The sequence below is a fragment of the Amphibalanus amphitrite genome, unplaced genomic scaffold, assembly GCF_019059575.1.
Source record: "Amphibalanus amphitrite isolate SeventyFive unplaced genomic scaffold, NRLGWU_Aamphi_draft 000409F_arrow, whole genome shotgun sequence".
Taxonomy (NCBI): domain Eukaryota; kingdom Metazoa; phylum Arthropoda; class Thecostraca; order Balanomorpha; family Balanidae; genus Amphibalanus; species Amphibalanus amphitrite.
This window is the reverse complement of record NW_024881903.1, coordinates 108690-180472: the sequence shown is the minus strand read 5'-3', so window position 1 is coordinate 180472 and position 71783 is coordinate 108690. Positions and strand designations below refer to the sequence as shown.

Here is a 71783-nt window from a genome sequence, read left to right as displayed (position 1 = left end):
AATCGCCATCACTCACCTTGAAGAAGTCATGGACTGGTTGACGAAGTACATCTGCGCGGCTTCCCCAAAACCCTGACATTGCTGTCCTTCCTCCTCTCCTCCTTCTGTCGGTGTGAGCACACACTCACTCCCCTCAGCCGGCCGAAAACTCCATGTGAGTTGTGTTAGCGACCCCAGCCGTGTCGGCAGGCGGCACTGAACGGTAACGGCAGCCTCTTCTGCTACTAGTAGACGTGGTGGGTCAACAAGAAGGCGGAGTTCAGAGAGGAGGCTTCGGCATCTCCAGAGGCAACTGAAGGGGGAATGACGGGATAAGGCTGCGGAGGTTACGGGTCTGGTGAGGTTCAACGAGGTATCAGACTCGGTGAGATTAGATGTTGCGTCTTCTTGGTCTGGGAGGGTGGATTGAAGGTCGTTAGAGCTTATCAACTCAGAATCCTCGGAGGTAATGAGGAGGGATGGCGATTCGTCATGTCTGGTGGTGAGATTGGAAGAGATGTTGTCAACTTCCGTGAGAGTGGAGACTGCGTTATCGGCGTTTTTGGTGTTGGAAGGCTCATCTCGTCCCTTGACATCGGGTGGCGTGGGGTTGACATTGCTGTCACCAAGAGACTCATCATTGTCTGTCGGAGTAGCCGGAGAGTCGCCAAGGTCTACAGCTGGCACATTGGAACTTGAAGATGCCCTCTGGAAAGGTTCCTTTCGCGATATATCGACAGGAGAGGCAGTCTTGTTGTTGGAACTTTGAGACGTAGGAGGTGCAGCAAGTGGCATAACCGTGGCGTCGTCGTGGTTGCTTTCGCCTTGAGCTTGATCCCCTGTTGATGCTTGCAATTCGACAGACGTGGAAGAGGGATCTTTGTCTGTATCCTCTGGCTTGCCAGTAGCGACATATTGGTTTGTGTCCTCTGCTTTGCCTTGAGCACTGTTGTCAGGAGCTGCGGTTCTGCAAGCATCGCTGTTTTGATAATCCTCTGTACCGGCCTTGTCTCCAGTATTGTCAGCTCTTTCTTGGTCAGACTTCTCCTTGCTCATCTCCGCAGATTCCCCATTTGATCTTCCATATTTCGTTCCATATTGAGATGGATCACCGTTCGCATTAGCATTTGCCTCGGTGACTACCTGGGCAGTTTGTGAGGGAATTGGTTGCTGATCACTCTCAGCATTTTGCGCGTTGTTCTCTAATTTGCGGTTTGAAGTTGCGCCTTTACAGGCATCACTGTGTTGATATGTTTCATCACTAGCTGCCTGAGTGGTTTTGCCAGATGAACTCGTTCTCTCAGGGTCTCTGTTCTTTGTTCCATTCACCTGACTAGCAGCTAGGCGGCAGGCATCACTGCTCATATACTCTGCGGGCAGGACATCTTCCTGGCTTTCACCACTGGAGCCATTACTTAAACCTTTATCAGCGTGAGGTGAGATTGAATTGGCGGAGTGTGCTTCCGCTTGACCCAGAGATTCCGTGGATTCTTGTTCTAGTCCTCCAGCTTCTTTCACGGTGGATGTGTTGCCTGGATCATCGGCATTGCCATGCGCTTGCGTCTCGTTTGGTGCTGAACCGGACACCACAGCGTCTCTCTGCTTGGCTTTAATGGAAGTCAGATCTTGTTGCTTTAATTCATTGATTGGATCTGCTATACGCTCATGATGACTTACACTAGTTGACTTTGCCTTCTCTACCACAATGCCGTCTCCGCCGCTGTGTGAAGACTCGTTCTCTGTTAGGGCCTTATCGTCTTTTCTGGATGCTTTCACAGCATTTTCAGCGTCTAATATCCCGATGCCGTTGGTCTCGATAACTTGAACATTCTTTTTCGTCTCCGGAGTCGACTTTTGGTCGCTACTCATCTCATGACGTATTTCCTTGCCTTCAGGCTTATCTTGTGCTGCTTTAGCTTCAATTTGTGCTTCGCTGTCATCAGTCTTATCCACTGACCCACCGCTTTTCTCTTCTGCATTATTCTTCTCCACATTTAAGCTTTCATCGCTCGGCATATGCTTCACGTTTTTCGTCGGGGGCTCTGGGTAGCTAACAACTGGAATCGAGTGTCTTGGTGTAACAGGAATACCCTGCACAAGAACAACACTAGAATTTTCACCTTCGTTCCGCTTCTTCTTGTCGATTTGCCTTGCTGGTGGAATATTTGTTTCCGGCTCCTCATCGCTTAGATTCTGCACCGTCGAAGTGTTGTTGGTAGAGTTCTGTTCGGTTCTCGAACCACCATGTTTAGTTGGCTGTCCAGAGTCATTTCCTTTCTCCGGGGAGTCAGAAATGGAACTCGGTGCGGACTCTTGAAGATGAGTGTTATCTTGGAAGTACAAATCATCCCTTTCGGTGTGGGGATGTTCATCGGATATGATATTTGACGCCTTCAAGACTTCCTTCAGCACATCAGACTTTGCCATGGACACGGTGGCAGACTTGGAGTCTGAGGTGACCGTCTCAGAGTCGCCCTTTGGCGTAGAGTCAACCACCGAACTCGAGTCTTCGCCTTGCGGCTGCAGAGGCGGCGTAGGAACCAGTCTAGTCCTCTCCAACTCCCGTTCCTCATCCCAGAGTAACTCATCTCTAAATCTAGCCGCGTCACGGAGTCGCTGATCCTCCGAGAGAGGAACGGCGTCCTCATCGTCCTCCCAGTGTCCTCCGCTGCCTTCGGAGGGGTCCTCAGAGGACGGAGAGGAGTCGCTGAGATAGGGTGCAGGACGGGATGAGGTGATGAGGAGGGAAAGGAGGAGGAAGAGGAGGGATGTCTTCATGGTGGGAGGTTAGAAATGATGTAATTGGTGAACCATGAAGAGTGGTTCTTTGAATGTGGTTTCTTCAGTCTTTGAATTTACATGTACTTCTCTCCTTGCTAGTCCTGATTGCTGTTGTTTGTCAGCTTCCAGGTTATTCATGGTACGCCATTTTCGCTGGAACTCGATGAACGATCTACTTGCTTTTCGTCGGTACCGAGCGCTGTTCGCTGCTTGTTGTGCTGAATACGTCACTGATTTGCGGGGAAACTCGGCTCTCCGTCTTCCCCTAATACCCGCGTGACGGTTTTATGTGAATGACACCACTCTCACTCAGTCTGCTCCACTGAATTAGAGTTTAACACTGGGCACGACGCCTCTCTTGGTCGTATTAATCTTCGAGATGTTCTGGACTTTCCAACTTCACCACAAGGTCCATCCAACTCAACCTGTGGCCACACCCAGTTGGCACCTAAACAGACCAAGTCGTTCCGTCGAAGTCGACGCGTCCGTCGACGTCAACGTATCGCTGACGACGGCCGACTGAAGCGACGCCCGACTGGGGACCGTCCCAGTTCCAGAATCGATGAACGAACCGCCGCCGACGCCGCCGCCGACGAACCGTCCAACGTCGCCGTCGACGCCCGACGCGGCCGCCTGAGGACTGCACGACTCCACCCGACCGCAGGGTTGTGGAGTCGGAGTTAGTTTTTGGAGGGCGGGGTTGGAGTCGAAGTCACCGAAAATTCAGACTCCGCAGACCTGCCAGGGCTCCGGAGTCGGATTCGGGGTCGATCGGTGTCGATAGTTCTGGCCGGGATTGGAGTCGGAGTTGGTCTTGGAAGCAGGAGTTGGAGTCAGAGCCACCGAAAATAAAGCCACTACGCACTGCAGCCTTGCTGCCGCCTAACCTGACTGTTCTCCACTGGACGTCTGCCGCCGGTCCCAAACTGTCGCTGAAAGAACCGTCCATAGGGGTTCGGCGTGCCTGAGAGCTCATTTGCTCATGAGATGTACGGGGACCCGCAGTTGCTTCTGTACGTACACGAACCCCAACTCTAGCCGTCTGTCCTGTCCAGTAACAACCGATAACATTGATATCGACTGCCGGTCCCTGTACAACAGCAGCTGAGGTTTTCTGTGAGTACCCTCTGACAGCTTATCGTTGTTCCCTGTGAGGGTGCTGGGACAATTTACTCAGGGTCGTTGTACAGTAGCAACTGCGGGTCCCCGTACCGTTTCCTTCCTTTAGTTTTGTTTGTGTTTATGCTTGGATGTTTATTGATGTTTAAATCTGTGTGTGTTTATACCTTTTGTGTTTCTTTTGGATGTTTTGTATGCTATGCATCCTTTGAAGGTTTAGTATAAAAGATGAAAATACCTATATCCCAACTGAGTTTGGACACTGGTCGCTAACCGACAAACGAATGCCACCGCCCAACGACCGACCACCCCGCCGCGCGGTCCGCGCTGGGCCGGCTGGGTCGATTGCCCGCCGGCGGTGGCCTGACCTCTGACCTTTGGGCAGCGCTGTCTCGTGACCTTGGCTAGACAGCTGTTGGTGGTGAACGCGCGAGTGGGCGCGGTCGTCAAAATGGGCTTGACGACCCCGCCCTCTTGAGGGGCTCGTCAAGTCTAAGCCTAGATATGCTGGAGTCGGGGGGGGGGGGGTTGTGGTAGGTTTGATATCCTGGGGAAAAAGTTAACTTTCGGGTTTGGAGATAACTAGAGTGGGGAATTCGTTGTGATGGTGATGATCATCGGTATAAAATGTGAAAATGAAATAAAAAAGTGAAGGTAAGGCTAAAAAGTTTAAGATGAAAGATGAAATGAAAGGTGAAGGGTATCAGCGTGAAAGGTGTTCCGGGTTTGAAAACTGCAGATGCTGCGTTGGAAAGGTGGTAACAGGACGCATTATCGTACGTCGAAAGGGGACAGTCAACGCAGTAACTCTTCCCCTGAGAAAAGGACTTGAAGGACAATTTTTATTTTATAGGACAGGCAATACTGACCGAACAGGACATTTCTTTTTAAATCCTCTCTCATCCTAACTTGTCTCACGTTAACCCTAGACATTAGACCGCCCCCAACCCCTCCCCCCGTGGCATTGATTGGCCTTTAGCATGACCTTGACCTTTCCATCTAAAGGCCCTAATCTTCTCCAGAGCTTGTTTGTTACGTTGTTTATCGAATTTGTGACGTCACTCATCGAGTTTTCTCGTGTCCAATTTGGGATTATTGGGCGATGTTGCTCGCTTTATCGAGCGTTGGCAGCGCTATAGTTTGAGGGCCGCTGATTATGAGGTGGGATGATTTGAGAGACCCTGTTTTTTATAATTAGGAGAGGTAGAAAATTGAGTCTGAAGTGACATAAAATTCCGAGTAAATCGAGTTGAGCTTATTGTTGAATGTTGGGAATTGTCAGGGACTACGGGATGGGATGCGTTGGATTTTGGCATGCATTTACACATATTAGAGGATTTGCCAGAACTGCCTTTGATGGCTGGCAATCATGTTTCCTTGACCATTCACTCCACACTGAGGGACCTCCATTCAACCGTACCAGATTCTGCCATGGCACCGATTGTCTTCCCTTTGTCTTCTGTTCTTTTGTTCGTTGAGGTGCATGCCACACAAAAGAATGTCGAAGTGGGTGCCTTTTGTAGTGAATGGTGATTGTCGAAAGGGGCTTTGGATGAGGTCTATGTTGGTTTGGGCGTGAGACTTCCTGAATTCAGTGAATAGACATCAGACCTGTTGTTAGCATTGCATTGATAGACATTGGTGAAAGGTGGTAGGTTTTCCATGATTGCGATTGATGAGATCGAAGAGTCGTGACTTTGTTGGACTTAAGACGAGAATGAACCTGATGGCACAAATTTGTATTTATTATTTAGTAACATTTTTAACGTTTGAAAATGTTACTAAATGATCAATACAACATTGTGCCTTTTAATCAGGTTCATTCTCATCTTAAGTCCAACAAGGTGGTAGGTTTTCGTTGGATCTGCTGGGAAGATTTCGTGTTCACGTGGTAGGACACTATAAAACTTCAAAGGATCTTGATCGCGTGTTTGGATTCGACACCGGTTGCTTTTTACTCTGTTTATTTTGTTTATTTTTTATATGACGTTGCCGGCATGAAACATTATCGTTGATATGTTCATGGTAAAACCGAGAAGATGAAACTGATTTAAGAGATGACATTCAACTTATCCACATGTTTTTTTTTCAATCACTACTCGCACTTTTTGTTTTATTTAATCACCCGTAAGAAATTAGGGGTTGGGAAAGAACATTTTGTTATCACATTTTTTGGAATACCTACTGAGGGTATTGAAGTACGCCGTTTTGGTAAATAGCTTTGATCTGTCTTACCATTCCAAAACTATTCAATTAGACACACTGAGTCATGGAGTACCTACTATGAATTATGAGCCCCCTATGACTCGCCTTCCACAACCGCCATGACTCACCCCGTTTCCCTATGTCTGGAAATGATAGTCGATGAGTCATTTGACAGCTGAAGGGGTGGCGGCATTTTACGATTGAAAGGGAAGGGTGGCTCTGGATGATTGTTCTGCGTCATATGCTGCCAATCGCACCAGGAAAACTATGGTAGGAGTCTATTGACGTCATCTGTGCCCATATTGATGAACATGTTACTTGAATATGGGTTGCATCATAATAAGTGCAAAATACTATTTGTCATGCATAGCGCCATCCCTAAGAGCGTGACAATTTTGAGAGTGACTGCTTCATAAAATGTTGAGTCAAAAAGTGGCTGTAGTCACTTAAAGTAAAGTTAAGTGACTGTACTGTATAAAAACGCAATACGATTTTTGGTGTACATTCCGTAATGATAGAACGCTTGCGTCTGAACTTTATCCAATATTAAGGTCAAATGGGAATCCAGGTGAGTTTACTGAACGTTTTAGGTGGAGAGAGCCTTTCCCGTTATACGCTGCAGGGGAGATATTGGACAGAGTTTGAGTGTCAGCGGGAGGGGAGTGGTTCGGGTGAACGGTCTCTCTCTCTCTCTCTCTCTCTCTCTCTCTCTCTCTCTCTCTCTCTCTCTCTCTCTGTCTCTCTGTCTCTTTCTTCTTCTCTTTCTCTCTCTCTCTCTCATTCTCTCTCTCTCTCTCTCTCTCTCTCTCTCTCTCTCTCTCTCTCTCTCTCTCTCTCTCTCTCCCTCACTCACTCACTCACTCACTCACTCACTCACTCACTGTCTTCCTGTCTCCTTCTATCCCTCTTGCTACCACCATGTGCCAGACTATGTTATCGTCATGATATTACCGGCAGAGTCACACGTACGACTCGCGCGAGCGTGCTTCAGGTCCCGCGCGTACATACAGAAAAAGCGCGAGGTTTCTTTGATTTCCGCGCTGTGTCTCACTGGAACAGGGCTCCAGCGCAGGTCAGGGGTGCTAGGACCTCAGCTGGATGCCGGAAACGGGCGCGGTTGTGGCTCAGTGACTCTGAAAAGTTAAAAACTATTCACTAGTACTGTCAGCAGTTGCTGGGAACTAAAGTGGTTTAGGATTATTGTGTTTATTGTGTTTGCCATGAACTTTGCCATAAAGATGCGATGTTCTGTCATAGAACAGAATACACAGCAGGTACATAGAACTTCTGTGTACCTGCTACTTCAGTACTTTGTGACATCATGACTGTGTGACCGGAGGAGGCATTGTATGGTGTTCAGAATGCAAGAATGAGTGTAACGTTTTGAGCTAGCTACGCGACTCTTCCCCTTCTCTCAGTCCCTCCCCAGGCTAACCGTTCTCCTGTGTCTTTCCCTTTATTTACAGAGGGGCGCCGTGATGCCCTGCGCCGCAGTCTGGAGCTGGATTATCGGCGGAGGATGAAGAATATCCTGCAGGACGCGGTGATGCTGGGAGAACACGCCGAGAAAAAAGGTAGGGAGCTGGAGTTAGCTGGAGTTAGCTGGAGACTGGAGTAGGGTGTATAGAATATAGACGTAGGTAAAACCGTACTCGACTTATTCTATTCATATCCAGGGCTGCCGAGGCGATGGATTTTCGGTGACTCCGACTCTGACTCGGACTTTCGACTCTGACTCCGTCAGCCCTGTTGACTCCGACTCTGCAGCTGTGGTACATACAACATCCACGAACGTCGTAGCTTCTCAGTTGTGAATACTTGGTTATTGAACATCATCTATTATAAACAGTTGCGCTAGCTATTAAGATAGCATTAGGTGTTGTCAGGAAAATTATAAGAAAAAGGAGCCTTTTCCTTGACCTTATCTTTGCAATGTTTAGAAGAAACTAATGCCATCAATGTATTTGTGATTTATCGAGTACTTGTTTGCTCAGATGTCTTGGGTCCCTCATCCCCATTCCTTGACTCCAGTGTTGAGTTGATTGTTGAGACTTTTACTAGAAGGCTGGTTCTTTGGTGATAATTTTTGTCTACAAACGCCTCTATAGCATTATCCTAAAACTCCTATTTAGTAAGCAGACATGTGCATGGATCCAGGTGATGGATCTATGATCTCAGTGGATCTCGAAGCAAAGTTCAGGTTGGGATCTATGATCCCACCGGATCCGGCGTGAAAAATACATCTTGACTTGGATCTATAATCTGAGTGGATCCCACCATGCACCACATTTGAATCCATGCTTTAAAGGGTTTCTATGCCAATAAGTGACACAAAACTATGGATTATGACGTGCGATCACATAAAATCACTAAAACAGAACGTTTGTGAGTTGAAACAAGTGCTTTTTTGGGATATATGTGTTGACAAAAAAAGTGAGGATCTATGATCTCACTGGATGTCGAGCAAAAAATGAGACTCGGATCTGTGATCCCTACGGATCTCTCGATAAATTACAGAGCTGGATCTATGATCCCGTCAGATCCGAGATCAGGATCCGTGGGATCAGATCCCAGATCCATTTCCTCGGATCCATGCACATGTCTGTTAGGAAGCCTTGCCGGAATCCTCTGTCCCCATTCTCTGTCCCCAATATGCCGTGTTGACATCGTTACTGCTATAGACCGAGTACTGGCTACTTACTGCCGGTGACGTGGGGTCGGTATAAGTGCAGTCAGTTGTGAGCCGTAATGCAGTTATAGTTGGTGATGTGCTGAGTGCTACTGGGAAAGAAGGGGGGGGGGCTGAAGGGGGAGGGGGAGGGTGGAGGGAGGGGGTATTGAGGTCACTGGTCTGTTGAGGAAGGGGTGGCATTCATATGTTCCAAGTTCATATTTGCCACACATATGTCAAAGTAGATTCTGTAGGTTGTAGTCTATGGGTTGTAGGCTCTAGGTTGGTAGGTTTTGGATTTTAGGTAAGGATAGGTCAGGTTAGATTATATTTTGTTTTATATTTTACTGTGAAAAGACAATTGTGACGATCGTTAGACGTGGACTTTGTGGTATATATGATATACACCTTGAGGAAGTAGGATGGGGAGGAGTTGAGGGCGTCGAAGCGAAGATGGTATTTAGGTAGGTGCTTTGTGTGGCGGACACTGTGAATAATCCAGGGCTGCGGAGTCGGAGTCGGAGTCGGAGTCTGAGTCGGTCGGAGTCGACAGTTGTGACCGGAGTCGGAGTCGGAGTCGGAGTCGATATTGGAAACCTCAGCCGGAGTCGGGGTCGGAGTCACCGAAAATTTGTCGACTTCGCAGCCCTGCCAGGTGTGCGGAGTCGGAGTCGGGAGTTGGAGTCGATCGGAGTCGACATTTCTGCCCGGAGTCGGAGTCGGAGTCGGAGTTGGTTTTTGAAAGCCGGAGTCGGAGTCGGAGTCGCCGTAAATCCATCGACTCCGCAGCCCTGGTTAGACATGCTGGTGCTCAAGGGAGAAAGATCGCTTATTTGAGAAAGGGAGTGGTAAGATTAATTTGAATCATGTCGACAGTGTTTTTGTGTGTTTTTGCTGCTTGGTTTGATTGAAAACTTAAAATTTAATCTGAATTCTCTGTTATGTAACAAGCTATTCTTGTCTGCCGGATGTGCTCCCAATTTCCTTGTTTTCGTGTCACTGCATCAAAATAGACCAGTCTTTTATGGTACATTCACATTATAATTTAAGAACAGCGATCCCGCATTCCACATAGGTAGAACGTACGATCCGTGTCATTGCGTGGGAACACGGCTACTTAATTATTAATTCAACCGGAAACACGTACCTATGTCAGACATATGATCGATTGATTGGGTTTCATGTTTTTTTTTGTCATAATACTTTTTCATCGTTCGTTGATGGCTTGGCTAATGGAAGTTAGTTCGGTATAAGTGATTCATTGAAATGAATAGGCTCATGTTCCCCATCGCCCACCTCCACCACCTCATCTCTATCCTCAGCATGGCAACTAGCGATGTCAATTACAGAAAATCGGAATACCGATACGAAACCAAATACCAACCAGTCCAAAACCGTGAGGAAATACCGAAACCGAACCAGCCTAGAAACATTAGGCAAATACCAAATTTATACCAATTTATCAGCCTCTTATATATTAGTGAGGGTTTATAATACCAACGATATACCAAATATAGGAGAATTGGAATACCAAATACCAAGCTGGTATCGGTTTGGTATCGGTATACCAAAATGTTGGTATCCGATTGACATCTCTAATCGCAACCGTCATAACCAAATCCAAAGTCGCCTCTGCCGCCGCCAGGTATCGCCGCAACCAAAGCCAAAGCTGCCTCAATTCCCGTCACGGACAGTTCAACCTGGGTGTTGCCTGAGGGGGCTTGTGTTTGACAAGGTCGTCCTGGCGCCGTGTGTGTGTGGGGGGGGGGGACGGGGAGGGTAGGAGAGAGTGGTCAAGTTAAGAGGTGTGGCAGGTATGATATGAAGGGTGTTGGTTCGGGAAGGCGAAACGAATGGGAGCGGGGTTGGCTGTTTAATTAAAGGATGTGGTAGACATGAGATTTGGTTAGGACAGGGAGATTGAGGTAAGACGGGCTTATGGGAGGGCCTAAATGTGTGACAGATATTCCGGGGTAGGGCAATTTAAGGTTCGCATAGCGATAGGGGGGGGGGGGTCGAGTGCCCCAAGGGTATGGTAATTATGTGCCCAGTGTGGGAGATTGTGTAAACGAGGGGTGAGGAAATAAGGTGTTTATTTCACAGGCGTGATACAAATGCACTGATGGAAGTGTCACGAATGAAATGTTTAATGAGTATGGAGGTAGAGAGGGAGGGAAGAGGGCGATTATAGTGAGAAGAGAGCTCCCTCAGCTGCCCCAAGGGTGCGGTAGATATATGGTGAGGACGGGGTAGGAGCGGGAGTACGAAATGGAAGAGTTCTGCGTGTGAGTGGGATGTGCTTGAGATGTCGCGAGATTCATCTGTAGATTTGCCTACCTGAACCATGCGCCTTACCCTCGGCTATGTAGCTAATTTGAACGATAGAAATTATGCGGCGTTAGTTCTCAACATAGACATGATCTGATGGAATCAGACTAAAATGTATGAGTTCTGTTTTATCATTTTGTTATTGTCCTCGCCAGCAACTTTCTGGACGGCATTACGTCACAAAGTGTCGCGCGACCAATCTACGTCTGTTTGCTGAGTAAATTGGCGGCGAAATTGAATGACATTTCTGTGCAATGCCTCTCTATGGCCAATCGCGATTGTTTGGCCCGATTGGACTGCTGGGGTGCCCGTGATTGTTCTGTGTTGACGTGTTCAAACCAATCCGATCTTTTCTTGTTTGCCCTCACTTCGAATGATATTAGAGAAAAGATAACCAATAACGTCCTGATAAGCAATATCTGATGTATAATTTTTTTTTACTTAACCTGAAACAGAGTTTTGGCAGTTAACGATATGTTGCCCTGACTACTTCAAAGTTAAAAAAGTTAAAAAGCCTTGAATAGTGTATCAACTGTCAAATACAGCCGTTGATAATGTGCTGAACAAACACAAACACTCTGACTCTCTTTCTCAGACTCTTCTCTGACTCTGACTCTTTCCCTCTCTGTGCCAGGTCTACTGAGCGTTGACGAGCGTGATGCCAATGCTGCCCCCTCTCTCCCTGTTTCATATTAGCAAACCATGATGAGCGTAACTTTGACCGTCTCCCCCCCCCCCCCCCCTGCATGAAACCCAGTGACCAATGAAGAGCATAACTCTAACGCTGTTTGTTCTCTTTGTTTCAGGTTCACTGACCGGTGAGGAGCGTTCTGCATATAGGCGCTCCAAGCGAAGACTTCGCATCCTCGAAAGCAAACTTACCAAGGGTGGCAAAGGGGACGCGAAGTCTGGCGGTCAGGAGCCCCTCAGCCCGGTCTCAGAGCCATCCAGCCCTCTTCGCGAACCTGCCAGCCCTGCAGGGGAGCCGGATCCTGTAAGCGATTCTGACTCGGACGATTCTGTCGCATCGGAGCAGGAATCGCGTGGTGAGGACCCAACGCAGCCTGTGAAGGCTTCGCAGACCACGTCAGAACATGAAGATCCAAAGCAGTCTGGATCTTCTCCACTGAGGTCACAGTCGCCGTTAGCGTTCACCTGTCCGTCACCTGCAGAACCTCCTCATGATGAAGACTCATCGGCAACATCAACGAAAGCGTCAGGTACTCGGCTCGGCGAAGCTCTGCCAGCGGGAGCCTTGGCTGCTACTGCGTCAGGGGTGAAAGCCACATTGGCCACCTCGTTACATCCAGAGAATGACGAGAAACAAGAGAAACAACCTATGGCTCAAAGCATCCCACGATCTTCTAGTCCTCTGCTTCTGGATTTCGATACAGAGCTTCTGCCGGTGGATGCGCCTCAGACTGGTCGGGGTCTCGCGGATATTCTAGATGCATCGCGCCGGGTGTCGGCGCTCTCTCAACCGGTGAAGCGTACTATTGCAGAGGTGACTGCTGTTGCACTGCCAGGAGCGAAAACATCCGGTTCGATAGCGACTGAAGGCGATGGTGGTAACAGTGCCAAGAGGCAAGAGACGGAAAATGATCAGTTAGGATCCGATAAAGATCGGGGAAGATCGGGTAGTGACCAAGGAGGATCCGGTCGGACGAGTGAGTGTGGGGGTGATGAGCCTCTGAGTGGTGGAGCGGATGGCGAGGAAGCCACACATCATGCAGAAGAAGCACCGAATGTCGAACTGGAAGCTCTAGAAGGTATGCCGGTTTTGGTCACAGTCGACCCAGAGGGAGGAGGTCTGCTCGACGTCAGCCTTCTAACATCCAGCAGCACCTCAGGCACTTCGAGTGCAACCAAGGAGAACGCTGTTGATGGTGAGGAAACTAATATGGGCGCACCTGTCGTCGATACGGATGATGCCACAAATACCGATGTGGATGTTGAAACGGTCGATGACATCGATGGGCCAAACCTGCCGATGCCGTTGTTGACAGCGGAAGGAGAGGGCGATGGCGATCCTGGTGACGACAACGACGAACCCGGTGACGTTGCTGGCCTTACTAGTGGCTCAGCAGAGCACGCACCATCCTCTTATGAACCGACCGGTGTTTCTGCAACTCTCTGTGCTGATCTGTCTATTTCTGACGATGACACTGTTGATGATCCGGATGAGACCCTACCGCCGGCTCTTGAAGATGCTGATGCTCGTGAAGATATGTCGCAACGTGGCAGTCGTATTGCTCACAAACCCACCGTAAGAATACGAACAGAAAGAACAGATGACTCGCCTGAGAAAGCAACCTCTGACACTTCGCCGCAAAAGTCACAGACCACGTCTCGGCCGGCCAGTAGTATATCCGCTGCATCAAAGAAAACATCCGAGGATTCCTCCGACAGCTCTTCTGAAGAGTCTGACGAAAGCGACGATGAAGATTTTGACTCAGTTCCATCACCGAAAGCAAATGAAAACACAAAGAACCCGGCGGAAGATTCAGCGAAGCGCTCGTCTTATTCGGATGCTGATGATAGCGTTACGGTAGCTCCAGCAGGTTGGAGCGCGGCTGACTCTCAACTGATTGATGACAACGATTGTGGAGGTCCCGGAGTCTCAATGCCGCTCTTCGGTTCTTCCGAAGAATCACGGGAGTTCACCAGAAGCTCCCCTCAGCGATTGGATCCAGAAGAGGGAGATGGAGAAGGCAAGAGACGTGAGAAAACTGAAAAGACATCGTTTGTCATCCCGAAAACGAGCAAGGATGGCAAGCAAACGAAGGGAATGTCCTCGTCGTCTCACAGCCAGGTGAAAGGCAACTTTAGTGGATCAGGCGGAACGACGGATGTGTCGGAGCGTCTGGAAGCGGCGACTGATTCCGCGGCACCTCGACGAAACCCCTGCGTAGCGGCGTCTACATCTGACAAAACAACAGCTGGTAGAACACTGATCAGCCCTTCAGAGTCCAGCCCAGAGAGGGCTGACGACAAAGGCTCTAACTGTGACACCTCAGGAAAGCTCGACATGCCCGTGATGCCCAGTTTGACTCCCACTCCACAGAAATGCGACATGCCATCGATACTCAACCCAGCCCCAACACTCGTAAAGGAAAGGAACGAAGGTGATCACTCTGCTACGGCAGGATCCCAGGTACCTTCAAAGACGCCTCGAGCTCAGAACGATGTGTCTCCTGAGACCACCCAAGCTCTTGGTGAAAGTCGTGTGCAGTCAGTCGCCGATTCAGATCCCGCCTTTTCAGTGCCTCAGCCTGTGTCGGGTAAAAGTCCACCCAGTCGCCACGATGGTCACAAACGTCGGAAGAAGGAACGAAAAAAGCGTCAAGCGCCGGAGTGGGAGCGACGGCTGTCAATGCCAGCTGGAGAGTTGAACGTGCTTGACATGCTGAGAAACATGACGCAGCTGAAGGATGACCTGGAACCCTTAACTGTAGGGGATGAGCGAGATATAGCGATGAAGCCGCTAAGTCCTCTGCACCGACTGGATGAAGATGTGATGGAAGACGACGATCGGAACACGGATGAAGTATCGACAAAGAAGAGAAAAGAATCGCCTGAAAGGGTCCAAAAAGCGAAGAAGACGGCTTCGCCGAACATCGAACACGCCAAGTCTGCGAGGAGGGCCTTAGAAATTGGCGGCTTGAAAGAAAGTACACCGATCGAAGGGGCCGATACTCAGCCTGTGCCAGACGATATCGCGGAACTGGTCAAAGCTCCTAACCGTGCAGACGCCGCTGAAGAGGATCCCAATATCCTACCACACGTATCTCGTCGACCGCTCCTTCACTTAGACTCGGCTGGTTTCGAGGTGTCCGAGAATCCCGCAGCTGGAGACCGGCCGCCTCCTGTGGCTGTTTTGAGTCCCCTTGCCACTACAGCACCTTCGACAGCCACCCTCTCTGTGGAGGAGCACAGTTCGGGACGGAGGACGGTGGACATCCAGGAAAGAGCTGGAGTTGAAGCGGAGACAGTCGCTGATGGAGGGGAGAGCTCGTTGGAGGAGCGAAGGTCAGCAGGAGCTTTGGTGGATGCAGAACCTGTCACAGAAAGCGGGAAGTCAACGGGTGAGGATGATGAACAATCTCGTGTTGGGGATGAGGTAGAGGCTAAAGATGCTGATGTGATGGATGAACATGAACCCACAGAGCAGGCGGAACCATCCATGAGGCCCGATGAACTATCGAAAGAACTTCGCGAAGCGCCTTCTGCTAAAGAAGACGGTCTTGACGTGGGAAGCATTCCAGGGGAAAGTCTGAATTCTAACATACCCACCTCGAGATCTGAAACATCTGTAGCGGCCACAAAACCTGTAAACAACGATATGGTCGATAAAGAAAATAACGAAGCAAACATGACCAAAGCGACTGAAACGCAACCCCAGGGCGTGCGTTCTGAGGTGCCAACTTCAAGCGTGGCCGCAGAGACGGTGCCAGATCTTTCCACTGGACTGCCGTCTGCCGTCTCGGATGGTGCGACGAAAGAAACAGCTACTGTTGGCATTTTTAAGACAGAGACAGAAGAAGAAAGTCAAACTTTTGGCTCTGGAAATGCTTCTTCGCCGCTGGTAGCTGAACAGATCGTGGAGGAGTATCGGAGAAAACCACCGGCTGACAAACCAGGTAACAAAGAGCTTCCAGTGTGCCCTGAAAAGACTGACAGGCCTATCAAAAAGAAACCAAAGCAAGCTACTGAGCCTGCCACATCCAAAGCAGCTCCTGTTACCGCCTGTGGTGTCAGGAAAAAGACCAAACCTCGCATGCGTGCGGGTCGCCGACAATCGAAAGACCCACGTCCAGAATCACCAACTCTTCCTGATGAAATCGTGCTCGATGTTGAGCTGACGTTCACTTCGGCATCCTCATCATCACCAGCTTCTGCAGGCTCAACATCGGCAGCAAGTGCGCGGGCAGCTGTCGCTTCGGCGGCTGCGAATTTGGGATCGTTGGTCTCCGCCGTTCGTGCGTCTCATCGTGTTGAAAATGGACCTTCCGCAGTGGTGACCTCTGTCGCAGACGTGGTGCTCAGTACGTCTACGCCGCCCACGGATGTAGCTACTGCAAATGTCTCCAGTTACACGACGACACCATGCGACTTGTCGGCGGTTTCGAACGCCACTGCGTCCAGCTTGTGCGGAGTTCAGGCGCCGCTGATCATACCACCTTCCTCAGGGTCTCCTATGATGATCATCGCAAATTCTCCCGTGTCGCTTGTGGCTGTGTCAAGACAGGCGACTGTCTCTACTTCCTCGGGCTCTTCCGTAGCTGCAGCTCAGGATGATGGCGTGAGTGCGGCGAAGGAGGAGAACAAGACGTCAGGAGTGACAACTGTTGTGACGAAGTCGACTGAGACGACGACGACACCTGCGGAAGCTGCGACAGAAGATCCGGCGAAGGAAGGCCCAGTGGTTTGGCAAGAGGAGGAAGTGCGTGAAGAACGACAAGGTGTTGCCGAAGAGGTTATGGACCAGTCTCAAGCGATTGTTGAGGTGGAAGAACAGGTAGCAGAACCAATATCAACCTCGTCGCAGATGGACACTACATCACCTTCAATCTTGACATGTTCTTCGGCACCCTCTACTTGCTCAGCAATGACTGCTACTACCGCAGTCAGCACTGTTGCCACCACGGCTAGCATTCCGTCGAGCGACATCGTAGCGTCTGCTGGCAAGGCGACCACTGCCAAAAGTGACCCGATACTGCCGAGAATGGCAGGGAAGATGTCGAGGTCGGCTTCAAGTGGTATGAAGTCTCCGGTCTCTTCTGTTTCCACCACACCGTGTCTTCATGCATCTGAAGATGACGCTACCTCTGCCAGCTCCGCTGTTGGCAACGTTGGGAATGTCTCTGTCTCAAGCCCTGCTGCCGCTGCAGGAACCATGAATGCCTCTACCTCTGCGGTCACTGCCCCTACCTCAGGCCCTTGTGTGCGTCCCTCAGAATCTGCGGTGTCGGTTTGCCCTGTCGTCACATCCGTACCCGTCTCCAAGAGCGTCCCAGCTCCTGCCTCCACAACAGCATCAACCTCAACATGTCCCACCAGAGCTTCTGCTGTCCTCTCCAACATCACCTCTTCCTCTGCGTCAGCTTCTTCGGTGTCATCAGGCCGACGCATGCCCTTCTCAGCCTCAGGCTGCCGCTTTGATTGGTCACGTCGTCTTCGTCGGCTTCAAGGTCCATCGGAGACACCGAACCGTCGTCGACTGGTCCGTCTCACGCGTAGAGGCTCGCTAAGACGTGCAGCGAAGCTTCCTGGGTGTCTACCTCTGTTAGCTGGGATATCGGCGGTCAACTTCGCAGATCGAGAGCCTCGAGATCGCTTACTGCCGAGAAGCTGGTGGCGGAGGCATCTCATGGCTGCGGAGGGAAACTGGAGGGCGTCTGGGCAAGGCGTCGGACGTGTGTTTCCCAAAAAGGAACAACAAGAGATGCCTGAAGTTTGTTTGGGGATGATGCAGGATGGTCGAGGGGAAAGTGTGGGTTCATCCGGACGAAGCTCGTTGGACGAAGTAACAAATGGTGCGCGAGAAGCAGCGTCGTCTGTGTCGTCGGTGGGACTAGAGGAAGCACCTAGAGCGTGTTTCGAGAAAGGAGTGGCCGAGAAAGATCCACGAGCCGTTGTTGGTCGCACGGTGGTCGGACTTCCGAGACAAAATCGCTTGGCGGTGCAAGATGACGAACATCGAACAATCGAAGCAGGTGTGACCTCGGTTCCAACAGAAGAGCTTGATAAGTCTCAAGGTGATGCTGGTCTCCTGACAGCGCGCCTTACGGCTCAAGAGACCAGCACGATTCAAAAAGACTCGGCTCCCTGTAGCTCGAACAAAGAGGATGGCACAAAGAGGATGACTAACCAGACATTACCAGGATCAAGAGAGCAGAGTCTACATCCGGTGCCGGGAGCTGACGCCCTCCCACCACCCATCCTGGTTCCCTGTAGTGCCGGAGACTTGAACGAAGAACAGACCGCGGACACCACCAATACGGGGCCACCAGATCTTCCTTTGGTGGAGAGTGCTGATGACGCGACTTTGGCATCACTTATTGAAGATCAGACTGAAACCATCAGTCGCAATGTGACCGATCTTGACAGTGAGGCTCGCACGACCAGTCAGACCACTGAAAACGAAACGCCAAGTACACAGACGATGCAGCCGGAGAACGCAGACGTTGATGACTCAGACTCCACCGTGGTTAGAGATACGGGCTATCAAGAAGTCGCCGCAGAGTCTCACAAGTCAGACGCAGAGTCAGAGTCAGACTATGCGCCCGGCCGGCGACGAGTCAAGCGTCGGAGAATCATTCGCCCACTGAGCAGTGACTCGTCCGAGGAAGAAGAGGAAGCAGCTTCGGAAAGAAACACCAGAAAGAGTCGAAGAAGTCCTGATGAGTCGGCGAAACCTCGACCGCCTGCCCGGCGAAGCTCCCGCAGGAAAACACGGTCAAGCCTGGTACAAAAGGTGGTAGAACCTGACGATACAGATGACAGTTCTGTCCTTCCAGCAAGATCGTTGAGGAAGAGGCGGAAGGACTCTTCCAGGAGCTTGCTCAGGCAGTCCGAAGATGTGGACATACGTGCTTCTCCGCGGCTGGCTGGCATAGCGCTTGTGAATGTGGATGACTCCAGAGGTACCCGTCAATCTGGCTCCGTCGCTGATTGGGTGGATGACGCTCCTTTCGATGGTTTTCATCGATCATCAGTGGACAATCATCTCGTTTCGGCGAAACTGAGGCGTTGGGCGCAGAGTCATGAGCTGAAACTTGCTCGAATGGTAGCACAAAGTAGGACGCTTGCTCGGGATAGCAGGAGCCGGTTGGCGGCGGCGGATACGCAGTGCGAGGGTAGAGTGAATGATGCTTCAGTGACTGAATCTTCCGCTGGGTGCGGATCTTCACGTAATCGCGCTGACCAGAGCTCAGAATTTTCGATACTTTCTGAGAAGACAGCGTCTCAGATGCGCTCCGGTACTTCGGGGAATGTGAAAGACCGGGCCGGCGGGAGAGCGACGACGGTGGAAGGAATCGAGATTGGTTCAACAGAGGACGACACAGCTTCATCGTCACCAACACCGACAAGAAGTCTTCGACGACAGAGAAACGGCACATCACCTTCACCATCACCAAGACAGCTGCGACACAACCTCAGAAGCGCCAGTGTTGGTAAAACTGCAGGTGGTGACCACGAATCTGAACGGAAGCACTCTCTGACGGCCGAGCGTCGAAGAACGAAGGCCACAGAGACCGCAGAGCAGCCAGCTCCAGGAAACGTCCCCGCAACAAGGCGTCATGGAACACCACTCATCGAAACCCCAGACAAGGCAGAGACCGAGTCTTCCACGACGGAACTCCGACGAACGAGAACAAGTAGGTCAGTGGATGAGGCAGAACCGGCTCTAGAAATGCGTCGACACAAAACTAGAGTCATCGAGTCCGCAAGCGAATCGGAGGTCTCCCCTACGAGCCGACACCGCAGATCCAGAACAAGTGAGACCTCATCAGAGACGGCAGTAGAACCGAGTGTCACGGAAGTAGTCCGACGCCGGATGCCTACTCGTCAGGACGGTATAGAGGACGGCTCAACCGGGCTTCGATCTCCCCGAGCGGGAAGGCCTGGTCTCCGACGTCATAGAAGGGCAGTCGAAACCGATTCCGGAGATGAGAATGCCAAGGAAGTGGGAACGAAGGTATCACCGCTGCAGCCACAGTCGCCACGAGGACGGAAGACCTCGGAGCGTTCGAACTTGGTGGAAACGGCGTCGCCCATGAGACAGTTGAGGAGCAGGAAGTGTAGTGATGCTGTGGAGGCGGCGTCTAGTCTTGGTGAAAATCTGCAGGCTTCTTCTCATGAAATGTCACCTGCTGGTAAGGCCGTTAACGAAGAGCAACCGAAAACGTCTGCGTCCTCAGAGAAGTTGGAATTGGCATCAAGTAATCGACCCTCTCTCAGAAACCCTTCTAAAGAGTCGATCGAAGCTTCTCATCTGCAAGTTCCGGACAGAAACCTCGCAGTTAGACCATCTGCTCTGAGTGAAGAGCCTCGTGCTGACACATCTACCCCTATCACATCATCTGCCCTTTCATCTGTTACCACCGCTCCGACCCGACTGGCCATACACCCTGTGGAGGCTCTGCTGAGACCATCCAGAGTTCTCCGAGTGAGACCTACAGCTAGGCAGGTGTCAATGCCCGGTAGCCGACTCAGCTTGGAGCCTAGCAAAGCAGCTTCATTTGCCGGTATGAGCGACCCTCTGGTACCGTCTAAGAGCAATATCATTCTGTCTCAAGCTACCAGTAAGAACCCTTTGCCCACGGGAGAGGAAGGATGTAGCAACGCCTTGGCGCAACTCTCAAGCAAAGATAACGTGGTCGTAAATGCGTATAAGGGCGAAACAACCCGGTCCGATGTGTGTGACCATGCTCAGGCTAGCGAGGACATGGAGCATGAGCGTGCAGAAACCCTTGAACAGCAGTCAACAGTTGAAGAAGCTGATGAAGCTGTTGACGACAATCACGAGTGGGCTGCCGAAGTATCGTCAGACTCTGACAGCTCAAGAGATAATTACAGTAGGCTGATGATCGAAGATGGCTCCACGGAGGTAGCCCAGGACTCGACCGAACCAAGTGCGCGTTGTGTTGAGGAAGCTCACACCGGTGATGCTGAGAGAGAAATGGTGGATGGTGGCTCGCGTGATAGATTTCGTGGGGAGATGGCGAAGGCAGGTGTAGAAGACCCGGTGACGGATGAAGGAAGGTCAGAATATCCGATACAAGCCCCCGCACAGAAACCAGGTCGTCTTCCTCAACGGGAGAGGAAAGGCTCCGACGAAGGAACACCTGGGAAGTTCACCAGAGTGAAACCTGGTCCGATGCTGTATCCTGGCTCAGTTATTGAAACAAGATCTCGTCCGACAAAAGTGCTGAGGGAGACCAGAGCAGGTGATTCGGCTGCGACGAAAGCAGTTGGGCGAGTAGGAGATGACGAACCACGGGAACGCAAAAAGCGAGCAAGCGAAGGAGTTGTCACCTCGGCTCTAACCAAAGAGGCTTATGCTCCCGAAAGAGCTGTTGGTCTCCCGACGGTGCGCCCTACAGCGCAAGAAAATTCAGCAACTAGGCGAAGCTGCAAACAACGGGAACATGTGGCCACTGAAGAAGATGACGAACTTGAGATGGACACAAGTCTACCGGGCTCGGCCACACCAGTGAAGGAGACAGTGAAACCTGCAAGTGGTGCTCGAAAGGGTAGAAAGAAACAGAAACGTCCCTTGTCGCCGCCTTCAGATGACGTCATAGAAACAGTGACCCCGCAGATCAATCAAGACGTTGATGTGTCGGAGTCTCTTCCACAACGTCCTGCGGCGCCAAACGTCTTTGTTCGACCACCCCGCCCTGTGTCTGTGACGGGCTCTCTGGAAGGCCCACCGAGGAAGGAAGTTGGTCGCGGCTCGCGGCTTCTGGCCAAACTCCGCAGAGCCAACAGCCGGTCATCAGCAACACCGACGCTTTCTTCTCGTGTTGGAGCATTCGCGACTCAAACTTCGTCTCAAACCCCGGTAAACAGCTCTGCGGAGACGACGACCCGCCTTGTTCCACGCATCACCCCTGGTGTTGAGGTCAAGAATGAATACCGCCTGTCTCGCCCACCGCCTGAGGATCTGGAAGCTCTAGGCGCCTGGGTGTCGAGACCTCGCGAGTCAAAGCTACGTTCGTCTGACGGTTCAGCTGAAGCTTATCCCTTGGGAAGGAGTATGACGGGTTCAGATCTTCTGACCGAAGCGAGGGAGCGACGGAGGGCTCCGTTGAGGAAGAGCTTGTCCCACAAGACTGATGCGACCTGTGAGAAATTGCAGAAGGCTTCAGGGAAGAGTGACTCCTCCATGGTTACGAAGCACGGAAGGTTAGACATGTCTTCGTCAAGTGAATCCACAAGGTGTTCTGATTCGCCGCAGAAGATAAGCCCGACACATACCGCCCCTGGTACGTCAAACTCCGTTGGAGCGCGACCAAAGCTCAGCAACATCACAGTGGGTCGTGCCGAGCGTCAGAAACCCGCACAGCCTACTCCCGCTCTACTGGAAGAGGTAGAAGACCACCGACCTCCCACCAAACGACCTCGCATGGCTCATCAGGCTGCACCAACTACCGACGCAACATCATCGCGAGCCAAAACCTTCGCACCACGAGTCACACATCGGAAAACGTCGAAGCAGAATGAGACACAGCAGCTGCCGAGCTTTTATCAACTCTTGGAGAAACCTCCTACTCCTTCCCCTGCCATGTCGCCGGCATCAAACGCTGGGTGGTCTCAGATGTCGCCTCATCCCGGTATGTCGCCATCACCCAACACTTCGCTGCCTCCGATGTGGTCATCCGTAGCAATGTCTTCTAACGCTCGGCTGCCTCAGATGCCTACGCCGTTGCCGGTTGCATCCCCGCGGCCAGCAGGGCCGTCTGAAACGACGCCGGCACGGATGTCGGATACGCCGTCAGCGATGCAGCCTACAACGACGGGCGTCGAGTCTGCCACGTGTTCAACGGACGCCTCGGCGATTCTGTCAAAGATTGGTGAGTTAAGTGGGAGGGTGAGCGCGATGTACTGGCATTTTACTAAATATTTTCTCTTGAAGCGATCAGGTACCTTTGAGATAAAGTATGAAGTATACCAGGTATATCAAGGAACCATTAGGTAGCCTGACATGCTCATTCACGTACATGCAATGTGAAATGATCTCACTAGATTAGAGTATATCTATCTGGAATATATTAAAATGTGGTTAGTGTTTGTTCCTATGCAGCACTGTCCAGTTATAACAGTGGTAATATTTTTAGTCATAAATATTTGAGAAAAACTTAGTATTTCGTCGCAGGTGTGATCGTCTCCATTGTCTGCGCTAACCAACGTGCACATGTCCTGTTCACCGCCAGCTGCTGGTCCGCTATCGGAGGCCGATCTGGCGCTTCTGATTGGTCAGCTGGTGAATGAGCAGCCGAACACAGCTGGCTGGAAACAGCTGCTGGTCAGAGTGGGCGGTAGCAATGCTACGGACGAGTCCATTGTTAGGTGAGAGGACGTCTTACTGGTACCGTAAGGTGGGGCTATTTGAGACAGTGGGGCTATTTGAGACAGTATTTAAAATTGCTATAAAATAAAAACCACTTAAAAATTATGCTTAATTTTTTGCTCAGGCGATTTACTGCTCGATTCCACACCTCCCTGAGCAAAAATATCACACAAAATCAAACGATCTTCATTTTATAGCGGTTTTAAATGCTGTCTCAAATAGCCCCACTGTCTCAAATAGCCCCACTTTACGGTAGTCTATTGTTGGATTTTGTAGAGGGGGTCTTTTTATTTTGTTAGCAGGGAAGCACCTTGCTTCTAGCTGTTTTATTTAGTGCTATTTATACGTTGGTGCTAATCATTAGTCCTGAGACCAGTTTTACCAACATAAAAATAGCCACCTGCCGGAAGAAGCCGGACGCGGTCTTCTGCCTAAAGACCGCTTCACATACGGAGCGTGAACGGTATAGCCCTATCCTCTTATGTACATGCCCATCGCGTATGTGAAGCGGTCTTTAGACAAAAAATTCCAGCAGGCGGCTATTTTTCTGTTGGTAAAACTGGCCTCAGGTCCTATCGCTCCTCAAATTTTAATATGATGGTACGCCCCTACCAGTGAATTTCCCTAAATAAAATGTCTTTTTGTGTTATTGTCGTTAGGCGTTGCGTCTCGTCCCATCAAGTCAAGCCAACTCCGCCTTGGTTTAATATAACCACCCTCCTCTCCACAGTCACCTCTGCCACCGAATGGCTCTGATACCCGAGTCTCCACCGCCCCAACCGAAGGACGAGCGAGGCACCTTTGATCTCACCGCCGAGCCAGCACCGGAAGTGGCGCGTGTTTGCGCATGCGCAGTGCAGCTCCAACGGCGGAACCGGCCGAGACTGCAGGCACTGTTGAGGACTGCCTGCCGCGAGCAGCTGCTGAAGAGACTACCGGAGCTGCCGGTTAGTAGGGAAGAGCTCGATGGGCGAGTCCATTTTGGTGGTGAGGCAGGTATGTGAACCGAGTTCATTTTGGTGTTGGGAAATCGGTTTTTGAGGGTATCTTGGTGGTGGGGGATCGGGATGTCACTAAGATTTTCTGAATTATCCGCCCGACTACTGTCCCAGCTACCCTTTCGACTGTAATGGTACCGTCTGTTTGATCTATTTCGCTGTCCCTCCTCTGTTCCAGCTGCCCGCTCGGCGCCAGCTGCTCCGCCTCCACGCTGCCCTCTGTCGGCTGTGGGGCGCAACTAGTGAGTGCCGCTCGCTGCTCCTAGATGTCGCCCTCAGACACCCGGCTGAACTGTGCTCCTATCTGCTGGCTGTTATGTCCAGCTGGCCAAGAGCGTTCGGACGCAGGAAAGGTAAGACTAAGGAGGTGCAAATTATGCAACGTACGTGGAGTTGTATTTACTCGGTGTTTTTTTTCAGATAAAAAGAAAAGAATTGACAGTTGCCCTGCCCTATTCAACTTAACATGACATAACGCCACCTAGCCTTACCAAAGCAATATAATTGCGCATGAGAGATAGAAGTTAATGTGTTACGCGTTTATATAAATGTTGTGTGTGAAACCATATCGATGCGTTTTTCCAAAACCCTCACCTGTTCTCTCGTGAATTTCCGGGAATCACAAAACGACCTTTTTAAAAAGTGTCCAATCATCCGATCCTAATCACGTGTGTTCGTTAGCTTGTGCTGCCATTGCTTAAACTGCCAAAAAGACAAGCTTAAGAAAAAGCGAATGACTGTACGGTTACTCCTTTTTAAAGGTTTTCATCAAAATTGTCGGAAATTCACGGGAGAACAGATGTGGTATTTTGAAGATGAAAAAAAGCATTTCGATACATAAGCGTGCAACAAATCCATGTGTGATGTCTTTAAAGTGAATCTATCGAGACATCATGTTTATGCCAATTCATTAACTTTTTAAAGATGGGAGGGTGCCTTTCAATATCTCACCCTCCCCCTCTCCCCCAGACATCTCGATCTCTCCGTTGGAACGTGTTCTTCTCTACGTGGCTCTCGTCTCCCCTTCTGAAGACCAACAAGAGGTCATAGGAACCCTCCAGCAGCTGATCAGAGCCACTTACGGCAGAGTTGACACGGGAGAGCTGGGAATTTGTGATGCAGAAATGCTGGCGGATCGACTGGTGATTGAGATGACAGGTAAGAAAGAGGGGAGAGAGGGAGGGAGGTGGGGTTATGTGTGAAAGGGAGGTGGGAGGGAAGAGTCATGTGAGAGGGAGTGGGGGGAGAAAGACAGAGAATGGGAGATAGAGAGTGATAACATGAAAGAGAGATAATGGGAGAAGGATGGTGAGAGAGATAGACAGACAGACAGACAGACAGACAGACAGACAGACAGACAGACAGAGAGACAGAGACAGAGAGTACCAGACTCCCTCATTCTCTCTGAATCTGTATCTCTCTCTCTCTCTCTCTCTCTCTCTCTCTCTCTCTCTCTCTTTCTCTCTCTCTCACCTCTTACCCACCGCCCCCTCGCCTCCAACCACTCTTTTACACACCTCTCTCCACAGAAACCGACACCGAAGACGTCTCTCTACAACACTGCGCCGCCCTGCTGCTCCTCTCGGCTATTCGTGGACCTCGGTGGACCAACGACTGTCCCCTGGAGAAGGCCGTGGTGCCGCTGCTGGCGAGGAGAAGTGATGCGGGGAGCAGGACGATGAACATGGAGACGGGGGCGGCTGCGGCGGTCAGACTCACAGGTATGGGGAGTGGGGGGGGGGGTGAGGGGGAGTGTGGGAGAGAGTTAGAGGGAGTGTGAGCTGGGGGAGTTTGGGGATTGTGAGGTGGTAATGCGGGAGTTGGTTTTGGTGGTGGTGGTGTGGTGTGGTAACCTTGGAGGTGGTGCGGTTCATTGTGGTATTACGGAAGTCTAATATGGGCATTGGAGGTGGGAGCTTGCGACAGTGATATGGGTGTTACGGAGCAAATTTCAGTGACTGGTACCATTGGAAAACTCACATACAGATGACGCGATTGCGACTGCGATTGCTTTTTAACGAACTACTGGAGCAATCTGAATAGGAATAAACCAACCGAGTACTAAGCAAACCCCAGTACCTACAGACTCTCTTTGTTGTAATTTTGTAATACCTACCTACTCCATGTGTGTGCGAGTCGGTAACAGCAATGATACCTACTAGCCGTGATCGCAGCGGTATCTACTAACATATGATACCTCTTACCGCTATCTGCCGTCTCTCGATGTCTCCGGGTTTTTTTTTTTTAGGTGATCTGGCGGCGTTCTATCAGACACCAACCGATATACTGATGGAGGAGGCAGTCTGTATCTTGGAAGGAGTGACGCTGCATGGCGCCACGGACGGTAGGTGGCAGCACGGGTGTGCTCGTAATTGATGTAGGTGGCGGCACTAGTGTGTTTTGAATTGATATAGGTGGGGACACAAGTCTGGTGGTTGATATAGGTAGCAGCGTCAGTGTGTTTGTGATCGATAGATGTGGTGGGTCCGCTTTTTTATCAGTGTAGGCAGTAGCACTGGCGGATCCAGGGGGGGGCCACGGGGGCCATGGCCCCCCCAAAGGCCTAAAGTGGCCTGTTTGGCCCCCCCCCCCAAAACGTCAGAAAAAAAAAAATTCTAAGAAAATATACCTTGATGGAGGTTTTTAGCCACTTGGTGAAGTAAAGTTTCCACAGCATAATATGGAAGCAATATGGTAGCAGTGAGGGTCAGTCAAAAGTTGCGCGAGCGGAGTCGACCTTCAAAAAAAGACTGTTGTTGGCACGTGTTTATGGCGAGGCAGCTGGTAGTTGGCGGTGTTTCGCGTGGTGTGGCATCACTGGCGGATCCGGGGGGGGGGGGTAGCACGGGAGCCTGAGGTGCCCCTGACAGGCCCGTGGTGCCCTTGCTAGGCCTGTGGTGCCCCTGGACCCTGGCAGGCCTGTGGTGCCTCTGGCGGGCCTAGGGTGCCCCTGCTAGGCTGCTGATGCCCCTGGGACCTGACAGGACTGTGGTACCCCTGACAAGCCTTAAGTGCCCCCAACAGGCCCGTGATGCCCCCGACAGGCCCAAGGTGCCCCTGCGACCTGCGTGATGCCGTGATGCCTGCGAGGCCGGTGGTGCCCCTGCGAGGCCGGTGGGGCCCCTGACAAGCCCATGGTGCCCCTGCGAGGCCGGTGGTGCCCCTGCTAGACCGGTGGTACCCCTGGCAGGCCTGTGGTGCCCCTGCTAGGCCGCTGGTGCCCCTGGGCCCTGACAGGACTGTGATGCCCCTGACAGGCCCAAGGTGCCCCTGTAAGGCCGGTGGTGCCCCTGTAAGGCCTGTGGTATCCCTACTAGGTCTCTGGTGCCCCTTTGACAGGCCCATGGTGCCCCTGCGAGGCCGGCGGCGCCCCTGGCAGGTCTCTGGTGTCCCTGACAGACCTGGGGTGCCCCTGACAAGCCTGTGGGGCCCCTCACAGGCCCGTGGTGCCCTTGCTACTTGCTAGGCCTGTGGTGCCCCTGGCGGGCTGGTGGTGCCCCTGCTAGGCCGGTGGTGCCCCTGACACGCCTGTGGTGCCCCCGGGCACCAAGGGGGGTCATGACCCATGTGGCCCCCCTTGGATCTGCCACTGATACATAATATATTGATTTGTAAAGGCGTTATGGCTTATGCAATATGCAATTGCAGGCACTTGGTATGCCTCACTTATCACTTATTGGGGGCTCTGGCGGGCTCCTGAGGGCCCACGTCTATCTCCGGGAGCCCTTGACAGGCTCCTTTGGGTTCTTTCAGTCCACTATAGCATAAGAGGTCTCCATGCGAGTCCTATACATCTGAGGGCGTACCCTGACGTCTGAGGTACCCAACTGCAGCTCCAATGGTCTCTTACACTGGCGGATCCAGGGAGGGGGCATTTAGGGCCATGCCACCTTCCCAGAGGTCTAAAGTGGCCCGTTTGCCCCCTCCCCCAAACGATAATGAAACATAGTTCAATCAGTGCGTGGCCTAGGAGCCGAGTTAGACAGGGGGTGTTTTACCACTTCCCGGCCCGCAAAGGGACCCAAGCACTGACTCGAAGCGGGTTAACTGGTCGACAAAAGCAATGGTAAGTGCTTACAAAGTAATATAAAGGCATGGGTCGGGTGGGCTACCATTTATATATTTTTCTTTCTAGTTAAAAAAAAATCATAGTGTCGGGGCTGTGACGAAAAATAAGTGGCCTAAATCCGATGAGAAAACAGGATTTGGGGGTACCCTAGGTTTGGCTCCAGCATGAGTTGGCCCCCCCAAAACGCAAGCCTGGATCCGCCAGTGGGCAGTAGAACCGGCGTGTTTAGATTGACACGCACGGTAGCGCCAATGACAAGGCAAAACTCACTGTAAAAGATAGTGATTTCCACAGTTCGTAGGAAATTCCTATTCCCGTTAGGCGGCACGGGCGGACATCGATAGCAGCGCCTCTATCGGTCAATAGGGAAAGCTGGGCTGTAGGCGACGAAATACCGGCTGAGTTGTCACATGTTGAATAGGTTTATAGACATCCGTCTTGTGAAAAAGTTGAACTTTTGCCTTCAATATTTCTACAGGCAATTTTAGAAGTGTCTTCACATAGATTACAACACCGTTTAGATTATTGTATTCACTTCAAGCCTTCCCTATTGTTCTTGATCATGCGGGAACTATTTCTAATTAGTGTTTCTTGCTTAATAAAAGAACATATTGTGCAAACGATGAAAAAAACATAGATGGAAGATTTTAAATGCAATTTTCTCTAGCAATTAATGGTAAATTCTCTACAGATCAAGGAAAAGATGCATGCTAACTGATAATTTAAAGTTCCTGGAGCCAGTTGTTTTCTTCTTTTCTTACGTCGCCCCAATGGCCGCGAATACACTTGTGATAACGCCTATCGCCTTCGTTGAAAACATTCCATTCAAGTAGCTTGCAAAAATCGTGTTTTGTTATATCTGCATTTTATCTTACGCGGGTTCTCTCTCTCTCTCTCTCTCTCTCTCTCTCTCTCTCTCTCTCTCTCTCTCTCTCTCTCTCTCTCTCTCTCTCCACAGCCGCGTCTCCGGTCACATATGCCGCTCGCTACGCCATTGATCTGCTTCTACGGCGCCGTCTTCCCGAAGAAACCGACCGACGACTTAGACAGTGTCTGAGTGCACTGCCGGAGGTGATTGAAAACAGCGCCACCTATAGTGGCGCGGCGGGAGGAAGAGCCATCTATAGTGCCGCGGGAGACAGCAGTGCCATCTATACTGCGTCGGCAGTGAAGGACAACAGTGCCACCTATACTGCACCTTGTGGTACTAGCGCCATCGCTGGAGCCTTTGGTGCTTCTGGTGATGGTAGCGCGATTCGTGCAACAAACCTCAAAACTGGTGTCGTAGCTGCTGCCACCTGTCGGCCGGTGGACGAAGCTCGTCCTGTTACTCGTTGGTTTGGAACTACCGACGAATATTTCTGATGGCGCCATCTTGGATTTTTGGCTGTGATGTAGGTGTGTGTTTGTGTGTGAGGAATCTACTGTGAAAGTGTTCATACATAACTGAAGGCCATGTAAGTTAGATGAGTCGGTTATCGATGATGTCATGGTTGCGATAGAATGAAATGCGAAATCTGATCGGAAGAAGTCGATTTGTTGTCATAGTTCAGATATCAACCGTTTTTGTCGCATTGGTATATGCTAATCCAGAGGCAATGATGCACTGCCTGGTGGGCTGTGACGTCATAGGTGACATACTATGACGTCACTACATGAGTGGGGTCTGTGACCCAAGCCTATGATGATGTCGTTAGTCATCAATGCTCAACTGATGTATGGTATAGTTTCCACTGCCGTTTGAGAGTAAGGAATAAACGTGCTATTGCTTGCTACGATGTCAAATGTTCTTTTCAGTATGCCTCGACACAAACCCATAAAGCGTGTGTTCGGCACTCGGAAAATGTCGTCCCTCGGATATTTTTCGTCGGAAAATTATCTGCGAGAGGACACGCTCGGCATGTCTAGTTTTAGGGAGAATTGTTTGAAAATTATTCCCAAAATACAGGGTGTCCGGAAAGTCCTGGCGCTTCTCTTATATGCCGTCTAACGAGCGCTGTGATTGGTGGACGATCAGCTAATCACCGCAGGCGTGACCCCTCACTGACCGGTCAGCCGTGGGCCGTGTAAATTTGACCTTGAAATTGCGTTCAGTCATGGAAAAACAGACGAAGAGGCAACTTGTCGCTGGCTGTCTGCGCGCGGCGGCCGGGTCCGGCATGACCGAGGCGCAAGTCGAAGCACGATGTGGCGTTTCTCGGCGAACGGTTCAGCGGGTGAAAGCCAAGATCCGACGTGGGGATTCTTTAGAAGATGCCCCCAGATCGGGAAGGCCCCGGTCGGTCAGAACTGCCAAGAACGTGGCTGCCGTGTCAGCGGCAATCGAAGAGAATCCGCGGCAGCCGATCAGAAAACTGGCAAAGAAGTTCGGCTTTCCGAAGTCATCCATGCACGAACTGATTCACCAAGATTTGGGGATGAAGTCCAGGGTGATCCAGAACAGGCCGCGTCTAACCGAGGTCACGCGTCTTCGCCGTCTGGAGAAAAGCAAGTTGCTCTTGAACTTCTTAAAGAGCCCAGTGACCTCCAGCTTCGTTCGGATCTTTTCCGATGAGAAGCTGTTCCACGTCGACGCTCAGATCAACCGAAGGAACTCTCGCTACTTGTCCGACAAGCCTGTTGACGAAGTGGATCCCCGGATTCGGTTCAACCCAGTCAACAAGCACCCGCAGAAGGTGATGGTCCTGGGGGTCATCGGATCGGACGGGCAGAAATGTCCCATCATCTTCGTTGATGCCAACGAAAAGATCAACAGGCTGGTCTACGAGGAGCTCCTGGACAGGCACGTCATCCCGTGGATCAAGGCGACTTACCCGGAGGGCAACTTCGTGTTTCAACAGGACGGAGCGCCCGCCCACAACGCTGCCGCCGTCCAAGCCAAGCTGACAGAGGAGCTGGGCGGGCCAGACCACTTCTGGCAAAAGAAGAAAGATGTGGCCGCCTCAGTCCCCCGACCTCAACCCTCTCGATTACAGCGTGTGGAGCGTCTTGCAGGATGAGGTCCAGGCTACCTCTCATCCCAACCTGGAGTCGCTGAAGGCTCGCATCGTGGAAGCGTGGGAGGGTCTGGAGGCGGCATACATCGTCAAGACATGCAAGGGCTTCCGCCCCCGCGTCGAGGCCGTCGTCGCCGCCGACGGCGGCTATATCGAGTGAACAGTTGGCGGAAGGATGTCTCTTGTTGTCCCCGATCATTGTTTCATCCAGTTGTTAAATATATATGAACCAGCCGCATTTGTTTGCGAAAAATTGAAAAGCGCCATGACTTTCCGGACACCCTGTATACGTTGGCCATCTCTGTGTCGGCCGGCTATCATCTGACGACAAAGGAACAATATCCCCGCGACCGTGCTCTTAGGATTCTCTTCAGTGTGGAAAAATTATCGTCGGTATTTTTCGGTTCTTGCGATACTGAGCGCGATACCGAATAGTTGTCGTTTATCAAGGAAAATCATTCCTCATAATTTTTGGATCGAACAGAACACTGCAGGCAGATCATGCCAAGAGAAGGTGGAACAATTGATCAGCAACCAGGGCCCGATCTCCGAGCCACCGACGTTTCGTTATAGGGGCACCACGTAATAACCCATGGTCCTCGGTTCGACAGACAATTGAACTGCCATGATGACGTCACGGGTAGTCGATACGGCGAGCCTTTGTGGACTGTTGTTGGATACCAGGGTGCACAGTGGAACCATACGAACATTATATTGCATCAGTGGGGTGTCGTTTTGTGTAAAACTGGTATAAGGGCTTGTGACTAATCGTGCCAGCTAAAATGCTGTGCCATTGGGTCTACCTCAATATAAATTATGTTTATCATATAGTCAACAAACGGGAGCTGTTTATAATAGTGACATTGTTTTCGAAACGCCCATACACGCAGCTACTTGTGATGGAAAATCAATAAGAAGAGACGCATTAATTTATATATCAATATCGCCTAAATCGCTGTCATTTTTAATACGCAGATAAGCCGTTGAATTATTTCCCGCTGCACAGTGTACTGGGCCCACTGTGCGCCCATGTATCGTGCCACATGCCTGTAAACTTCAAGCGGCGCCCAGTCAAAGTCAATACCGTGTGTCCCAGTGTCACAGTGGCGACTGGAGGGTTGGGTCGGGGCTCTGTAGTGCGTCCCTGGGTCGAGTGTGGTTGTTGGAGACTCGGACAGCAGCGGAGGATAGCACGGTAAGGGGTCGTGGTAGCGGTAGGGAAGTGGTCTGGACAGAAGGTACATACTTCAGGGTTGTGACCCATATTAAAAGCTGAAACAGACTCTTTTCACATTCAGGAAATCGAGCATGCTATAACCTATTCAAATACATTATAATTTTGCCCGCATCAATCGAATGCAGGAGGTGCGTGCGATTGATGCGAGCATGCTTCCATATATTTGAATAGGCTCTCGCATGCGCTTTCCTGACTGCTCTAAGAGTCTGTTTCAGGCTTAACCCTCGCCCGTATTGGTGTTTTTCCAGCCGCGAACGTATTGCCGTTTCGCCCCTGATCGAGCTAGAGCTTCGTGAAAAAAAAACTCACGACTCGGCGTATGTCGGCTCGCATTAGCCGCGCGTTTGCAGTCTTTTCGTGGTTTTAAGCGTTCAAACATGGGATATGATGCTGCTCCCATTCATTAGGGTGGGTGTCAAGGTCACCGGAAGGTCAGGTCAGGTCATTGACCTTTGATGACCTCGGTTCACTTTTTCGAGTTTAACATGTTTCTAGACCAGTTTTTGGAGCTGAATTCGAATTTAGCAACCATATGAACATTTACGAAGTAGTTTTGGTACCTTCGTAACATGTTACGAAGCGTCACATTGCTTCATCTGGTAATGGGACGAGTCATCCATTCGGAGCACGCATGAGAGGGTTATTCTCTACATCGAATATAGCCTTGCGCGGCGTTCGGCGTATCTGGGGAACGCCTTCTCCACCCTGGAGAAACGCCCCGCCGCAGGTAGACCTCTCGCTTTCCGAAGTAAAAAAGGATAGCCTGCTGTCCTATGAAGCACAAACCAGAGCCTTGGAGCATATAGCCTCGTATGATGGTTTTATTTCAGTCTACACAGACGGCTCAAAAACATCCGAGGGAGCGGGTTGCTCTTTTGTCGCTGGTCGGGACACCCGCTCGTTTTCCCTTCCACCCAGTGCCTCGGTGTTTTCCTCAGAGCTAGTCGCCATCGAAAAGGCTCTGTGTTTTATTGAGGTGTCCGACGTTTTTTTCTACTTGATTTTATCAGACTCACTAAGCAGTCTGTTGGCTTTACGACGGTTTAATCCTGACGACCCGATCATTCAGGACATTTTAACTCGGCTAACTTCGGTGGAACAGTCCGGAAAAACTATCCGGTTTTGCTGGATTCCCAGTCATGTTGGAATCCAAGGCAACGAGCTTGCTGACGCCGCCGCGAGACGCGCTGCCGCAGCGCCCTACACTCGGCGATTTCCTCTGCCTGCCCGGGATTACTATCCCGTCGTACGATCTTCCATGCTCTCGCAGTGGCAGGCAGAGTGGGACTCGCGCGCGAGCAGTAAGCTGAGAGATATCAAGCCAACTCTCGAGCCTTGGTCGTCATCCATGCAAAGTAACAGACATAACGAAGTCGTCTTATGTAGGCTGCGCATCGGCCATACGTATGCCACGCATGGTCATCTCCTCCGCGGAGAAGAGCAGCCCACCTGTCGCAGGTGTACCGTGCCTCTCACTGTCTCTCACGTGCTTTTATCTTGTCCTCTCGCTGAACCGAACCGGACACGCTACCTCGGGCGCATCGCTCCGGGTACCACTATCCGCCGCTTACTGGGTGACGAGTCACCCTGGGTTTTATTCGGCAACATCTTTTCTTTCATCCGTTCGATCAACTTCCAAGTGATTTACTCGACCTGACCCCAATCCAACTAGCCCTCTCTAGTCCTTTCAGCTAGTCAGTTGTCTAGGACGACACCTTTGCGCTGTTTTATCTTACCTTGCTAATTTATATCGAGTCTTACTTTCTAGTCTTAGTATCTAGAAGGTTCTTTCTTGTAGCACACTTGTTTTATTAGTACCTACGACGTTATGGGCGCAAAATGACCTTAGCAGTCGGCGCGCCCTAAAGCCCCAATCAACAAACAAACAAACAAACATGTTACGAAGCTGTCAGAGGCGGTTGCCACCTACTACGAATACCCTTACTGGTTGACCTAACCTGACCTGACTCGACCTGGCCTAAATGCATGAAGACATCATCTGTGATCAAAACTAACATGGTATTCGTGACCAGCATCCCCAAAAAACCCGTAGTAGCCACGCTTTACGACTTTCTAACAGGTCCCGATTTTCCCGACTTTTGGGTCATTGACCTGACCTGGAAGGTCACCCGATAATCTAGGACCTTAAAATTGGGTATCATCGGCTTCCTCTCGTCACGGGCAACACGCTCGTTTTTTTCCGCGAAGCTCTAGCTCGATCAGGGGCGAAACAGCAAGGGGGGTCCGTTGGAGCCCCCCCACCCCCTATAGGTACGTTCGCGGATGGAAAAACACCAATACGGGTGAGGGCTAGTTTTTGGAGCTGATTTTGAATTCATGTATTCATTCAATCATTATGAAGTTGTTTTGGTCGGCCTACAAAACATGTAACGAAGCTGTTAGTGCTGGCTGACACCTACCATATGTAGGTATATACCTACCATGAATAGCCGTTGGGACGCTTACTAGTTGACCTGACCTGACCTGACCTGACCTGACCTAACCCACCCGAAACGCATAAGAACATCTTCGCTGATGAAATCTTGTATGAAACTCAAAGTCAGGGCCCTGAAAACTCGTAAGACCTCACCAGAATTATCTAGCATGCCTCGATTTTCACGACTGTCGGGTCATCAAACCCGACCTGAAAGGTCAACCAAAGACGTAGTACCTATATCACAAGTTGATTTTTACGACCATTGGGTCATTGACCTGACTTTAAAGGTCAACCGATGACCTAGGATCTTAACATCGTCTTTCTCTCGTCACGAGCATCAAGCTCGTTTTTTTTCGCGAAGCTCTAGCTTGATCAGGGACTGGAAGGTCCACCGGACCCCCTTCCCTTCCCACTCTACGTTAGTGGCTGGCGAAACGGCAATACGGACGTGGTTTAACCCTGGCTAACTTGGCCAGATCCTATATGATAGCAGATCATCAGAACAACTGTGTACCTGTTTCAGAGATGGAGATACAGCAACTTCAAGAGGAGATGGCCAGATTCCGGCAGGCGCTGATTGAAGAGCGCTCAGCTCGACAAACCATAGAGAAAGACCTGTGGAAGGCCATCGGTAGGCTGGAGCAGAAGATCTGCCCAACCGAGGAGAAATGCGACCCTCTGGTTAAGGCTACTTGCAACATTCAAGAACAGGATACAAGCAGCCAGCGGCAAGAAGAGACAAGAAGCCTTCAGCAAAAAGAGACAAGCACCCTCCAAGAAGAGACAAGCAGCCAGCAGCAAGAAGAGACAAGCAGCCTTCAGCAAGAGGAGACATGCATCCGTCAGGATGGGTAAGAAATAGCACGGGTAAGAAATAGCAACGGGTAAGAGATAGCAAAGGGTGGGAAATAGCAAGGGGTGAGAGATCCCCCAAAGACTGTGGGGGCGGGGGGGGGGGTAAATGCAGCTGGATTGAGAGTGGGAGGCAGTGAGACTCAAGAGGCAGAAGGGGTCACACTGGGTGAAGCGGTACATGCTAGTGGCTGGCATTGTTGGTCCTGGGACCTGATTGAAAGAAGTAGTTTCTGACTCTGGAGCTTTGTAGGGCTGGCCTATATGGATGTATTTACATGTATGGGTAAGAGGGATGTAGGGTTCCATCAGAAGTCATCTGACGTCATATTGATGTCATCTCCTCCTCCAGTGACGGTAAGGACGTCACCACCCCAACGGACGACGCTCCCAGCAAGAGTGACGTCATCAAGTCTGATGACGTCACAACCGAGGAGGCGCCGACGGGCGGCGACCTGAACAAAACCGATTTCAGTGAAATAAACATTAATCTGGACGCGCTGAAGGCGGTGCTGAGCAGAATGGACTGCAGGGAGATGTTCCGCGCCAGGCGAGGTAAGGCTCTCGACACGGCGACCGCCGAGCTCGTGTTTTAAAAGACGATACCAGCCGACGTGTCGTCTGTTCATCCTCAGACATTGGAGATGTAGTCACGCGGATGTATTATACTCATGGATCCAATGGCTGGAGAAGTCCCATCAGCCGATATGCTCTGGTCTAGAAATAAATACTCTTTTTAACCCTCGCATGTGTGCGGCGTTTGCCAGCTTCTAATGTGTAGGGGGGGGGGGGGGTCGGTTGGACCCCCCCCCTTGCCGTTTGGCCCCTGATCGAGCTAGAGCTTCGCGGAAAAAACGAGCGTGTTGCCCGTGACGAGAGGAAGCCGATGATATCCAATTTTAAGGTCCTAGGTCATTGGTTGACCTTCCAGGTCAGGTCAATGACCCAAAGTCGGGAAAATCGGGACCTATTAGAAAGTCGTAAAGTGTGGCGGCTAAGCGGTTTTTCGGGGTGCTGATCACGAATGTCGTGTTAGTTTTGATCACAGATGATGTCTTTAAGCATTTAGACCAGGTCGGGTCAGGTCAGGTCAGGTCAACCAGTAGGGGTTGTGACGGGTATTCGTAGTACGTGTCAACCGCCTCTGACAGCTTCGTAACATGTTAAGAAGGCACCAAAACTACTTCGTAAATGTTCAAATGGTTGCTAAATTCGAATTCAGCTCCAAAAACTAGCCTAGAAACATGTAAAACTCGAAAAAGTGAACCGAGGTCACCCGAGGTCACCAAAGGTCAATGACCTGACCTGACCTTCAGATGACCTTGACACCCATTCTAATGCATGGGAGCAACATCAAATCACATGTTTGAACGTTTGAAACCACGAAAAGCTTGCAAACGCGCGGCTAATGCGAGCCGAAATACGCGGAATCGCGATTCCGGCCAAACATGGTCTCGGAAAAGAGGTCACAGGCATAGGCGGCGGAAAGGGGGGGGGCACCGGGGCACCGTGCCCCCCTTGAATTCTGCAAGGGGGGCACCAATAGCAAGGTGCCCCCCCTTAAATTTGATGTATTAGTACCAGGGGCAGATTCGGGGAAAACTCCAAGGGGAGGGCCATGAATCGAAGTGGTGTCCCTACCTATGCCCAAAATTAAAACCTCAACGGATTTCGGCCACTTAATTTTGGTGGTGCCCTATTTTCCGTTTTTTTATTTTCTTTATTTTTGGTTAGTCATGTGATGACTGGTGCCCCTGCTAGGCCGCTGATGCCCCTGGAAAGACTGTGGTACCTACCTACCCTGCCCCCTGACAAGCCCACGGTGGGCCCTGACATGACTTAGGTGCCCATGGGCCCTGACAGGCCCGTGGTGCCCCTGACAGGCCTGTGGTGTCCTTGCTAGGCCTGTGGTGTCCCTGGGCCTTGGCAGGTTTGTGGTGTCCCTGTTAGAACGCAGGTGCCCTTGACAGGTTTGTGGTGCCTCTGACAATCCTAAATTGCCAACGACAGGCTTGTGGTGCCCTTGACAGGCCCATGGTGCCGTTGCGAGGCCGGTGGTTCCCCTGCGAAGCCGATAGTGCCCCTGGCAGGCCTCTGGTGCCCCTGGCAGGTCTGTGGTGCCCCTGGAAGACCTGTAGTGCTTTTGCTAGGCCAATGGTGCTCCTGACAGGCCTGTGGTGCCACTGACAGGCCCGTGGTGCCCCTGCTAGGCCTGTGGTACCCCTGGCGGGCCTGTGGTGCCCCTGTCGGCTGTCAGACCTGTGGTGCTCCTGGCAGGCATGTGGTGACCCCAGGCCCTAAGTCATGACCCATGTGACCTCCACCCTGGGATTCGCCACTGATTAGTACTACGATGGCTTCTTGGTAATTTGTTACATGTAGGATTAATGGAATTTATCAAACGAGAATAAGGAAGAGACAAACACATAGGTACTTGAGGATCAGCTTAAACTTTAAAGTTAACCACACATACGGGCAGGGGTGTAATTTTCCTAAAATGATTGTGGGTGCCCAGCTGTAGGGGCGCCCGGCGCCAGGCCGTTTTGGGGCGCGATAGATATTCTTTATGTGGGAGCCTAAATTAACACCGAATTTGATAACATTGCTAGCCGAATGGCGCTTCAAGTGACGTGTCTGACTAAGCAAATACACGCTTAACCCGCGCACCGACGGGGGTCTGCGCCAACTTAGTACCGACGGGGGGGGGGGCGGATGACCGCCCCCCCCCCTGAGATCTCGAGAACGAAGCAAGATAGCGACAAGCGGTAAACGGCATCGGATACGCACGGACAAGGTCTACAATTTTTACTAAGGTCATTTTCAGGTCAGGTCAAAGATGACGTCACAGGGGTCGAAAAAGTCAAAATGGCGGCGCTAGATACGGAGAGGGTTTTTCTCGAATAACTTTCGAAGTAGTCAAGATAGGAACAAACTAAGGGCATCATCGTGATCCTCTCGTCAATCCGCATCGAATGATATATATGTTGACCTCGAAAGGTCAAGGTCAAAGGTTGACCTCAGGTCACGTGACCTCGAGGTCATCATGTATATCATTCGATGCGTCTTGGCGAGCTGAACACAATGAGACCATCCGCGCGGCTGTATCTTGTTCCTGTAAGGAGTTATTGGCAAAAAACCTTTGGTGACCTTTGATGACGTCACATGACCTTACAGCTGCCCAACAGCAAAACAGACCTCAAGGTAGTGAAGGTTGATCGTATGTGAAGTCATGTATGGTATATGGGGCCATTCCGACCCGTTTTAGTGGTAAAAACAGGGAGTTGATTTTTCCCCCATTGACTTATAATGGGGAGGTCGCGAAATTGACCTGACCTTAGGTCACCGACATCAAAATTCCGAGATATACAAATTGTAGCTACTAATGACCTTATAACATCCTGCGACTTTCCTCCGACATCTACTGTAGCTCTGGCACGGTGACAAAGTTGCAAAAAAGTGACTTGAGGTTGGGTCATTCAAAGTGACCTGGTGACCTGACCTTAAATAGTAGGAGGTTCAAACTTGCACACCATGTGTAAAATTGATGAGAGAATAGTCATACCAAATTTTGCGGCGCTACGCGCCGCGGTTTTCCCGCTATCCGCGAAAAACCTCAGGGGGGGGGCGGATATCCGCCCCCCCCCGTCGGTGCGCGGGTTAAAAGTGGAAACTGACCGGAAGGACGTAAAAAGCTGTAGAGGGGCGCCATCCAGTAGGAGGGGCACCAAATGTGGAGGCACCAGACGGTTACGACTTACGAGGGCGCCGTGAGACGATGAAAAGGGCGCCATTCTCTTAGGAGGGCGCCGAGTGATTGAAAACGCTATGTGGTCCAGGGGCGCTAAGAGGCCAGAAGGGCGCCGCACAGTCAGTAGTGCTACGTTGGTGGGGACGTGGGGGCGCCAGATGGTTACGAGGGCGCCTTGAGATCATGAAAAGGGCGCCATTCTCGTAAAAGGGTGCCGAGTGATTGAAAACGCTATATGTGGTTCAGGGGCGCTGAGAGGCCAGAAGGGCGCCGAACAGTCGAGGGATGCACGGTGAACAGAGACCTAAGGACGCGAGACGGTCAGGAGGGCGCCGTTAGACCATGAGAATGGCGCGGTGCTGTCAAAAGTGCGCTATTCTCCCAGAAGGGCGCCGAGTGATTAAAAACGCTATATTATCCATGAACGCGAGACGGTCAGGAGGACGCCGTTAGAGCATGCGAAGGGCACCGTGCTCTCGAAAGGACGCTTGCAGCCTTGTAAAAGACTTGTGGGTGCATTTTCATCATTGTGTGGGCATACATAATTCAGGATTGTGGCATATGCCCCCACAAAGAGATATACAATTACACCCCTGCATACGGGGGTGAACTGCCATTTTCGTTTAGTAAAAAAAAAATCAAAAAAAAAAATCATCGTGTCAGGGCTGTGACGAAAAATAAGTGGCCTAAATCCGATGAGAAAACAGGATTTGGGGGTACCCTAGGTTTGGCTCCTTGAGCCATGGTGCCCCCCCTTGTCTCAAATCGTTCCGCCGCCTATGGTCACAGGTCAAAGGTCATTTGGGTCAGGGTCATGAAATTTTCAGGGTAGGTGTAAAATTGATCAATGAGAGGGTACTGAAAGTTTCGTCGCGATCGGCCGCTTTTTACGCGAGTTATTCGCGAAAAACCATGGGGGGGGGTCCATCCGACCCCCCCTACACATGCGAGGGTTAAAGTCACCACCGACGCTGATGCTGGACGGTGGCCCATGCCCATTTTCTCATTTATTTTCCGTCGGTGCCGACAGTCTGTCGGAGCTGGCGATCCGCCGTCGACGGCATCCTCGACGACTGTCGGCGGGAGATCGCCGACCGGTCAGCTCGGGGGTTTAGCACTCCAACAATGACAAGTCTGCAGCTGGTGGTAAGGGTAAAGGACCAGCCGGATATGACCTCGCTGAAGGCGCCGATCGCTGAGACATACACAGACATCCGACTGGTCGGTAAGTCCTGTAATGGAACACACTTTACATGCTCTGAGGCCTCTTGCACCAAAATCCTCTTGCACCAATGCTTGGATTATTTTGCATCGTACACTCAGTCCAAGTCTCAAATGTAACAATTTGCGTGCAAAATTGAGCAAGCACATGTAGGATTATGTATTGGGCTATTGCAAACAAATTTACCACCATTAGATTAGCTTATTCTGAAACCGGTTTTTCAATTTTACCTAGCTAGGTAGTTTGGTGCAAGAGGCCTCTGATGACTAATTATCACGTGACCTGTCCAATGTCCATGTGATTATTACTTTACGCATAGTGTTGTTGTATTCCATGTATCCTATGACCTGTCCATATGATCACTAGTTCACTAGCAATGGTGCTGTATTCCAGCGGACAGTTGCCACGCCCTCCAGACAGCCGACCTGCGCGGGTTCAAGCTGAGAGTCTCTGCCTTGCGCCGGCTGGCGCGTGCCAACGCCTCCAGTCTGCGTGAGCTGACACTTCCAGCCGGCATCGGTGACTGCCAGCTGGAGGCGCTGCTGGAGCCGCTGGAGGCTCTGGGGCGGCTCTATGTGAGCCCACCCGTGGACAGCACCGGCGAGTGGCTGCGACTGCTGCCCAAGTCGCTGAAGACACTGGAAATCACTGGTGAGAGTGCCGTGCAGTACCAGATTACATCGTGATTCGTGCTGGAACAGACACCGCTGCTGCGGGCCGCTGCACTAAGCCGTTTACAGTCTTCCTGACTTTGTAGTGATAATTCATTTCCTGTTTCTTTGTTTCTATGGGTCTATAAGGATGTCCTAGCTCCAGGGCGTATTTGGAAATTCCGACCTCGACGGGCGTCTGTGGTAGAAAACCACCACTTTGGTAGGGGAAACTACTGCTGTCTGCTACCGTTCGCACTGCATGTCTCGCTGAAGTTGCGACCGATTGCGACATCTATGCAAGTCAGCAAGGGTACGTACTACGTACCTTAGCGATATACGTACTTAATAATTTACGTACTTTTTCGATGCGTATTTTCGTCTTTGACGTACTTTTGTCTAGGTATACGTAGGTACTTTGTACTGTACGTAGTACGTACCTACTTCTGCGATACGCCTACTTCTGTCCTTGACGTAGGTACTTATTCCATACGTACTTTATACTCGACGTACTTTTGCGATACGTTCTTTTGCCCTTGACGTGCTCTTGTCCATACGTACTTTTTTTCCACAGTTTTATTTACATAGTACACATAAAAACACCGGCAAAAATAAGCATGAAACATTGTGCTCACCATCGGCAGCCCGCCTGGCCAGGCCGGGACGGTGCCGTCCACGGCCCTGGGGAGAGCTGGGGGGATGCTTCCCCAGCCGGGGAGATCTGATGGCTGCCTCCCCGGCGCTCCAGGCGGGCCGCCAGCCCCCGCCCGCGGTAGGCAGACAACTGAACCAGTGACAACTGAACCAGGGACAACTGAACCAGTAAAACTGAACCAGGGACAACTGAACCAGTGACAACTGAGCCAGTGACAACTGAACCAGCGACAACTGAACCAGTGACAACTGAACCAGCGACAACTGAACCAGTGACAACTGAACCAGTGACAACTGAACCAGGGACAACTGAACCAGTGACAACCGAACCAGTGGACAACTGAACCAGTGGACAACTGAACCAGTAGACAACTGAACCAGTAGACAACTGAACCAGTGACAACTGAACCAGTGACAACTGAACCAGTGACAACTGAACCAGCGACAACTGAACCAGTGACAACTGAACCAGTGACAACTGAACCAGTATGACAACTGAACCAGTGACAACTGAACCAGTGACAACTGAACCAGTGACAACTGAACCAGTGACAACTGAACCAGTGACAACTGAACCAGTGACAACTGAACCAGTGACAACTGAACCAGTGACAACTGAACCAGTGACAACTGAACCAGTGGACAACTGAACCAGTGATAACTGGACCAGTGGACAACTGAACCAGTGGACAACTGAACCAGTGGACAACTGAACCAGTGACAACTGGACCAGTATGGCGACTGAACTAGTGGACGACTGAACCAGTGGACAACTGAACCAGAAACAACTAATGTCGTACTGCGGCCTGCGCTGTATAGGTATAAGGTAGCGCGTGGCTGGACGGACGGTCTGTGCCAATCTGCCGGTCTGCCAATTGATCTGTGTCCGATCTATTAGTGTCCGTCCGAGAGCCGTACGACGGCTGACAGGGCTGACAGAGCCTGGTGGTCGCGAACTGGTGTGGTAACCGTTACGCCCACTTGGGACGCCCAAATAGTTAGCAACGTATAAATAATATTCACTTTGATGGCCTAACTCGGGACAGACAGGGTACGCAACGTGGGCTTGGCCGGCTTGGCAGAGTCCAGCCCGCCTGGGCCCAGCCCAGAGGAATCTCCGGTATATAAATGGATTCACTGCTCGGGCTTACATCGGGCTTACGCCAAACGTCGCACAACTAGGGCTTAACAACGGCTGTCCTGAGCTCGCCGAGAGGGCATATACCTCCGGCAGAGCATTGGCTTTAGTCGGCGTTTTTGTGTCATACGCCGACTTTAGTCTTTAGCCCAAGCGCTTGCCGAGTTTAGTCCAAGCGCTAGCCGACTTTAGCCCGGGACTAAAAATATCGGGCAAGCCGCACTTCAGCCTGCTTAGGCCCGGAGTAAAATTGCTTGCTGGGCTACTGGTTAGTGGTTCAGTTGTCACTGGTTCAGTTGTCACTGGTTCAGTTGTCATACTGGTTCAGTTGTCACTGGTTCAGTTGTCACTGGTTCAGTTGTCACTGGTTCACTTGTCACTGGTTCAGTTGTCACTGGTTCACTTGTCACTGGTTCAGTTGTCTACTGGTTCAGTTGTCCACTGGTTAAGTTGTCCACTGGTTCAGTTGTCCACTGGTTCAGTTGTCACTGGTTCAGTTGTCACTGGTTCAGTTGTCCCTGGTTCAGTTGTCACTGGTTCAGTTGTCACTGGTTCAGTTGTCCGTGGTTCAGTTGTCACTGGTTCAGTTGTCACTGGTTCAGTTGTCCCTGGTTCAGCTGTCACTGGTTCAGCTGTCACTGGTTCAGTTGTCCCTGGTTCAGTTGTCCTGGTTCAGTTGTCACTGGTTCAGTTGTCATGGAACCCCCGCCCGCACCGCCCGGCAAGCAACCCCGGGCGGTGCCCCCTAACCAACCCGACCGGGCGAGCGAAGCGTCGACCCGTCTAGGTCGGCGCTCCGTACGCCCGGCCGGCCGACCGGCCCCTCACAGGAGGGGCCAGTCCCGGGTTGGCCCGGATGGGTCATAGGGGCGGGGGCTTGTTTCGCGCACATCGTTTTCCACTAACCCTTTTTTCACTTTTTTATGTCACTATATGTCACTCGGAAAATGTTCCCACTTTTTCTGGTACAGGTCCACTGTTCCGTTTATGTTTGCAATGTAATGTTCAGTTACGTTGTCTCTTTTAAGGCACTGAAGCAAATGTTGTAAGTGCAATCCCTTACCCCGTCTAATAATCTCCTTGGTACATATAATTACGTGATTGGTAAGGTTGTTATTTGCAGTCCCAAGAAGCACATTCAGTTCAGAAAGTTGATCTCCATTTGTAATGATATTGCTCTCGAGAAGCCATAATTTAATATCATCCCAAAAACTACGTACCATTGGACATTGCCAGTACTTATGTGCTAATGTATCTCGAGCATCATGGCAATTTACACATTCGTCGCTGTCTGCGATACCTATCCTATGAAGCAATGTATTTGTGGCATGGATACGGGTAACAATTTTGTAATGCAATGCCCTATAAGAAGAAGATAAAGTTGCCTCAAAAATGTTTCTATATACGTCATGCCAGCAAATATCTCCACCGTATCGCTCAGCCCATGAGTTTTCCCATTTATGTTTATGATCCTTTAGCTGGTCATTCACAATAACAGAATATAAGTATTTGGACCCTCTTTCACGCGACAAAATGAAAGCTACCGCTGGATGAATCACAGGCGCGGGAAGCTTAACCTTGTCCGCCTGCAACCACTGACTCGGCAAGCTGCGCTTCAGCCCAATATAGTCGAGTTGGATTCCTGTTAGACCAAATGTGTTCTTAAGTTGTGCAAAATTCATCAATGCTCCATCCTGATCAAGCAGATCATTTAATGTCGTAAGACCTTTCTCACGCCATGCCCGAATTTCTCGTTTTTTAAACTTAGTATGATCTGAATACCAAATATTGCAGCAGCTGATATCCACTACATCAGTTACTTCGTATGCTTTCATAAACCTACCATATGCTAAAATTACCTCCTTCCAAAAAACACTTGTTATTTCCTGTGCCACCTGTTTCAGAGACTGTTCGTTTCTGTCCCAGAGGAATACCCCTTTGCTTACCAAAACCACAAACAATTTCGCCCACATATGTGTTGATGTAATTTCCCTCCTTGCCCATGCCAATTTCAGAGCCGTCACATAGCTAGAAATGTCTGGCATTCCTAAGCCTCCCATGAATGTGTTCCTATAAACACTTTTTCGACTAACTTTATCCCGTTTTCCGCCCCAAAGAAAATTAAAGAGTGCGGTGTTCATTTTTTTTAACAAAGTCTGCGCTTGGTGTTCTTAATGCGGCAAACAAGTGCGTAAATTTGGGCAAAAGTAGGGATTTTATTACCGTTATTTTTCCATATACCGTTAAATATCTGTTGCTCCACATTTTTATTGCTGCCTGCATTTCAGCATATTTTAATTCAAAATTATTCTCGCCCATTGCTTCATCATCGTTTTCGAAAACTATGCCAAGTACTTTCATTCGTTTGACCCACTGTATTTGTAAATCATGACAGATCGACTCTTTTGTTTCCGTATTTGCACCTACCCACATCGCTTGCGTCTTCGCAATATTAGGAGCTAACCCAGAAAACTTTGCGAACACTCCAAGATCGTTAAACAGAGCCCTACAACTATTCACTGACCCATCGAGCATACAGAGTGTATCATCACAATAACTCGATACCTTGCATACAAAGTCACTAATTGTGATACCTTTTATTTGTGGGTTATTTTGTATCATTTTTGAAAGGCATTCCATTACTAAAAGAAACAGATAACAACTTAATGGGTCGCCTTGCCTACAGGATCTGAACAGCGGAATTGGCCCAGACAAATGTCCGTTATATAATATTCTTGCTAACGAGCCTTCATATAGAATTTCAAACCATGAGAGCATCTGCTCAGGAAATTTCTGATTTTTCAATATAGCCTTAATAAATTTCCAACTAACCGAGTTAACCCGCGCCCTGGTGGGGGGGGGCTATTTTTTGCCCCCCCCCTCCAGACTTTTCGATATATCTCCAGAACCGCTGCGCCGATCGCCACCAAACTTTCAGTACCCTCTCGGACATCAATTTTACACATCGTGACCAAAAATTTTTCCAAAGGCTATGATAGGTTGGCTGGAAATGACGTCAGAGTGACGTCATGTTCTGCCGTTTTCGACCAAAAAAAGGGTTTCGCGGGAAGAGCTGTCAGGCCTATAGCTTTGCAAATACAGAAAAACGATAAAGACATAAAAGATGTAAAATTGACAGGGCTACAAAACTGCTATCTCGGATTTTTTAAATTTTTGGATTTTGACCCCCAAAAATCAAAAAATAGATTTTTTGAATATAATAACCGAAAAATCCAAATTTTTTTTTGGAATTTCGCAAAAACCGGAATATATATGATAGTCCTTACCGCCTTCTATCCACATACCAAATTTGAGATTGATACCTCATTTCTTGGCGAAGTTATAGCGAAAAAACTGTTCAAAATTGATGACGTCAAATTTTCAAACTCAATTTTTAGCAATTCTAGACCCCGTAGCGCAAAACAAAGACCACCATTAGACTCCCCGTGACGAGCTGCATCGAATCAATACCCATTTTATGCAAAACTATCAACTTTAAAATTTGACCTTTCTTGACCTGACCTTGACCTGACCTTCACCAGAAAGTGACCTAAGCCGTACCTGATAGTCTTATAACCAACACCATTGAGTTGGAAATGAAAAATTGGCCATAAAACATGCATCGCACAACCTTAGTACCTAATGTTAGGTTCATGTGACCTGACCTCTGGGCTCTGACCCTTGGTGACCTGACCTGTGACCTGACCTGGTATTGTCAGTGACCTCTTATAGCAACATATGTACTAGGCAACTGACGCCCTATCGCTGATTCTCGACAAAATGCGTTTTCTTCGGTGTTATAGCGCATTCCCTAGATGACCCGTGAACGGTGAAACATGTCATCTTTGACCTGACCTGTGACGTCATCGGTGACCCCGAGGTCAATGAAATTTGGTTTCCCTCGACAAATTTGACAGGCCTTTCGAACGCCGTTTGAATTTTGAGGATCCGTCAAGTAGTTTCGGAGATACGAGGGGGGGGGGGGGCAAAAAATAGCCCCCCCCCACCAGGTCGCGTTATAAACAGACCCCACCAGGGCGCGGGTTAAAAGCACCCTCGATATCTAAACTAATAAATAGTGCGGTTTGCCTATTTTGCTTGAGATACGCCACTACATCTGACATTAACCTTGTGTTCTCTCCAATAAATCTACCCTTTATAAACCCTGTTTGGCTTGAACTTATCAACTTGGGAATGATCTGTTTTAACCTATTTGCTATTACACCAGATATTACTTTATAGGATGTGTTCAACAGTGTAATTGGTCTGTACGAGCTTATCATGTCCCTTGGCTTGTTCCCTTTTGGCAACAGCGTAATTATGCCGTCTCTTAGTGTGCTTGGCAGACACTTTTTTCAAAGCACTCTCTGACCATTCGGAAAACAAAATATCTCAATTCCAACCAAAAATATTTGAAAAACTCTGGCGGAAATCCATCACTTCCTGGTGATTTGTTATGTTTCATTTTCTTCAGCACATTATTTATCTCGTCTAGAGAAATTTGCTTACCTAGTTCGGCTGCCTCCCATTCGGTTACTTTTGGCAGCTCCAAATTACCAACAAAATCGTTCACATCCTCAGCCGTATCATGATTGCTAAACACGTCCGTGAAGTGTCTTTCAAGCTCCCTTAAAATTACATTTTGATCTGTTATGTCAGTACCGTCCTCACTTTTTAGGGCTGGAATGATCTTACTCGTGTAGTTTCTCTTCTCTAAATTGAGAAAGTATTTACTGGACTTTTCTGCCGCTTCATACCACTTTGCTCTCGATCTGATAATCAAGCCGTCAATTATAGGCTTACGCACCTCTTCTAGTTCGTCTAGTTTTTTGCTAAGCTCTTCCACAAGCAAATTCGTTGGCTGTTCACTGCATTTTGTTTCTAGTTTGCTAATTTCTGCCAGAAGTTTCCGTTCTTCAAGCCGCATTTTCTTTTTCTTATTAATGCCATAGGTAATAGTTTCTGTGCGTATATTCAAAAGTATTGTTTCGTAAAGTAATGTATCGCTAATGCAGTACGACACATTCAGTAACTCGTCTTTTCCGATCGAAGTCTCCAAATATTCGCGATCATAAACTGGCAACGCATATTGCTTTACTGAGTTCATAATGGTACGCTTCACCATTGTGACGTAATCCTTGTCCTTCAGAAGCGATACATTAAATTTATATAAACCACGCCCTTTTTCCTGATCCATTAAGACCATCTCTAGTTCTATCATCGAGTGATCGGTCCTATATCCTGGTTTTACATCACAACCGACAATTCTTTCATTTATTGAAGGAGAAACCAGAAAGAAGTCCAGTCTGGCTTGTTTCAAGGACGGATTTTTTACCCGCCATGTATACCTCTTCAATACTGGCCATCTCTCTCGAAATACATCAATAAGGCCATATTTTTTTACCATATCTATTACTCTACGCTGAGCTCTCACGTTATTAAGTCTCCTATAATTATAACAATCTAGCTCATATTCAAGAACTAAATTCCAATCCCCACCTAGCACTATTGGAGTATCGCATTCTAATTGGTCCAAATACTCTTCAATTGGTCGGAAAAACTCAGGCGAATCACGATTCGGCGCATAAATGCTGGCAATCACAAGACTAAAAGATTGTTCAATTTTTGCATGCGTTATTATGAAGTTTCCTTCCTTGTCTATCAATGTGTCGCTAAACTTTATATCTATCCTGTTTGTCAAAATTGCCACACCCCTAGCATTTGCAGTGAAAGGTGCGAGGAGAACATCAGTCCCCCAGCTATTCCGAAAAATCATTTCCCTCCCCTCGGGACAGTGGATGTCCTGTAGCAGAAAAATATGTGCATCGCTACTTCTCAGCTTTTCAAACACATCTTTACGTTTTTTCCAGCTACCAAGGCCACGCACGTTCATCGAACATATTCTTACTTTAGTCATTGTTTTTTATCGGACAACACAAGCTACCAATGCAGGAATGCACGAAGCGCCCGTTTCTGCAACACAGCGTATACCCACGACATGCATGGTAGCATGCGTCGTACTTAAGCACTTTCGAATCGAGTGCCATGTCAATGCATTAGCTCGATTTCGGTATAGACCAGACCCGACAAATTGTTGACAAAACACTCTCCGCTCAGCCCACGTATCATCTCGCTCACATTTGACTAGCAAAAAACTGAAATCGAGCAGAAGGTAGGTAAAAAGACTAGCTACTGAGTGAAGAAAATATCCGAGGTATACTACAAAATACACTGTACGCCTGCTACGCATACCTATGTGCCATACAACTTGCGCACAACTTGCAAGCCAAGACAGAAATATTGGCCAAATGAACTCAAAACTTGCAAGCATTACCCAATCAACGTACCGCCGAACTGACACTTTTACAGTAGCGGTACCCATAGACAGCATCTAATCAGACTTACTGTGGACTGTCACGAACTGGCGCAAGTCACCTCGAAAGCGCTGACGTACCTTGGAGGGTGCCAACGCCTGCAGTCGACCATCCTCTCCTACCACAGGCGCTCGCTCTGCCGCGGCTGACGGACAGCCATCACAGCCTCCGCTCCGGCCGCCAGGCGGCGCCCGCAGCTCACCGCCAGGCGGCGCCCGTCGTGGCTCACCATTTGACGGCGCCCGCTGCGGTTCACCGACAGACGGCGCCCGCCGCCGACCCGTCCAGGCTCCCCCGGAGCCGGAGCCGGAGCCGGCAGGCGGCGGCGAGTCCGCCGGCGGCAGCTCAGCAGCAGCCTCCTCGACCGCCATCACACCGTCCCCCACCGACTGACGAGGCTCCTCGCTCTCGGCACCCACTCGGTCGCCGGCCGGAACGGGACGGTGCTGCTCCGTGTGCCGCTCCGCTGACCTCTCGGTGTCTCCTCCGGTGGCCAGCGCCGGCCCCTCCTGTCGCGCAGGTGTCGTCCCGCTCCGGGACGCCTCCTCAGGCTCGATGGCTCGAGCCCGCCGGCTGTCCTGGTCTGCCATCTGCTGGCGATCGTCCAACTCGATGTCCATCAGCTGCCGGATCAGCCGCTCCATAGCAGCTTCGGTGCGCACCGGGCGAGGCTGGTCTCGCCGTCCGACAACTGCAAAGACGGTGCCGTCTCGTGTGAAGACGGTGCTGATTTGCCGAGCCATCTTAAACCGCATCAGCTCATTGAAGAGTTTCTGCCGGAACGGTGTCAGTCTCTCTCGTATATAGAGTCCGGTTCCTCTCAGCTTCGTTTTGTTTCTGACCATGTGATAACGGTCGGAACCGGCACCCACGGCTGAGAAGCGCACACGAATCTGTCTCTCGTCACGATACACCTCCCTCAGCTGTGCCACGTCCATTTCGTAGCCCATGTGCTGATGGATGATAGCGTACAGGAGCGATGAGTCCTCATTTCTGCCGGATTGCGACCGGCGTGGAATTGCTGGGCCGCTAAAAATGAGCCAGTCCTGCAGCTCTCTTTGTTGCACATCATCGAGCTGCTCCTCGACCAGACACAGTCGCCGTGCACAGTGAGCCAGGTTCTCTTCAGCTCGCTGCGCTCTCTGCTCCACTTCCACCAGGCGCTTTGCCATGGTTTCATTTGCGGCCATTGCAAAGCTCAGCGAGGTTTCTATTGCCGTCAACCTCTCCTCATTGCACCGCCGAATTTCCTGCGCCAGGCTTTTGTTGCTGCGGGCGTTTTCGTTCCGAATGAACTCCTTCAGTTCGGCTATTTGATCCTCTTGGCCACCTTGGCTGCAGCCATCAGCATCCACGTCATCGACATTCTCATCGGCTGTTCGTCGGCTTTTGCTCTCATCCCTCTGCAGAGGGCTGTTATTTTTCCGCTTGTTTCGGCCCATTTCACCTATATCCGCTCCTGCTCGTCTCCAGTAGATACTTGAAGTGCCAGCACTCCAACAGAGATGGCTCCACCGTCGCCACAGTCTGACGTGACCCCTCCGTCTCGTCAGCTGATCAACAGATCACGCGACGAAACTGGCGCACCTCGACGGTCAGCAATTGCACTCGGAAAACTATCAGTAAGTCTTTGAGCGTACAAAAAGCGGTATCAGCCGATAAATGCGCGACTCTCTCAACACTTACGCGCAATCCTCAGTCACAGATCGTCCCGACTTCTAGCAAACCTAGCCCATAAACACGGAGCTCTGACAATCACAAACGAGCCATATGGCAGCCATATGGTAACCTCTTGTCCATACGTACTTTATGCTGTACGCACTTTTACGATGTGTGCTTTTGTCCTTGACGTACTTTTGTCCATGCGTAGGTACTTAATAATGCACTTATACGTACTTCTTCGATGCGTACTTTTGTCCTTGACGTACTTTTATCCATTCGTGCTTTATACTGTACGTACTTTTGCCATGCGTACTTTTGTCCTTGACGTAGCTTTGTCCATGCGTACATACTGTACGAACATTTGCGATACGTACTTTTGTCCTACGTGCCAGGGGCGTCGCCACAGATTTTCGACAGGGGGGACGGATCGGCCGACTAAAAACCCAAAATTAGTTATCGTTACCGTACTTTTTCAGGCCGATGCATTATCTGTTCAACGATACTGGGCTGAATTCCTACGCGGTACGCGTCTGAAGTATTCATTTTTACACGGTTAACCAGAGCCTCCGGTCTTCTATCAGGGTATAATTGTTGACACATGCCGTCAATCTGATAGTTAACTGTTAATGTATATCATACGTGGTGGTTGCTTTAGGTATTTGTCACAACTCTGAACTCATAATCTAATTTGGTCTCCAGTATGAATGGGCGGTGCGGGTCGGCGCGAAGCGCCGCGAGATTTTCGTCGAGGTCGGAAATGTATATGCATAGATGTCGCTACAATAGCTTGACATGCAGTGCAAATTGTAGCAGACAGCAGTAGTTTCCCCTACCAAAGTGGTGGTTTTCTACCACAGACGCTCGTCGAGGTCGGAAATTCCAAATACGCAGCTCCAGGTCTCCAGGCTCTGAATTCCAGCGCTGTTAGAACATTTTTCTGTTTGCTAGTATACATAACAGCTCAGACTGCAGTGCATATGCCGTAACATGCTTTGTGTAGCCAACAGATAACTAACCTTTTTTTATGAAGCCAAACAGATACGAGGGGGTACCCAAAAGAAACGGGAATTGTTTCATATCTATTTATTCACTGATCCCTACACATCGTCACTTATGTCATTCTTAAAGTACTCTCCCTGCGAGACAATGCACCTATGCAGACGCGTTTTCCAGCTCTCAAAGCAGCTCTGGAGCTCTTGCAAGGTGATGCCTTGCAGAGCCATCGTCGTTTTTGCTTTTACCTTATCAAAGTCGTCGAAATGGTTTCCCTTGAGGTCTTTTTCATTCTGGGGACCAGGAAAAGGTCACAGGGTGCCAAATCCGGTGAATAGGGAGGGTGGATCCGTGGGGTCATGCATTTTGTGTCCAAAATTGTCTGACACTCAAGGCGGTGTGCGCTGACACACTGTCGCGATGAAATCACCACTCCCCGCTTCGCCACCTGTCGGGGAGTTTTCGTCTCACCGTGTTTCACACACGCCGCAGAACGTCCAAGTAAAACGTCTGATTGGCAGTTTGACCAGGGAGGAACAATTTCCTTTAGCACACTTCCCTTTGCATCGAAAAAACAAATCAGCATTGTCTTGACATTTGACTTCACTTGGCAAGCTTTTTTTTGGCGCTTTTGGGATAACATTTGACTACTTTTGAAGTGCGAAAATAATTCATAAACCCGCGTCTTGCTCACGGCAGCATATTTGTATGCTACTTGAAGCATTGGAACCGTTTCAGTCGCGGACTTCCCCAGCTGGAAACAAAATTTCACAGATGCGCGTTGTTGCTCAGTTCCGCTATGCATAAAAAACGACGGATCGGGCGGGAGTGCTTCAATAAATACGTGCGCCACGCGGCCGCGCCTCTTTATTTCGTCACCTCACGGTGCAGACTAAGTCCCAGGGGCCAGACTGGTTTGCCCCTAGCAGGGCAATGCCGAGCTACCACTGGCTTGGCCTACAGAGAACGATTCCCGTTACTTTTGGGTACCCCCTCGTATTATAAAAGAGTATGTTGGGTTCTGGCTGCTCCTGTATTGGATACTGACTTTATACCAGTGTTGGATGCTGTCTCTGTTACCTTGTTGGATACCTACTGGTTGTTGCTGCGTTGGACACTCGCTCTGTTCCTGTTGGATACTGATTCCTCTGTGTTCATGTTTCTCTCCACAGGGTCGGGAATGACTCGGTCACCAGTGAGCTTCTATGAATATTTTTATAGTAAACTGAGTGTCGGAGTACAGCTAGCAACCGACAAACTGCTGGACCAGCTGAGCGTTCTGTCGAACCGACAACCCGATTACCAAGTTACCCATCTGGTCATACTTGGTGAGCAGCGGCAGCACGGACAGACAGTCCATTGAAGACACACCACGTCAGGGCATGATCCCTAGTTCTATGGAGTGTCTTGAATGTTATATGTAGTAATATGTAACTCTCACATTTACATTTTATACCTAAGCAACTGTATGTCAGGTCTTGTTGAGAGACAATACAACTAACAACATTAATATTAGAGAATTACCGTTACTCGCTTTATGTCTGTGTTCGTCACCTACCTGTGATCGTTCACTTTATCTTATACATGACCGTACATGCACATGTATCTAATGGCTGTACGGATTTCGATCAACTTCTTATCATATTTCACCAAAGTCACTGCTACCGTTTTTTTCCGTGCGTGCTTTGTTTTACTTTTTGATATTTGTACCTGAGCCACCGTGTACATATGTTTGTATGTATGTGTGTCTGTGTGTTCAACAGAGTCACCGTCCGTGACACCGGGAGCACTGGCACGTCTTCTGGCTTCATTCACCAGCTTGAAGTGGGTCAAACTTGGCGTGGTCGGCGCCACTTTGGAAACCACGCTGGCCGCCCTCCACGGCTGCTCTGGGTTGGAGGTCCTGTATCTCACAGACCCGCGGCCCCTCACGGACATCCCTGCCCTGACCGAGTCAGAGGTGGCAGCGGTCAGCAGGTCAGTCGGTGTGTAAACCGAGTCAGACATACATACATACATACATACATACATACATACATACATACATACATATATACATACATACATACATACATACATACATACATGCATGAATACATACATACATATATATATGCATGAATACATACATACATACATGCATGAATACATACATACATATATGAATACATACATATATACATAAATACATACAAACATACATACATACATACATAATACATACATACATACGTACATTGACCATTTGCGAGTCGCACTATCCCAGTCTGGACATTTCATCTAGCGACATTCACATCTCCGTTCTCCTGTGTGGGTCGTACGATGTCGATCCACAAATGACTCCTATGGTCTTATTTGACTATTGTCAGTGTCAACGTGCCATAAAGTGTGAAGCTGACCGCTGGTGCCACTGTGTGTCACTGTGTCTCGCAGGCTGACCTGTTCTGTTCTGTTCTGTTACAGGATGGCAGTGACCTGCAGGAAACTGGAGGAACTGTGCCTAACCTCCTCAGCAGTAAACTGCCAGGCCGTCCTGACCGCCCTGCTGAAGACATACCTGGGCCGTACCATCGGTCTCTACGTCCCCAGTAAGTGACAGCGTCTCTGACCGCCCACACCAGCCGACACGGCGCCACCGGCCTCTTGGACACTAGCACCAGCACTAGACACTAGATATCACTAACAGGAGACGTCACTAGCAATACAGATCACTAATACTAGACGTCACTAGTACTAGACGTCAATAGCACTAGACGTCAATAGCACTAGACGTCACTAGCACTAGACGTCATTAGCACCAGTATGACGTTACACATGCCACACATATGACACGATGTCTTATCAGACATTAGTCTGGAGGTATGACGTTTCTTACTTGCGGTGCATATCAGTATATTGTCAGTGCATCTCTCTAAGTGACGTCACACCATCAGCATGGGCTAGCTCTTTGTGACGTCACTGACGAGCGGTTCAATATACTTTAAATGCATTTGTTCGGATTGGTTTAGCATTTGCGTAATCAGCCAGCATGGTACCATGGTTTATGTGAGTGACGTCACATCATTCTGCATTAGCTGTTTATGATGTCACTAACGGCTCATTGACAGTGACTGCCTCTCAAGGTGACGTCACGTCATCAGTCTGAACTGGTTGTCTATGACGTCACTATCCGACGTTGTGTGTAACCTGACCTGCTCTCCTTTCAGGGGCTGTAGGGAGAGAGTTTAGGGAGCCGCCCGAAGGCTATAACGTCTACGTGCGGTACTTCAACTAAACCCCCATCTGGCCGCGCCTCGCCGACAGCCCACAGCTGTCGCCGACAGGTGGTGGTGTCACATTCCGGCAACAGATGGCAGCACCGTCTCCTGTCTGCAGCGACACACTTTGAGTCGTCCCGCCTAGCCTGAAACACGGCCATTTTACCGCTGCATTGAGACCAGAAAACCCCACGGAAAGGGCATACCATAGATAGTGGTTATGTGACACATTCCAACACAGAGGTTTGTGGTTTTGTACGTTCTAGCGCGGTGTTTTGTGTCGCTATTGTAGGTCCCCGGTCCGGGTTATCTAGAGCACACATGTAGCTTACGTTGATAGTTCTGCGTTATATGACCAGCTTGTTCACTAATCGAGACAATTCCACGGCCCGGATTTCCGTCCAGCGATCGGAGAGCCTTTGTGATCGTGACGTCACGTGTACTGCCGTTGTTTAGCTGAGTCGTGACTCACAGTGACTCTGTTTGGTGGTGAGTCACGACCGAGTGTGAAATACACGGCTGTTAATCACGGTGTCCGTCTCTGCCGCGGTGTGTTGTCGGCGGTAGTCCGTCAGCGACTTTGGAGACGCCGTAAAGGCCTGGCTACACTATGCGTTTTCGGCGTGCGTTTTTGCAGGTTTGCGTGTTTTGCGTAATATCGTTCTAGGAAAAAAGTTATAAACAATATAATTTTTACTTTGGCTATATACAAAAGCTAATATAACTCTTATGTAACTAAAATTTAAGGTGAAAAACATCACAAAAACGTAATATCGTTGTTTTTTCTAGAACGATATCACGCAAAACACGCAAACACGCAAAAACGCACGAAGAAAACGCATAGTGTAGCTAGGCCTTTACACCGGGACCGGGTGTATGTGTGACGTCACAAACACCGACAGTGCGTGTTTTGGTGTAGCCGGGAGATACTGGGGGCTCCAACACCAGGGAGGTAGGTTCAGCTGGTCCCCTGATGACGTCATACCTTCTCTGTGACGTAGGACGGGCTAGTGGGACAGCAAAAGCGGGATTTTTTCTCAAGTAACATAGGTACAGCCCTCTGCAAACTGCGTGGTAGGTATTCTTTTTTCGACAAAACCGAGAATAAGGCGAATAGGTACTATGCAATCGATCACTCGGAAATCGTAACAGCAAGACGCGCGAGACTCCGCACCTTAGATTGGCATAATCATCGTACTCATTTCTCATCCATTTTGGAAACAAAACCCAAAAGTTAATATTTGCCGGTTGCCCCCAAAACAAACTTTTGCATTTTGTTGCCACACAATGCGTATACTTTGTTTGGCGATAGACCCAATCGAAGGAGTGGAACATGGCGGATCTATTTGCAGTGAGTTGCGACGGATTGATAACATAGCCTTTGAGTTATTATCGGTATTAACGAAAAAAGAATACCCACCACGCAGTCTGCTGAGGGCTGTACATACATAGGTAACATAGGCAACATAGTTAGGTAACATTTCTCAACGTCCAGTGTCGCAGATCCAATAGGCCGAGCATGACCACAACAAAATAAAGGCACGGTCAAACGATTTTTGTTGTTTTTGCTTGAAAACTTCTCGCACAGTAAGAATTCAAACTTTTTTCCAATTTCCTTCTGTTAGTACCCCCGCAGAGGCGGGAATTGTTGGATTTGGTTTAACCCTCGCCTGGGTTTAACCCCGTAAGGTTTCTCGTTAATAGTGTCAAGAGGGCTCGCTCTCCGGGGCAACCTTTTGGCATCTTCACTAACAATTTCAGGTAACAGTGACCTCAGGCCAGGTCACCAGGTCACAAAAACCGATACACTGTCAAATTGGGACTGAAATTACACTATTCTTATTGAAATCTAGAGTTGTGCACCGATCTGATTCCAACTTGCAGGACATGCTAAGCTCACCGAGCGCCATAACATGCATCATGGTTTTTCAAGTTCGGTTGACCTGAGGCACAGACTTCTCTATATATGGACTGTGCGCTGATCCGAGGAAATCAGCATTGGAGGCCCAAAAATCAGTGCACTTTTATGAATCTTTTTATCATCAAAAAGGCGTCGAAATATTTTGAAATTTGAATGTAAGGTAACCCATACTTTTATCTACTTCGCGGATTAAGATATTTCATTGCATGTTGAATAAATAATGAGTAAATGAATATAAATGCGGACATGTTTTCTCGCTCAGTTAACCATCTGTTCACGTTAGAGGTATTTGCTTCACAAACGCAGCCGTACTTTGCACCCGTTTTCTCGCTTTTGAATGTTGGTTGTTAATTTTAATTAATACATACTTTACGGTGCGTTCACTGGAGATTAACCGTGCATTAATTCGAAGGTAGCCGTGCACCAATTTAAATTAATACATACTTTGCGGTGCGTTCACTGGGGATTCGAAGTTGTCGAATTTGGAAGAGCCAGTGCGTTATTGCCACGAGCGTGCTCTAATGAAATTCAGCGTGCGTTAATCGAAATTAACGCACGCCTATATTAAACAAATGGATATATTTTCGTTATCGAATTTCGTTAATAATGAGGTGATTTATCGCATAACCATACACTTAATGCACAAAAATAATTTAACAGTTCAGCTTGCTGCTATCGTGAAAGCATGCGTTCACAGGTCTCTATATCCCTAAAACACCAAGCCCCTGTGACCCCAAAATAAAAGCCCTTCAGCATGGCGATTGTCTGGAATCGCACCTTAAAGCATATATTAATATTTTTAATACACAGTTTCCCTGTGCATAAATAGTTTTAACACACTCGATGAGTGATTAGAGCACTCGTGCGTTAATGCACTCGTTTCACTCGTGCATTAACACACTCGTGCTCTAATCACTCATCTCGTGCGTTAAAACCATTTATGCACGGGAAACCGTGTATTAAGTATAATTGGTGCACGCGCGTGCATTGATGAATTTCTCGACTGAAGCTTTTTGGAAGGGTCATTGACTTTATTCTAAGAATTCCCATAAAAAGCCCTTTTAGTGTCTTGGACTAAGTTTAATTTTAATTCAAATTCGCACCGTTAAGTATGTATTAATTAGTTTAACCCGCGCGGGGCTGGGGTCTCCAGCCGAACGCGCGGGGCTGGGGGGGGGGGGTAAATTTTACCCCCCCTGTTATCTCCCGAACTAACGGTCCGATTTGGAAAATTCAAACGCCAATCGAAAGCTCTCATCACGAACTACTAAAAACATGTACTTAATTTAAAGTTTGAGGTCAAGGTCAAGGTCAGGTCAAGGGTACAAATTGCAAGTTTCTACAGTATCGGCCTTGCACCGTAGTTGCCGAAGAATAGAGTCATGGACTGAGACTGATCGCCCAAAACGTGTTCTTAGGCTACCAAGACAATACTCGTTGCATACAATATCATTCAGAGGTCAAGGTCAAGGTCAGGTCAGGTCAGGTCAGGTCACCAAAAAACAAAATATAGAAAAGGGCATGTGCGACACATGTTTTATGGGTCATTTTACTCATAGAATTCAATAGGCATACTCAATAAGTGATATGGACCACCTCTGGATGAGTTTCAGGTCGAGGTCAGGTCAAGGTCAGGTCAAGTGACGTCAAATTTTGAAGTTGGTTGTGAAGGCCTAAAAAGGTGTCTATCTAATGCAGTTTTTCACGGCGAATCGAATGGTGCTATTTTTGTTTCCGTACGAGGTCTAGAACTTCCAAAAATGTCATTTTTCAAAAATTTTGTGTGTCGTGACGTCATAAAATTTTGAATAACTCCCACATTTTTGAATCGATTCTTCTAAAATTTGGTATGTAGGTGCACATAGACCACTTCTCTGACATATATTCCGGTTTTTTTGATAGACTCAAAATTTTGGACTTTATAATGATTTTCCCGAAAAAGTCAGTTTTTTGAAAAAATTTAGGCCAAAATCCAAAATTTTCAAAAAACCGAGATAGCCATTTGATAGACAAAGTAAAATTACGTATAACCTTTTTTGTTACGTCTTGATTCCTTTAAAAATGAAGATGTTAGCGGCGTTTGAACTTTTGCCGTTTTTGAGGCGAAAATGACGAACATGACGTCACTAAAACGTCAATTTCTCAAAATTTTTTCCGACGGATTTCGCTCAAATTTTCAGAGAACGTGTCAAATTGATGTAAGAAAAGGTACTGAAAGTTTGGCGGCGCTGCGCGCCGCCGTTTTTGAGATATCGCAAAAATTCGCGAGGGGGGGTAAAATTTACCCCCCCCCAGCCCCGCGCGGGTTAACACATGGTTTCCGTGCATAAATGGTTTTAACGCACTCGTGGATGGAATGGAGCACTTGTGCGTTAATGCACTCGTTTCACTCGTGCATTAACACACGCGTGCTCCAATCCATCCACGTCGTGCGTTAAAACCATTTACACACGGGAAACCATGTGTTAATATATATTTGTCTGATCCCAATCTGATCCAGGGCGATAAATACCATCTGACCGAGTCATTTACGTTGGTTTGAAAATAGCTGTGAGCAATAATGATGAAGAATCAAATGAATCAAATGATAAAGAGACAGCATAGCATTCAAGAATAATGGAAGAAAAAACGGTCAAGATTAAGAATAATGAAAAGAAAAATTATAATTTACTACTTCAGCACTTTCACGACCGGACCGGAAAGTGTCTGGTGCGAAGATGTCATTCCAGATATCGAAGCAGACAAAAAGACTTCAAACGACCTACTAGCAAAAAGGCAACTTTTTAGCCTCCCGTATAAATAAAAAGAAAGAAATGTTACCAGGAGAAACCATCAATCGGGACAAGAAATCACGCTGAGGACTCAGGACAATCGCTTTTGCAAGTTACATTTTACAAACATTGACTTCTGTAAGACTGACAGCAAGAAGAAAAACGGGCCGTTATTGACGGCGCCAAATTCAGCATGCTTCCTAAAATACCTAGTGCCTAACTCAATTCCGAAAAGAAAGCTCGCTGAAAGGAGATACAAAGACTTCACTTGACCAGCATTGAATGTGAAAAGGAACAACTCCCAATCGCGATTCGCAACTTCGCGATTTGTGGCCAGTCAGGTCAGAGCTGTGAACAATCCAGCTTACGTGGGGAGAGTCGCAGTGGCCCTTGAAGTGTATAAGTCGGTCGAAGGTCACCTTCAAGAGATGTAGGCTAGTGCCACCGGTGACCTGCGTGCCGTTCACACGGAGCTGCGGAGGATGACCGGCCGGACGTGGGGCCTCCGCGAGGCGCAGCTCCGAACCGTCGCGAACGGTTACGTTCGAGGAGTCCTCGAATATGCGGAGGGGCCTGGCTCCGGCTGTAGCGTCCCCATCTCATGTCCAGCTGGCGGAGCGCGAGCTGCTGGCGGCCGCCCGGGTGGTGACCGGTTGCCCGCGGTCTACCCCAGGGACGCACTACTGGCCGAGGCAGGCATCCCATCCGTCTGGTCTACCAGGAAGACGCTGGCCGAGCATACCGCGGAGCCGCCCTGCCGCGGAACGACCCGCTGCGTGTCGCCGCGGAGGCTGATCCACCCACGCGCCTTCGATCCACCACCGGCTGGCGTCTGCAGGGACGGTCAGCGTTGCTCGAGGCGGGCGCCGCGGGGATGGAGGTGGAATCGCGCTTGGAGGCTCCTCTCCTCCCATGAACACAGCCCAGCGCCCGGTCGTCTCCAAGCTGGACGTCGGTCCCGGCGGTCGACGGGACGCCTTCAACTAGGTTCGACGAGAGACCGCTCGGGAACACCTGGCGACGCTCCCAGCCCGGGCCACCTGGATCTGGTCGGACGGCTCCGCAGACGCCGAGGTCAGGCGAGGAGGAGGCGGCGCCGTCATCTTCACCGCCTTTGGGTGACCGTCGAGGTCAGGGTGGCAGCGGGAGATTTGTGCTCTACCACCCGCGCAGAGCTCTTCGCCCTGCGGGCGGCGCTGGAGAGGGTCCGGGACGAGTCGTCCCTCACCCGCTCGTGGCGTGCTCTGATTCGAGAGCCGCCCTGAGCCTACTCAGCGCAGGAACGGCCGGCCAGACCTTCACTCTCGGCGCGGAAATATGGACGACGCTGCTGGATATCGTCGGGCGCCGTGAGGTGACACTGCAGTGGGTTCCCACCCACTGCGGGATCGAGGGTAATGGACGTGCGCGCGCGGACGAACTGGCCAAACAAGCGGCTGCCCTGCTTCAGGACGCTTTGCCCTCGGACACCCGCTCGTTGACACGTCGGTCGGGCAGCCACTCGTCAGTGGCGCGACAACTGGCCCGAATCCTTCTTCAAGACGATCTTCGGGAGTACCCTGCCGCTCCCCATCCCCGGAGAGGACCGAGAGGCCGCCGTTTCGGTGCACCAGATGATGGCGGGCCACTGGGGCCGTTTGCTCCAGTATCTGCACCGGATCGGCCATCTGCCCTCCACGGTGTGCCTGCAGTGCCCTGACAAGCGGTGCCACGCGGCGCTCTGCGCCGTATTCCGGGAGGAAGCGGACGTGTCGGAGCACGTGCTGCTCCGCTGCCCGGCCCTCACTGGCGCCCGCCTGTAGACTAACGCCACTGGTGACCACTGTTTTTTTTTTTTTAAGCCCACTGGTGCAATGTGAGATGAACTATGTAGACATGAAGGCATCGATGGGTGTCGCTGAACGGGAAATGATGCGCCAATACATGCATTCATATTGACCAAAAGCCTTTCTTATTCTTGAGATGAGCAGTAGATATTACAAGAACAAGAAAAAAATACTTGAAATTAAACCCGACAACGGTGAAAGTGAATAGGTGGTGTGTTACAACGCATAGGCTCATATTACGGCTTCAGAAATTTGGGCCTCCAATGCTGATTTCCTCAGATCAGCGCACAGTCCATATATAGAGAAGTCTGTGCCTGAGGACATCTAGAGGTCATGACAAATTTTAAGAAAATTTAACCGAATGGGTTAAATTGCAAAAAATATGAGATAAATGCAACATTTTTAAATAGATTAAATTAAAATAGATTAGTAAAATAAATTTCAACGTTTTAATTGGTGCTTTACTTTAAAGATTTATAGCAATGCGTGACTAACCTGGTGTTCTTATCCCGCGCACCGACGGGGGTCTGCGCCAACTTCGTACCGACGGGGGGGGGGGGGCGGATGACCGCCCCCCCCTGAGATCTCGAGAACGAAGCAAGGTAGCGACAAGCGGTAAACGGCAAGGAATACACACGGACAAGGTCTACAATTTTTACAGAGGTCATTTTCAAGTCAGGTCAAAGATGACGTCACAGGGGTCAAAAAAGCTAAAATGGCGGCGCTAGGTATGGAGAGTTTTTCTCGAATAACTTTCGAAATAGTCAATATAGGAACAAACTAAGGGCAGAATCGTGATCCTCTCGTCAATTCGCATCGAATAATATATATGTTGACCTCGAAAGGTCAAGGTCAAAGGTTGACCTCAGGTCACGTGACCTCGAGGTCATCATGTATATCATTCGATGCGCCTTGACAAGCTGAACACAATGAGACCATCCGCGCGGCCGTATCTTGTTCCTGTACGGAGTTATTGTCAAAAAAAAAAAAAAAAAACCGCTGGTGACCTTTGATGACGTCACGTGACCTTGCAGCCGCCCAACAGCAAAACAGACCTCAAGGTAGTGAAGGTTGATCGTATATGAGGTCATGTATGGTTTATGGGGCCATTCCGACCCGTTTTAGTGGTAAAAACAGGAGTTGATATTTCCCCCATTGACTTTTAATGGGGAGGTCGAGAAATTGACCTGACCTTAGGTCACCGATATCAAAATTCCGAGATAAACAAATTGTAGCTACTAATGACCTTATAACATCCTGTGACTTTCAAAGGCCTCCGACATCTACTATAGCTCTGGTACGGTGGCAAAGTTGCAAAAAGTGACTTGAGGTTGGGTCATTCAAAGTGACCTGCCACCTGGTGACCTGACCTTAAAAGATAGGAAGTTCAAACTTGCACACCATGTGTAAAATTGATGAGAGAATAGTCGTACCAAATTTCGCGGCGCGTAGCGCCGCGGTTTTCCCGCTATTCGCGAAAAACCTCAGGGGGGCGGATATTCGCCCCCCCCCCCCTGTCGGTGCGCGGGTTATGCTACGGCCACGCTAGAGTCGGGTCAGCTGAAGTCAGATGGGGTAAAACTACGTTTTTTTTTGCTAATAACTTGACTCACAACAAGGCTGGAGCTTCACGCTAGAGTCGGGGCAAATGAGGGCAGATGGGGTCAAGCTACGTTTTTTTTTTCGCTCATAAATTGACTCACAATAAGGCTGGAGCTTCAAAAATGGTGTTATTATGTTCCTTGTAATCAGCCGAGTCGAATGATATGCAATATGATGCACTTTGATGAACGTGTGAACTTATGAACTCAATCTAAGTTCACCTAATTATCAGTGAGCTTTTAAGTTCCCCTTAACTGGTAAAAAAAAAGAATCAATGCGGAATGCGGATAGACGTGCTGAGTTCGCTGTTGCCTTTATTTTTGCTCTACCTTTAGGTACTACACCATTTTCGATGCATTTTAAGACAAATGAAGTCCAATTTAAAACAGTTGATTTCTGAATTAAAACAATTGACAGGCGGGTTAAAACACGTGACATTCAGCTTAAAACAACTGACATGCTATTTAAAATAAATGACAAGCAAATTAATATAAATGACATGCAATTTAATCATACAAATATAGGTACCTACGTAAAGCTATGTTGAATAATTATGTTTTGCTGCAAATGAAAAAAAAAATGTGTTCCACTACATGATTATTTGTAGGGAGAAAAGTGAAAGACGCCTCTTTTGGACGAAAGTCACTCTAAACACTTTCAAACACCGAATTACAAGTAACGTTGACAGTTGACCCAATGAACATAAAAATACATAGCACCCGTGACCCTTGTTTATGCCCATGATGTCATGTCAGGTCACAAAGGGCATCTAGCAGGTTTTAGCAAATAACTTTGGATAGAGGCATGTTAATTGTTAATAGAGGAGAGCGATTAAAACGCCTTATATTTGTTAAGCTCCACGATACGGATCGGCTGATACGCAGCATGACCCTTTCCGGTCAGGTCAAGACCTTGGCCTGAGGTTATTTTATTTTTCAATTTGACCTTTCAAGGTCAAATTATAGTTCATTCGATGCGTCTTGACGAGAGGAACACGATGCAGGTAAAGTTTAGCTCGTGCAAGGCTTGAGTCAAAAGTTAGTGCAAAAAAAAAACTGTCCGCAAAAATCGTCCATTTTGGCAGTTTTTGCCACCTGCAGGCTAGAACGTTGACGTTAGATCAAATATGCAGGGAGAAATATTCAAAGAGAGCGTTAAGTGGGCTATCAAATGCGCTTTTCCTCGGCGCTGTATGTTAGCTCTCTTGGATCCCGAGTTATGTGTCGGCTTCTAAAAATTGTTGACATTTGGCCTGAAAATCTGCAACATTTGGCCTTCAATGACCTCTGGTGACCTGACCTTGACCTGAGCAAAAAAGTGACTGAAGTAGTTCCGTCATTTTGTTTGTCACTCTTTCGCACACTGCCTGCCGCGTATCGCTTCGAGCCCAGGAGCCGAGTTAGAAGGGAAGGGTGTTCAAACACCCCCCCCCCCCCAGCAGGGCGTGGAAATCCAGGACCCCCAGCGGGATGCGGGCTAAGAAGGAGAAGGACAGTGTACATAGTGAGGATACAATGTCATCGTATGGAAGCTCTAACGCCAGTCATTTTGAATTTGTAATCCAATGAAGCATTGCTATGTTAAAGTTCTACGAACTGTCACAATTGCAAATATGTAGTCGAACACATTGTTTATTTTATTTGCACTAAAACGTAATTATTCAGCATAGCTTGAAGTAACTATAATTTTATGATTAAATTGCATGTCATTTATATTAATTTGCTTGTCATTTATTTTAAATAGCATGTCAGTTGTTTTAAGCTGAATGTCACGTGTTTTAACCCGCCTGTCAATTGTTTTAATTCAGAAATCAACTGTTTTAAATTGGACTTCATTTGTCTTAAAATGCATCGAAAATGGTGTAGACCAAAAGTTATCAGCCAAAAACCTTTCACGTGTTTTAGCAAACTTTTACATTCATATACCCCCTAAACCCTCCTGAAATATTGACCTGGGGCTTAGTTTAGTTTAGTTTATTGAGGGCATCATCAACGGGCATAGAAGGCCCAATTACAGATGGAGTCGAATGTTAAAAATACATCACATATGCCGACACAAAGATAAATACGCATATACATACAAACAAATCATAGCAGTGTTTACTTACGAACATGGGCAATTACATGAGACTTCAAAAAGACGCAGCGCTGCTCGTCCACATGTCTATCTCACGGTTGCTGTCCAAGAAGCCATTGCAGAGTTTTGGCATACGACAGAATGGACTGTTCATCACTGTGTTCACCCGTGCGTACGGTACATGGAAGAGAACCCTTTTTTCGCAGGGGGCGATGCGGCACGGCCAGCGGGAAACACTCCAGCAGATACGATGAGTCAACAGCATTACGGTGAACATTGCAGATGAACATAATATCATGCTGCTGACGCCGTACCTTGAGGGGTGACATGTGATGGTATTTGAGCAGAACATCGTACTCGAAAGACACGCCCCGGACACCACACCTACCAGATAACCATATTAAAAACTTATGCTGTACGCGCTCTATCCGAGTCATGTGCAACTCTGCAGCTCTTCCCCATACCACACTAGCGTACTCAAGAATGGAGCGTATGTATGTACATTGGCAGGGACGGCGCCACAGGGGGGGGGGGGCAGCCGCCCCCCCCAACTCTGAACACTGGGGCCCTCTTTCAGCCAGCAACTGTCAGGTATGGACGGAATACTCTCTGGCTGTGCAGAAAGAAGACTTCTGGGCAGAGCTGTAGAAATGACTTCAGGAGTGGGGAATCAAGCCAAAGGGGGCCTTCTCAAGGTGCCGCCGCCAAGATAAAACTTACGTGCTTTGTCCCATGTTTTTGGAAAATTAGCAAAACCAATTTACCAATACCAAACCAATTTAGCAATTTAGCAATTTACCAAACCAATTTAGCAAAAAAAAGGTGAAAGAAAATCATTTATTTTGTATATTGGGTGATTGTGGCTCTGTCCTATCTTCCCAGGCTGTAGAAAGGGCCCGGGCCAAAGAGGGCATATGCCACGTCTGAGAGGGCCCATTCAATATATGAAAGGGCCCAGGCAAGGTCTGGGAGGTACCATATTATGCCTGAGAAGGAGAGGGCCCATACCAGTCATGACAGGGCCCGCAACGGTGCTGAGATGGCCCTTGGAAGGAGTGCGAGAGCCTGTAAAATGCCTGAAAGGGCCCATACCAGCCGTGACAGGGCCCATATCAGTACTGAGAGGGCCCACAGCAGGGCCCATAACAGTACTGAGGGGCCACCACAAGTTATGTGAGGGCCCGTACCCTGACATATTACTGAGGGTTATGTCAGTCAATGGCAATTATGGAAGGGCCCCAGCAGTACTGAGAGGACTGTTGCAATGACTAGGAGGGCCCGCCCCGTACCATACCTGAGAGGGCCCATATCATGCCTGAGAGGGTCCATAACTCCATATCAGTCATTAGAGGGCCAACAACAGTGCTGAGAGGGCCATTAAAAGGCTCTCATCTCTTACCCACCGCCCCCTCGCCTCCAACCACTCTTTTACACACCTGTCTCCACAGAAACCGACACCGAAGACGCCTCTCTACAACACTGCGCCGCCCTGCTGCTCCTCTCGGCTATTCGTGGACCTCGGTGGACCAACGACTGTCCCCTGGAGAAGGCCGTGGTGCCGCTGCTGGCGAGGAGAAGTGATGCGGGGAACAGGACGATGGGCATGGAGACGGGGGCGGCTGCGGCGGTCAGACTCACAGGTATGGGGAGTTGAGGGGGGTGAGGGGGAGTGTGGGAGAGAGTTAGAGGGAGTGTGAGCTGGGGGAGTTTGGGGATTGTGAGGTGATAATGCGGGAGTTTGAGGTGGTGCGGCTTATTGTGCTATTACGGAAGTATTGGAGGTGGGTACCTACTTGTGACAGTGATATAAAAGATACGGAGTAAATTTTAGTGACTGGTACCATTGCAAAACTCACATACAGATGATGCGATTGCGACTGCGATTGCTTTTTAACGAACTACTGGAGCAATCTGAATAGGAATAAACTAACCGAGTACTAAGCAAACCCCAGTACCTACAGACTCTCTTTGTTGTAATTTTGTAATACCTACCTACTCCATGTGTGTGCGAGTCGGTAACAGCAATGATACCTACTAGCCGTGATCGCAGCGGTATCTACTAACATATGATACCTCTTACCGCTATCTGCCGTCTCTCGATGTCTCCGGTTTTTTTTTTTTAGGTGATCTGGCGGCGTTCTATCAGACACCAACCGATATACTGATGGAGGAGGCAGTCTGTATCTTGGAAGGAGTGACGCTGCATGGCGCCACGGACGGTAGGTGGCAGCACGGGTGTGCTCGTAATTGATGTAGGTGGCGGCACTAGTGTGTTTTGAATTGATATAGGTGGGGACACAAGTCTGGTGGTTGATATAGGTAGCAGCGTCAGTGTGTTTGTGATCGATAGATGTGGTGGGTCCGCTTTTTTATCAGTGTAGGCAGTAGAACCGGCGTGTTTAGATTGACACGCACGGTAGCGCCAATGACAAGGCAAAACTCACTGTAAAAGATAGTGATTTCCACAGTTCGTAGGAAATTCCTATTCCTTCGTTGAAAACATTCCATTCAAGTAGCTTGCAAAAATCGTGTTTTGTTATATCTGCATTTTATCTTACGCGGGTTCTCTCTCTCTCTCTCTCTCTCTCTCTCTCTCTCTCTCTCTCTCTCTCTCTCTCTCTCTCTCTCTCTCTCTCTCCACAGCCGCGTCTCCGGTCACATATGCCGCTCGCTACGCCATTGATCTGCTTCTACGGCGCCGTCTTCCCGAAGAAACCGACCGACGACTTAGACAGTGTCTGAGTGCACTGCCGGAGGTGATTGAAAACAGCGCCACCTATAGTGGCGCGGCGGGAGGAAGAGCCATCTATAGTGCCGCGGGAGACAGCAGTGCCATCTATACTGCGTCGGCAGTGAAGGACAACAGTGCCACCTATACTGCACCTTGTGGTACTAGCGCCATCGCTGGAGCCTTTGGTGCTTCTGGTGATGGTAGCACCATTCGTGCAACAAACCTCAAATCTGGTGTCGTAGCTGCTGCCACCTGTCGGCCGGTGGACGAAGCTCGTCCTGTTACTCGTTGGTTTGGAACTACCGACGAATATTTCTGATGGCGCCATCTTGGATTTTTGGCTGTGATGTAGGTGTGTGTTTGTGTGTGAGGAATCTACTGTGAAAGTGTTCATACATAACTGAAGGCCATGTAAGTTAGATGAGTCGGTTATCGATGATGTCATGGTTGCGATAGAATGAAATGCGAAATCTGATCGGAAGAAGTCGATTTGTTGTCATAGTTCAGATATCAACCGTTTTTGTCGCATTGGTATATGCTAATCCAGAGGCAATGATGCACTGCCTGGTGGGCTGTGACGTCATAGGTGACATACTATGACGTCACTACATGAGTGGGGTCTGTGACCCAAGCCTATGATGATGTCGTTAGTCATCAATGCTCAACTGATGTATGGTATAGTTTCCACTGCCGTTTGAGAGTAAGGAATAAACGTGCTATTGCTTGCTACGATGTCAAATGTTCTTTTCAGTATGCCTCGACACAAACCCATAAAGCGTGTGTTCGGCACTCGGAAAATGTCGTCCCTCGGATATTTTTCGTCGGAAAATTATCTCCGAGAGGACACGCTCGGCATGTCTAGTTTTAGGGAGAATTGTTTGAAAATTATTCCCAAAATATGTATACGTTGGCCATCTCTGTGTCGGCCGGCTATCATCTGACGACAAAGGAACAATATCCCCGCGACCGTGCTCTTAGGATTCTCTTCAGTGTGGAAAAATTATCGTCGGTATTTTTCGCTTCTTGCGATACTGAGCGCGATACCGAATAGTTGTCGTTTATCAAGGAAAATCATTCCTCATCAGCAACCAGGGCCCGATCTCCGAGCCACCGACGTTTCGTTATAGGGGCACCACGTAATAACCCATGGTCCTCGGTTCGACAGGGGGCATTCCATGTCAACCGGGACAGCCAAAATCGGTCACCTCTGCGATTTTGTTCAAACTTGGTATACTTATTGGCTATTGGGTGAAACCTCTGATGGTGAACGGATTTTGTCATATGCCCTCGGGCTACAGAGATACAAGTCGCTTAACTTCTGCTTTTTTTAGCAGAATTGGACGTGTATTGCAATCTTGAAAGATCTATAGCTTCAACATTTTTGAAGCTATTAATTTCAAACAAACTGAAACGTGTACATAAGGAGTTATGTTAGTTAAGTTTGGCAATTTTTACATTTTTTGGTGATTTTGAATTTATTTTATTTTGATTTAATTTCTTAAAATCTAATTTGTGAAAAATGGGTACCCTTCGATTTTGCTCAAATTTAGATATTGTCTTCCGCTACACGTAACGCACACGTGCTGAAAAAAATTAGAGTGGGCCAACGATAACTTTGGATGATATAGCAACAAGTAGTGCAACGAAGCACGGCCGGTGGAAGGGGCCGATTTCGGCAATCCCACCTGTTTTTCGCCAATAACTCACGCCATATTTATTATATTAACGTCAAACTTTCAGTATCTGTCCAGAATTGAATTGCAAATCCTTCCGTGCAAGCAATAGGTAAATCGGTCCGCAACTTTTCTAGTAATATCGGTGTAAAGTCAAACATCTTGCCGGAGCGGCGCGGCGGCCGGCGCCGGCCGTTGCCGCCTGAATGGTAGACTGTGCCGGCGCGGGACTGTTCCATCTTTGCACTGCGCTTCTTACCGCTGATTATGATCGATTCGTGTCAAGTTTTGTGTGAAGGTTTAAAAATGTACACGCAATCTATTGGTCAAATGAATACGAACATCAACCGGTAAAAATTGAATTATTAGGGTGCAAACACAATCTTTGACTGAAACGTTTCCCGCGTCGGCCGATCCTCGCCTCTGCCGGCGACATCTTACTCTTATCAGGCCACTAACTACCAAATTTATGGTTAGATTAACTAGATTCTCATAACGCTACAAATGTCGTATAAAGGAAGAAATAGGAAATTCGGCCAGTAACTCTTAGAGCTATGGGCGTATAAACGCAAAATAGTCACTATAGCAAATTTGATCACGTTTAACCTCATTTGATCTTGATATTGATCTAGGGCCATGAAATTGGCACACGATAAAGTTCCCACCGCCCCAGTTACAATTCAAATTCCGTTTTTTTAAATACCTTTTTTGGCTAAACCCCTAACGCTGGGAGAGTCATGCGTAGGTATTTCCTTTTTGCAACCAAAGAGAGGCGCTGCCCGGAGAATGCCCAATGGCATCATTAAAAAAAAAACTGGCTTACATCTCCGCGATGACCACCTATCTTCATGGCTTAGTAGTTAGTGTGCCGAGTGTACCCACCTCGTATTCTAAAGGTCGCTGCCTCGCAGCCGGTCAGCCTCAACACGCATTCGTTTTTAAGTAGCATATGGCCAGCAGGCAAATGTCGTGAGGGCTAATGCTCGTATCTAAGTAGCATTTGGCCAGTCGGCAACTGCCGTGTGGGCTGTATATATTTACGCGTGTTGAATTAGGTCAGGTCACGTCAGGTCAGGTTAGGTTTGCTTTGGTTTGGGGCAGAAAGAAGCATCTTCGGATAGCGCCTCTTCTTGGTTGCTAAAACGAAACACGCGAGTGCCAGACATTACGAAGTCCAAAAGACAGTTACGTAGACGTCGGCCCATTCTGGATTTTTTATATGATGTAGCTAATGTATAGGAGAATAAAATATGTAAAAATCAGCAAAATCGAAGGGTACCCATTTTTCAGAAAATCAAAATTTATTTTTTGAATTTTAATTAAGTTCACTAATTAGTTAATTAAGTCAATATTGTTATCCTCAAATTAAAGCCTGATCTATTCTCTCCATTTCAAACTTTGTCTCGTGGTGATATGTCTAAAACTTCAATGGTTATGACGCTTTAAAGATGATAATGTGCCTTGCCTAAGTCAATGTTTGATGACGTGTATCTCGGAAACGTGACGTCATATCTTGACAAGAAAATGTCTCCTTTCTTTTCACATATAGATGAGTAGTTTCACCAAGTTTCGCAAAAATCCGAGGAGGTGAGGTTCAAAATGGTCATTTTTTTGTCCCACTTGACGTGGAATGCCCCACAGACAATTGAACTGCCATGATGACGTCACGGGTAGTCGATACGGCGAGCCTTTGTGGACTGTTGTTGGATACCAGGGTGCACAGTGGAACCATAC

At 49.1% G+C, this 71783-nt stretch overlaps 2 protein-coding genes across 2 annotated transcripts; both read left to right on the top strand.

Annotated features, from left to right (window-relative positions):
• Positions 1–18003: 18003 nt before the first annotated feature.
• On the top strand, positions 18004–30014 carry LOC122390793. The gene is made up of 8 exons (XM_043384100.1): positions 18004–22665; positions 23026–23161; positions 23893–24109; positions 24339–24513; positions 25130–25318; positions 25690–25881; positions 26409–26504; positions 29188–30014. Exons 1-8 carry the CDS (start codon positions 18249–18251, stop codon positions 29592–29594), a joined length of 5829 nt encoding a protein of 1942 aa, XP_043240035.1. The 5' UTR covers positions 18004–18248; the 3' UTR covers positions 29595–30014.
• A 5718-nt stretch (positions 30015–35732) lies between these two features.
• On the top strand, positions 35733–55980 carry LOC122390797. The gene is made up of 8 exons (XM_043384107.1): positions 35733–35740; positions 36104–36306; positions 40530–40724; positions 41115–41372; positions 53365–53520; positions 53956–54169; positions 54656–54780; positions 55399–55980. Exons 1-8 carry the CDS (start codon positions 35733–35735, stop codon positions 55464–55466), a joined length of 1227 nt encoding a protein of 408 aa, XP_043240042.1. The 3' UTR covers positions 55467–55980.
• The last annotated feature ends 15803 nt before the right edge of the window (positions 55981–71783 follow it).

Bases quoted from the DNA above. Each gene is read 5' to 3' on its own strand.
- LOC122390797 (XM_043384107.1), top strand. The intron at 40,725-41,114 runs GTAAGTCCTGTA...GCTGTATTCCAG, and splicing joins CACAGACATCCGACTGGTCG to CGGACAGTTGCCACGCCCTC. The intron at 54,781-55,398 runs GTAAGTGACAGC...CTCTCCTTTCAG, and splicing joins CATCGGTCTCTACGTCCCCA to GGGCTGTAGGGAGAGAGTTT.
- LOC122390793 (XM_043384100.1), top strand. From the start codon at position 18,249: ATGCAGCCGGAGAACGCAGACGTTGATGACTCAGACTCCACCGTGGTT. The intron at 23,162-23,892 runs GTGAGAGGACGT...TCCTCTCCACAG, and splicing joins ACGGACGAGTCCATTGTTAG to TCACCTCTGCCACCGAATGG. The intron at 24,514-25,129 runs GTAAGACTAAGG...CCTCTCCCCCAG, and splicing joins AGCGTTCGGACGCAGGAAAG to ACATCTCGATCTCTCCGTTG.